Source organism: Orbicella franksi, chromosome 6 (genome assembly GCF_964199315.1).
Source record: "Orbicella franksi chromosome 6, jaOrbFran1.1, whole genome shotgun sequence".
Classification (NCBI taxonomy): Eukaryota; Metazoa; Cnidaria; class Anthozoa; order Scleractinia; family Merulinidae; genus Orbicella; species Orbicella franksi.
This window is the reverse complement of record NC_138150.1, coordinates 8284786-8355784: the sequence shown is the minus strand read 5'-3', so window position 1 is coordinate 8355784 and position 70999 is coordinate 8284786. Positions and strand designations below refer to the sequence as shown.

The 70999-nt window shown below is 40.7% G+C and overlaps 6 protein-coding genes and 1 pseudogene across 9 annotated transcripts in view; 3 read left to right on the top strand and 4 right to left on the bottom strand.

Annotated features, from left to right (window-relative positions):
• LOC145491130 (peroxidasin homolog) overlaps positions 1-1372 on the bottom strand; it is a 7574-nt gene extending 6202 nt beyond the window's left edge. Inside the window, exon 1 of the mRNA XM_081470280.1 lies at positions 987-1372. The gene's annotated coding sequence lies outside the window, so the exon portion shown is untranslated. The remainder of the gene's footprint in view (positions 1-986) is intronic.
• An 862-nt stretch (positions 1373-2234) lies between these two features.
• LOC145490431 (uncharacterized) lies at positions 2235-6509 on the bottom strand. Its single transcript, XM_081469552.1, has one exon. It carries the CDS (start codon positions 6507-6509, stop codon positions 3510-3512), a length of 3000 nt encoding a protein of 999 aa, XP_081325678.1. The 3' UTR covers positions 2235-3509.
• Positions 6510-17593: 11084 nt separating this feature from the next.
• Positions 17594-32044, top strand: LOC145491117 (fibroblast growth factor receptor 1-A-like). Of its 3 annotated transcripts, XM_081470262.1 has the most exons (15): positions 17594-18073; positions 19726-19773; positions 19870-20035; positions 20821-21144; positions 23811-24116; positions 25209-25342; positions 27228-27879; positions 28138-28248; positions 28560-28741; positions 28914-29036; positions 29392-29462; positions 30047-30087; positions 30531-30630; positions 31274-31376; positions 31983-32044. In XM_081470262.1, exons 3-15 carry the CDS (start codon positions 19900-19902, stop codon positions 32040-32042), a joined length of 2343 nt encoding a protein of 780 aa, XP_081326388.1. In that variant the 5' UTR covers positions 17594-18073; positions 19726-19773; positions 19870-19899; the 3' UTR covers positions 32043-32044. The 3 variants fall into 3 exon arrangements, with proteins under 3 accessions (XP_081326388.1, XP_081326387.1, XP_081326389.1); XM_081470261.1 differs by lacking the exon at positions 19726-19773; XM_081470263.1 differs by lacking the exons at positions 17594-18073; positions 19726-19773; positions 19870-20035; positions 20821-21144 and adding an exon at positions 21973-22160.
• A 329-nt stretch (positions 32045-32373) lies between these two features.
• LOC145491124 (uncharacterized) lies at positions 32374-37001 on the bottom strand. Its single transcript, XM_081470275.1, has 2 exons — positions 34795-37001; positions 32374-32450 (listed from the first exon to the last, which is right to left on the bottom strand). Exon 1 carries the CDS (start codon positions 36999-37001, stop codon positions 35478-35480), a length of 1524 nt encoding a protein of 507 aa, XP_081326401.1. The 3' UTR covers positions 32374-32450; positions 34795-35477.
• Positions 37002-41247: 4246 nt separating this feature from the next.
• Positions 41248-44759, bottom strand: LOC145491156 (uncharacterized). Its single transcript, XM_081470316.1, has 3 exons — positions 44509-44759; positions 43605-43967; positions 41248-43222 (listed from the first exon to the last, which is right to left on the bottom strand). Exons 1-3 carry the CDS (start codon positions 44609-44611, stop codon positions 43143-43145), a joined length of 546 nt encoding a protein of 181 aa, XP_081326442.1. The 5' UTR covers positions 44612-44759; the 3' UTR covers positions 41248-43142.
• Positions 44760-47805: 3046 nt separating this feature from the next.
• On the top strand, positions 47806-52692 carry LOC145491125 (ZP domain-containing protein-like; annotated as a pseudogene). The gene is made up of 4 exons (XR_014049774.1): positions 47806-49026; positions 50115-50702; positions 51648-51958; positions 52496-52692. The product of XR_014049774.1 is annotated as a ZP domain-containing protein-like (transcript).
• A 2317-nt stretch (positions 52693-55009) lies between these two features.
• On the top strand, positions 55010-61209 carry LOC145491113 (uncharacterized). Its single transcript, XM_081470256.1, has 3 exons — positions 55010-55250; positions 56858-60077; positions 60369-61209. The coding sequence occupies exons 1-3, from the start codon at positions 55049-55051 to the stop codon at positions 60559-60561; spliced, it is 3615 nt and encodes a 1204-aa protein (XP_081326382.1). The 5' UTR covers positions 55010-55048; the 3' UTR covers positions 60562-61209.
• Positions 61210-70999: the final 9790 nt, after the last annotated feature.

Genomic DNA, 70999 nt, shown 5'->3' with positions numbered 1-70999 from the left:
TAACTCTGCTTTTGTTTCTGGAACAGTATCGATTTCATATATATGTTACTTCAAAAGCCATAATTATTCCCGATCGAGTATTTATCCCGAATAGTCGCTTCCCGTCTTGCTTGATCGCTAAATTACAGAACTGGCGGTTTTGACTATCCACCATTCACAAGCAGGTCCTAAATGTGTATCCTTACTGTCTGGAATGGGACATCTTTTTCTGAAATAATCGTTAGTAACAGGCTCGCAGATTTGTAATTCCTTTTTCCTGTCTCAGAGACTTGGCCGAACATTCGATGTAAATTTATTGACGTGACCCCGGAATAGTAGTTTGTGTCTGTTGCGTAAGCGATTTCCTCATCTCTTTGCTGTTTTAAAACTTTTCTACTGTTTGATTTCATATTTTGGCTGACAGCTATGAATATGAACTCCGATAAATGATAAATCAGTTGGGAAGTTGTTAGCATCCAACTATCAACGCAGTAAATAACATGACGTAACTATGACATTATTTTGAGCTTGACAATCAGTAGTCAATAGCGACTGAGTCATGTTCCTAGGCCGCTATCCTATGTGTCCTCGTCAACGGCAGAGAACCCACTGGCCTCTCACAGTTGTTATCTTATAATCTACTTCTGCAACAAGTTTCTTATGAAACACGGTTTCGAAGCGATAATATAACCCTTCGTCAGATGGCATCACTTAGCCGCCACAGCTGAGTTATTCTGAGTGCCGGTGTTAGTTGTCAACTCTCAAAGAACGCGGATGCATGTTCATTTCCTTTAGCAGTCTAAAACAACGGCTCAGTTCTAAGTTTGATTGTTTCTTCGTAAAATGTATAAACATCACAAATTTGCACAGTGTTCTTTCGATACCAAACAGTAGCTAATTATTCTCGCTAAAACCTTTATATTAATGGCTCGTTCCTCTAGTTGCGGACGGTGCATTCACAGCAAGACATAAGAACTTTATCGTAGGATAGAAAATGACTAGCTTACCTGGTCTTCTAACCATATATGTCCTCCTCAGCTCAGGATAATTGAGAAACAAAATTGAAAGTGTTGCTTGATTAATTTAATATTCATAAAACTTACAATGCCGGGATATTAATGATGGTTGAATTTGTTTTCATCACGGCAGTCAAACAGTGTATACGTCACACTTAGTTCGAGTTCACTGCTCTTTGATTGATATTTACCTCTCATGCGTCACCCCCCAAAATAAATAGAATTAATTAATCCCAGGCGAAGTAAATCGATAAATCGATATTCGATATTAATCGACTAACGGTATTAATCGATATCAATCTCGATTAACACCAATTGCCGATAGCAGTCGCGATAGAAATTGATGAAGAAGAAAAGTTGTGTTATCCGGATCCATTGCCGATAGTAGTAATCGACAATTCACGATTGATTCATCGATTGGTATCGATTATTATTGATTGTTATCGGAAATAAGTTTTGTCCTTTTACACGGTTACATTGATAACATGATTGATAAAATTTGTCTATAGAGTCAATTTTTCATCGCCTGCGTATCATTGACAAAATAACAAGAACGGAAACAACTGGCAAAAACATTTTGGGCTTCACACCTTTCTTTGCTAGTTTACGACACCGGAAGAAGCTCAGTCCAGAGTAGCAGCGCAAAACCCTCCAGTCTCATTGTAGCGTCGGCATTAAGATGAAGCAAAATAAACAACAAAGTCAGTGTTCTAGAGATTTCAATTATTTGCATTAGAAAATAAACGTAAGAATAGATCTCCAGACTGAGTATGGGGCGCCTACGGGGACATCAAACAAAATATTGCTTGTTGCAAGTCACGTCACTGTCACGTGCTATAAAATGTTAATATTGCTAAACCCATTGCCCGTAAAAGTGCTTCTAAATATTATTAGTTTCTCTGAGCAACCGGGCGTCGCATTTTCATTTTTACAGTCCGCCCTATTTATATTCACTTCCAAAGGAACATTCGCGCGACTCATCTTTCTAATAAGTATGATATCCTAAACACGATTTGATGACGCGAACTGCTTGTCATACTTCGCCGCAATGCCGCTTGGCTCGAGTGGTATGTTGTTGTTGATTTATATGCGTACAAAGACAAGGATTATCTTGAAATATTTCACCTGACCACGCGAAAAAAAGCGTGCAGTACCCTTTGTGGTAAACACGTGTTAATTTCCACATCAAAAGTGTCTTCAAAATGATAAAGTTGTTGAAGATACTGAACAAGTTACGTAATAAGAAAAACGAAAAGGGGAAGCAGGACTGATGATGAAAACAAATAAACTGAAAGAGAATTATTATAGGTTTTTATTTTATTTTTGGAAATGGGGGTAGGCCAGCTTTCACTTGATGTTCAAGGGCATGAAAATGCGGCATAAGGAAAACATGAAACAAAGGAGGTCAAGCTGAAGAATTGGGTGAACGTCATTCGATTCCCCGTTTCACTCATCATTACTTTTGGTTGATGCAAGTTCCTGTTTACACACTTACTTCATGTTGCGTCCAAAATGGGATATTTTGCTGTTGATTTAGCGGGGGCGTGAAACAGGAAGACGTACGTACTAGTAAGTGGAACAGCCAGCTGCAGATAATTTATCAGTTGCTTATCTTACTGATAAACATAAATGCAGATTGTTGATAAGTGCAGATATCTAGTTTGTTTCAGTTAGGGCCCAGACGTACTGGGCAAATTTTTGTTAATTTTGCGAAAAAAAATCTGTTATCAATTCCCTTAGACAAGTGCGTCCGGTGATTTTTAGATCTACCAAATTTTGTCAAGGCTTACCAAACTTCAAAGACGCCGTCGTCCTGCCACGGAGCAGGACAAATTTTTGTCAGGCGTGAAATCTGACAGATTTGTCAATTTACACGCCATGATTTGAAGGAGAATGTCAATCAAGAAAATTTGATCTCTATTTTTAGTCGGAGTATTTCAGTCCGAAGCCCGCCAAAATTAAATTTATATTTGCGTCGCAATCAACGATAAACATGGAAGATTCGTACCTCGGTATGCTCCATGACGATCCGTTCGCACAGTACAACTATTACGGTTCCCAAGTCTACGTTAACGTTCCAGCTGCATCTCCAGGACCAAGCTCTGCTCAATTTGTACATCCGTCTGTCCACCCGAGTCAGCCGAGTACAAGTACAAGTGCAAATTTCACGACTACACGTAATCAAATTGAAAGCGCGCAAGCGATGATGTTAATTTCCCTGTGATTGACACTTGTGGTTAACAAATATTTTGCTGTGATTCAGTGCGCCTGTTGCCGCTACTTCTTTAGTCCCCAATGAACTCGCATAACGACAACAAATTTGATTTTAACACTTTTTTAATAACCAAAGACACGTCCAAGTTTTACAAAATCAGTTCCACGTGAGTCCGTCCGGGTGGTTACAAAGTTTTGCAAGCTACTTCATGTCATTGACACGAAACGTCACGATCAAAATAAAACAAAAATAAAATACTGTTCTTCGGCGGTAACATCCTCCCCCCGTGTTCGCCCGATTTAGTTGGTCGAACACTCTTCAAGGACGGCAAGTTTTGTCACAGGGCGTCTCATTACTCCAAACTTCGTTTTCACGTCTGCTGATCTTACAATACTGTCAAGTCCAGGAAAGACTTTTACGATCCTGCCAAGGGGCCAGAAACCTCTTGAAACTGCCCGATCAACCACTAACACCAAATCTCCGACCTTGACATTTACAGTAGGTTGAGTCCATTTCTTTCGAGTAATCAAACCAGGTAGGTACTCTCTTAACCAACGACTCCAAATATGATTTGCCACCACTTGTGCTTGTCGCCAACGTTTGCGACTTGACAACTCCTTGTCGTCAACGATACCGGGCGGTAAGTTGAGAGATCCTCTTCCAATGAGGAAATGATTCGGTGTCAGAGCTTCAAGGTCATCCACATCCGAGCTGACTTCAGCAAGCGGACGACTGTTCACAACCCATTCCACTTCAGCAAAGGCGGTAAGCAACACCTCATCAGTAAGAACTTGTTTCTGTAGAACAACATTAAGGGCTTTCTTGCATGATCGTACGAGTTGCTCCCATACACCTCCCATATGAGGTGCAGCAGGCGGGTTAAATACCCAATGAATTCCCTCTTGGCTCAACTCACTGCCGATCTTATGCTGATTCCAGCCATCGATGCATTCACGTAACTCACGGTCTGCTCCTACAAAGTTTGTTCCATTGTCGGAGTAAATCACAGTTGGTTTACCTCTTCGAGCCATAAACCGCCTAAGGCACATGATGAAGGAATCGGTTGACAAGTCAAATGCAACCTCCAAATGAACTGCTCTAGTCACCAAGCAAGTAAAGAGACAACCATATCTCTTCTCCTCTTTTCTAAGATGCTTCACTTTAAGAGGACCAAAGAAATCCACGCCAACTTTCGAGAATGGTGGTGCAACACTTAAGCGATCATATGGTAGACTTGCCATCAAGGGTGCTTCTGGTTTCGCTTTTCGCCTTCTGCAGTAAGAACACTGATGAAGAATCTTTCGCACTGTAGCACGACAGCGTAAGATCCAATACTGTTGTCTCAACTCATTTCGTACTTGGTCCACTCCTTCATGTTTCAATTTCTCGTGACAGTTCATGATGATGAGACGGGTCAACTCATGATCTGGTGCTAGTACCATAGGGTGACGACTGTAAAATGGAATATCGGCTCTCTCAATTCGACCACCTGCACGAATGATTCCATGCCCATCAAGGAATGGTGAGAGAGATACCAATTTGCTCTTGCTTGAAACATGCTGTTTCGACTTGAGAACTGCAACTTCTTGAGGAAAGGATTCTGCTTGGGCAACGCAGATCCAAAACTTTCGAGCTTGCTCCATCTCTTCAACCAACAAAGAACCAATGTGACGTTCAGATTTGGGGTGCTTACAGTTATATATAAACCGTTTCAGGTAAGCAGTTACTCTGAGAAGCTTTGTTAGAGATGAGTATTTCGCTGGAGATAAGAAATCGTTCTTTGAACCTTTCACCACACCAGTCCAAGTAATGGCCATTTCTTGGGCTTGTGGGTCATCATCGGACGGCTTGGGAATTTCAAGCTTTGCATTTCCCTTTGGCCATCTCTCTTCAGGTAAGTGTAAGAAGGCAGGGCCATTTACCCAACGACTCCCAGAAGTAATAGAGCTCACTGGAAGTCCCCTGCTGCCATCATCTGCAGGATTTATCTGTCCAGGACAGTGGTTCCATTGGTTGGGTTCGGTGCTGTCCAGGATCTCTCCAATTCTATTAGCAATAAAGGCGGCGTGGCGCTTAGACACTCCACGAATCCACTGAAACACAGTACTGCTGTCTGTCCAATAATAGGTGGAATCAATGATGTAATCATGTTCCTTAATCACTACAGCAGCCAATCTTGCACCCAAAACAGCAGCCTGCAGTTCAAGCCTTGGGATGCTCAAGGGTTTCTTCGGGGCTACCCGAGTCTTCGCTGTAACAAATGCACATCGCACTGCTCCACTGACATAGCAGAATCTGAAATAAGCCACTGCGCAAAATGCTTGTTCACTGGCATCTCCAAAGACGTGAATGTCAATAACAGACGGGTTGTCTGGTATGTGACGATAGAAACGGGGAATGTGAAACTGTGCAATTCCATCCAGCTCTTCCTGCCATTTGGACCACTCCTTTAGAAACTCTGGTGGCAGTGCATCATCCCATCCAATACCTAACTGCCACACATGCTGGAGGAAGATTTTTGACCTGACCAGAAATGGAGCTAGAAATCCAATCGGATCAAAGAGGGATGCTATCAAGCTCAGAATCTTCCGACGCGTGTCCGCAATGTCTCTCTTCACCACTTCATAGACAAAACAATCTGAGCTGGTATCCCAAACGACACCAAGAGCACGTTCCATAGGCATTACGATGCTTTCCTCCACAACCTTGATAGAGGGCGCTCTTTCCGATTCTGGTATTCGCTCGATCACTTCTGTCTCATTAGAGATCCACTTGGTCAAGTGAAAAGCTGCTTTGTTTAGCATTTCAACAAGTTCTTGTTGCAGTTCCAGAGCTTGATCACTTGATTTAACAGACTTGAAAAAGTCATCCATGTAAAAGTTTCGCTTTACGGCAAAGGCAGCATTCGGAAACTGCTTCTCATTATCTTCTGCACTTCTCAACAGAGCATAGTTAGCACAGGTTGGCGCACATTTGGCTCCAAATATGTGACGCACATACTGGTAGACTTCTGTCAATGATTCAGGAGATTGACGCCACAGAAATCGAAGGGAAGCTTGATCTTCTTCTGGGACAGCAACTTGGTTAAACATCGCTTCAATGTCTCCTGAAAGCGCAACCTTTTCTTCTCGAAATCTCATGAAAATTCCAACAAGGTTGTTCAGCAAATCTGGGCCACTAAGAAGTTGGCTGTTTAATGATGAGCCTTGAAACTTTGCAGTGGTATCACATACTCGACGAACCTTCTCAGGTTTCTTGGGGTTCAGAACAGGGTGGTGAGGAAGGTACCATTTGCGCATGGCTGGTGCAGTTGCTTCCTCCTTAGTAAGCTTTTTGATTTATCCCTTTTCCATATCCATGTCAATAGTTTTCCTGTATCTTTCTGCCAACTCGGGATTACGATTAAGCTTCTTCTCCAGAAAATTCAGACGTTGAGCAGCTGCAGCAAAATTGTCAGGAAGTTCGACTTTGTCATCACGCCAAATCAAAGGAACCTCATAACGACCATCCACCTTACGTGTACTTTCATTCAAGAATTTCATGACTCTTTCATCTTCAACTGAGCGCTGGGTATCATTGTCATAACGACAACCAAAGTTCTCTGTTCGCCACCAAGTTTTTACGGTGTCATTGAGTTCCTCATCCGGAATCGCCACATGAACTTTACAAACAGATTCACATTCTTGAATATGGCCAGGTAAGCGACCAGTAACAGTCCATCCAATCCTAGTGCGAACACCAACAGGGGAACCCTTTGGACCATGTCGAGTTTCCAGGGGAACAATAAGTTCCGGGACATCACTACCAAGGAGCAAAGTGACTTGAGTCCCAGCGACTTCAGTCAGCTCCAAGTCTGATAGGTGTGGCCATCTTTCTTGTAGCTCATCAAGTTTCACTTTCTTCTCTTGCACATTCAGGTGATCAACTACAAGAACTCCATTCACATCAAATTGGGTACCAAAGTCATTGAATCGGCTGACTTGTACATTAACACGCTTTGTCATAAGCTCAGATGTTTTCTGAATTCCATTTAAGACCACACTTTCCAAAGGACCATCCAAACCAAGTCTTCCAGCAACATCTACTAACAGCAAGCTGCAAGTGCTTCCTGTGTCCAGCTTAGCATATGTGTTGAAATATCCCTTTGGACCATAGAGGGTTACTGGTACTACTTGTAACAGAACAGAGGTGTGACTGCTTCTGTGAGATGTGTTAGAATGTTCAGTAGACGAACCAACTTCGGCTTGTGCTACTGGGTTAATAGCAGACACTGCATCACTGCTTTCCACCGAAACATTTCTCAAGTTGTGCAACAGAGCATTGTGTGATCGCGTACACCCATTTACACCACACTGTTTTTGATTTGAACAATTGCTAAGCCAATGTCGAGGACTGAGGCAACAAAAGCACAACTTATGTTTCTGTACTTCATTTAGGCGTTCTTCCACACTTAGAGCCTTAAACTTGGGACAAGAAGATAACTTGTGTTCCTGCCCATCATCCATAATGCAAGAGGACTTTGTTGGCCTGGGGCGAGGTGAAATGTTACTTGAGAAAGTGTTCTGTTTTTCAGTCATTCCATTTGATCCACCAGACCGAGGTTTCTTATGAGGTTGGAATGGAAACTTACTTGACATTTTTGGGTAACAACAATCATCATAAATATCTGCCTGACCTTTTAACCACACACTGAAGTCATCAAGACTAGGTCGTTCCAGTTTGGTAGCTTTGGTGTTGTCCTTCCATTTGATTTTGAGCTCCTGGGACAGTTTGTCAACGGCAAGGGAAACATTAACTTCTGCTTTCAGATCACTTTCATATCCAAACTTCTTAAATGTCCACACAGTAGTTGACACAACATCTGACAGATTTCTCACTTCTTGAGGTTTGTCATTTTGTAATCGAGCTGTTTTTTTCAGTTTGTCAAGCGTGACTTTCACAACAAGGGAAGGTTTGCCAAATCTGGATTCCAGTTCTTTCAGTGCTTCATAGTAGGAATCTCCACTGTATCCACATCCTTCAATTGCAGACTTAGCTTTACCAATAACAGAGTTCTGAAGATGTTGCAGTTTGCCATTAAGGGACAGATTAGCATCATGAACAATTGATTTAAACATTGAGGACCAATCAGACCAGTGTAAAGGGTCACCATCAAACTTACTTAGGCGTAACTTTGGAAGAGAGTCACGAGTAGAATGACCACAAATGGTTGTTGTTCGGTTGTCCGTACTAGTTAAAGCTGGATGCTGTACTCCACTTTGTAAATCTCCAATCCACGAGTGATACAAAGGCAATGTTTCATTAGGTTTTTTCGTGCCCTGAGGTGCAATAAATGAAACAGCTGACTTTGGCTGTTGTAACGAAGGTGAAGGTGTAACAACTTTTGTAGGGTTGTCAGGTGGCAATGCAGTTCCATGATTTGCTCCAGTTCCTTGCAACAAACCAGGGAGTAGTGGAGGAATTATTGTTAACGGTTCATCAAGATTAGATGATGGAACAAATTTCAATGAATCATCCTCAAAATCAAGCAATCGATTAGACAAAGCTTCCGGATCATTAACTTCATTTTGTACCTTTTGTAACACTGCTGCTTCTGCTGCGAGGCGTGCAGCCTCGTCCTTGGCTTCCTGAGTCTTTCTTCTTTCTTCAGCCATGAATTTTAGCTTTTGAGCTTCATCTTGGACAAGTTCAAGTTTCCTTTTAACCTCCAGTTGTTTTTCGAACTCCTCTCTTCTTCGCTGTTCCTCCAAGGCAAGTTGTTTTGCTTTAATTTCTGCTGAAGTAATTTTGGCGCGAATTTCGGCCGCTTGGGAGACATTTCTTGTCGAAGAAGTTTTCCATGATTTCACCGAGCTTAATCCGCTAGAACTTTCCTCTGCCTGATCGTCAAGATGTGCGTTGGCCTGAAGTTTAGCGTCTTCGACTCTATCGGGTTGTTCTTCATACCAATCTATTGCGGCTTCGTGCTCGTTCTCTGGGATCACTGAGACGAGTTCATCATTGAGGCCTTTCGCTTCGTTAAGATATCCCTGCAAGTTGTTGACATATCCACGTATAATCGCTTTTCGACCATACTGTTCGATGGTGGACTCTAATTTCTTCAACGTGTTCGTGATCCTTCTTTTGACGGCTGCCCGTTTGTTTTTTAAAGTAACAATGTTAGTACTCACAGTACGAGCTGAATCCAAATGGCCAAGATGGCGACCGCCATCAGTCGCTTCGGTCGATTCCATACCAAATTCCAAAATCTTCGCCACACCAAATTCCAAATTCTTCGATTCGCTCGTTCTAATCCGGCTCGAAGGACCAGAAAATGTTGCCGCTACTTCTTTAGTCCCCAATGAACTCGCATAACGACAACCAAATTTGATTTTAACACTTTTTTAATAACCAAAGACACGCCCAAGTTTTACAAAATCAGTTCCACGTGAGTCCGTCCGGGTGGTTACAAAGTTTTGCAAGCTACTTCATGTCATTGACACGAAACGTCACGATCAAAATAAAACAAAAATAAAATACTGTTCTTCGGCGGTAACAGCGCCCACGCTCGACAAATTAAAAATTTGGCAGAGACAAATTTTGTCGAGATTTTTGGAAGGGCCAAACAAATTTTGTCAGTCCAGTGCGTCCGGACCCTCAGTACATTCTTTGCATTCGCGTGATCTGATGTCAACAATATTTTTGAAGCAAAAATAAATCAATGAATAACACGAACATAACAAAAACGCCGGCAGCTCAAGAGTTTATTCTTTCCATTGGTCTAAAAGATAACCACTCGCCGCCGCCGCCTCACTTACAAAGAAAAACCGATATAAAATTAATATAAAAAGCTAAGGTGGCTACTAATGACAACATTAAAAGCAAAAAAAGTACCTTTATTGTGTTTGATCATCAAGCTTTTATCGACTAGTCATTTGGCTGAGAATCAATTACAATTTGAACGTCAAGGAATCAGTTACATTTTGACAATTTTGTGGCGTAAGAGATATTTCAGTATTTTTTAAAGTTTATAACTGTAAGAAATGAATGACAGTTATACGTCTGTTTAGTAATATGCGACCACATGTATGCACCGGATCATAAAATAAGTTCAATTGTATTCCCTATTAACGAGACCCTGCTGCTGTGCAATTTAGTATAAATTATTAAAGCCACACCCGCACAGGGGGAGGGGCAGATCTAACAGTACCAGCGACGATATTTATATGGGCAACAACATTTTACTAACTGGGGATTGAAGGAGTTGGGAGGGGTATAGCACGCTGAAATCACACGAGAGCATGGTGGAAAATCACTGGGAGCTTTGTCGTATGATTTCCCATATCGTAAAACGATTGCGTTGCATTGGACATTGACCTAAGGTTATTGCACAATGGCTAATAAGGGAAAGATAACAGAACTGTTGACAACTTTAGATGACAGCTATGATGTAGACTACAGAGCTCATTAACCACAGTTTAAATGCTTAAACTTCTAATATTAGGGAGGCAGGTAATATTTCCTATATTGGGGAAGCAGCGTGGCTGAGTCGTTTAGGGCGCTGGATTCCAAATCTGGAGGTCCCTGGTTCAAATCCTTCACCCTACTGCAATCTGGATTTGTTCTCGGTAGTCCCGAGTTCAAAGCCTCGACCGCGTTGTGTAAATAGCCAAATGGTCAACCTCCCATCAGTTGGGATTCTTAATAATTTGTGTTCTATTTGCAATATTTGTTTGGTTTATTTACAGAGTCCCCCAATTAGCACAATAGTGCTAAATACCCTCGACACTTAAATAAAGCTATTATTATTATTGCTATTATTATTATTATTATTATTATTATGATTATTATTATGATTATTATGATTATGATTATGATTATGATTATGATTATGATTATTATGTATTCCTACATTAGGAGGGAATATAGTAGGTTTTATGAATACCATACTGGACGCAAGCATCGGTTCATAAATCATCAGCTCCATTGTCAACGGTCCATTTTAAGCGTAACAATGCAGGCTGCTTGACTAGTACCCGGGGGGTACTCCCTTATATGGGCTATATAGGTATGTGCGGCCCCAAAGAGTATGGTTTTGCAGCCGTTTTGGGTATAAATAGAGTATAGATTTTAGCTGCTTTTAGCCATTTTGGTCATAAATAGGGTGTGGACTTTGCACTCTAGCCTTGATACGCGTATGTTTTTAAGAAGAAGCCGCTTTTTTATCATTATCGAAAAGGAAATCAACAAAAGCCCTTCGCAAATTATGTTAACAGTAATTTAGCATTGGTCTGAACTAGGGAACTAATTGTAACGCAGGTCTGAAATAGGGTTTTGGTTAAGGAGTCAGGTCATAAACGGGGTTTCGAATTTATGGTCAGATCATAAAGGATGGTTTGAAATCATCGTTGGTCGGTTGGCTGTTTGGCTGTTTTGTTGGATGGATAGTTGGCTGGTTGACTGATTACCTGGATGGATGGTTGACTGATTGGTTAGTTGGTCTTTAAGAGGTTCTAAACATGGGTTAATAGCTGCAATAGGATGCTTCTTTTTGACTTTATCATCGAATGGATTAATTATGGAATTACCCAAAGATACACACTTTTCAAAAATTCAGGCCTCCGAGGAGCCGCAGACGCTAAAATTTTTGCGCGGCGCATCAAAGAAATTTGGAACAAAGTCAAAATCCTAAAAATGTTTTTGCCTGCTGAGCTGAGCTAAAGGTGTTAAAGCACCGCGGATCCCCGAACCACGTGCCAATAGAGATGACACGCAGATGTTTCATTGAGTTAATTACCAGTATGACAAAACAGATCACGTTGTGAAACATAATTACAGAAATGCGTGTATTTCAGGTATGTTAACGTTCTTTTCTTGGGTGACCGCTTTTTCGCTGTGTCCGGCGCCAGCGAAAGCACATTTCTCACATCGCGTTTGGAGTGAGGCTGTGAATAATAATTTTCATTTTTTAGTTCCACATCACTGAAGAATCGATTAATCAGCTACCTTTTGCCGAAATTTTCTCTGTTTGGTTCGAATTTGTTTACTGATGAACGTAACATCTGGCCAGCCTCTGTAGGAGCACGTGAATAGATCAATCAAAACATTTCCCGAGCTTTTCATAGGGTTTCATAGGGCGTGACAGAAATTATTATTCTTTCTTGAAGGCTAGTTAGATGGTTATCCGTGGAACTCATCCTTCGTTTAATTCTTCCCTCTTCTGTCTATTGAAGAACGAGGACCTAGCTGAGACCTGAACACTTTTGAAGAACTAAGGTATGAAAAGAGAGAAGCGAAAAAGTTACGCAGAAAAGTTCCCGAAAAAGTTCCCCTCTTTTAAGGATATACAGCGCCAAAGCGAAATATAATAGCCTCGAATATGCTATGGAGAAGCCATAGAATCCGAGATTATTCAAGCCTCATGCAATACGTGATCGATGTATAAATGGAGTATGTCAGAGTATTCAAGTAATTACTCGTCAAATATTTAAGTCTAATTAGGGAAAACAGGCCGGAATCAAATAGGATATTCCAGGTGTATTTCGTGTTAGACGTCTCTCTGAATACCGCAAAATATGTCGGTGTGCACGGCGTTCGCTTGTCCGTACTTGGGCGAATTTGGGCGCGAACCAGATTGGCTTTTGGCGGCTGTTCTTCGGTCTGGATTTTCACTTGAATTTTGAGTCGAGTTGTATCTTGACAAGAGAATCCAAGTTAGAGTTTTGAGTCAGGATTTTTCGAATCAGGATCTTGAGTCTGGATTTCAAGTGCAGGTATGGCTAGTCACTAAGGTTTACTAGCAGTTATCTCTCGATATGGTTTGCTTGAGAGGCTTTGTGTCATTACCGACTTGAAACACGGCTTGTCAGGTTAACCTACAATTTTCCTTATTTTTTTATGGTTTGGAAATTTTAAAGACCTTGTTACTGATGAAAACGTTGTAAGAGGCAAATTATCCCAAAATTAGTCCATCGAAACGTAGCTGGATACTGACCTAAATAGCACACCTTTGTGGTTCTTCGAGTAAGATCACGTAGACCGAAAGACACGTGGACACTCCTCATAGATATTGAAAATAACAGCTAGAGTATCAAGGAATACCTGTTTTGCCTGGTCACCTTGGTCACCAAGGCTCGAGTCTTAATATGTTCTTCCAACCTTTTCTCATCTGAAAGTTCCACGTAATCTTTAAACTGGTCATCATAGAGTTGGAACTTGACTTGTGCTGGGGCGATATTACTTGATAGCACATCGGAAAAGACTGTAGGGAAACAGGCCTTAATTCTTGAACCTCTGCTCCTTTTTGATGCCATAGGACGCGCTTCGTTTCGTCAAAGGTCACATGGACTTTCACCGACTTAAGCATCCCTGAATATCTTAAATTCAAAGAGGATATGTACAGAATCATTATTTAAGAAATGGTGACCGTGCAGCGTGCAACTATCGAGTTATATATGCACGCGGGAGGTTTCTAAGCGCGAAAGAAGCGTAAGAGTGGCACGAGGCGTAGCCGAGTGCGACTCTAGCTTCTCTAGCTTCTCTAGCTTCTTAAAAGTATGTACTACTACAAATTTCTCTTTTAATGAAAGACAATAAAGACATCGTATAAATACTTCAAGACATTGGATTCTCCAAGTTGTTTAGACTATTTTATGACCCATTCGTTTCAATTTTCGTGTAGATCGATGGGAGCTACACTAGATAGAAAGCTATAAAGTAGTTTTGGTAACTGAACCAAAATGTTTAATTTTGACGCATAAACGTAAGGAGAAGTTGTTTTGGTATATTTGTGTATTCAGCCGGTTTTCAATCTGTTTACTACTCGTTTACCCATTTTCATTTGTAGTTAGTGCTTTTTTTGGCTTTGTTACTAGGCTGCAAGGCAATCCTCTAGTGAGGCTGCATCACAGATACAACATCATTGTTGGCCTCACCTCCACTGCATGACACCCTTGTCTGATTGTCACGTTGCGCACGGACATCTGGCGGACGGTCATCCATATTGCAGCGGAAGCTTTATCAGTGAATTTCACGGTATGTATTTTTAACGCGGTCGCTTCTTAAAATTAGGGGTGCTTATGTACCATTTCGTCCGAAGGAACAGGCTAGGATAACTGTTGATTAACTCCAGGATAGCTCAACATCAGTAAAGAAACTGATGTGGCGCCGCTAACGTGTTTTAACTTTGCAGATGGCCACTACCTCTGAAATTTGAATCGATAGGCTATTTCCGAGTTGTCCTCTGCCTCTGTTTCAAAACGAATCTTCGTGCAAAATCTTTCATTTGAATATTGGCACAGACCAATGCCAATTTTAACCCTCGTAGGAAAAAGAGAGGGATGAGGGATGAGGAGGCTGGATTATAGTATCGTTTTTGAAGTGTCCCATTAATTTACGCTGTTTTTTTTTTTTTTTCTTTTTTTTTTTTTTTTCAGACTTTCTGATTGAGGCTCCTACCGCTCCGGTGGACAAATCTTTCAAAGGCCTCACGCTATCAAGAAGAACACCAACTATCGTCTTTGGAATCCAGTCAGCAGGCAGAACGACAGCTTCATAGAGCGAGCTCCTAATAATGATATTGTGAATTGCAGCGGAAGCTTCAACAGTGGAGTTAACAGTATGTATTTTTAACGCGGTCGCTTCCTAAAATTAGGGGTGCTTATGTACCATTTCGTGCGAAGGAACCGGCTAGGATAACTGTTGATTAACTCCAGTCCAGGATAGCTCAACATCAGTAAAGAAACTGATGTGGTAGCGGTAACGTGTTTTAACTTTGCAGATGGCCGCTACCTCTGAAATTTGAATAGGCTATTTCCGAGTTGTCCTCTGCCTCATGAGGGCAACTAGTTCATAAGTTTATACTGTCATGTGGCACCCTCTCTAAATAAAGTTGATTGATTGATTGAGGCGTGAGAAAAGACTTAAAAACAACTTATTTGGCCGCTGAAATACGATAATGTCTTTAGAAAGTGGTCTTCTTCAGTTTAAAGTCTTTTAACTGTTCTTGCCACTAGATCGGGTCCAACTATTTTGAAGATTCGTACAAGCCACAGTTGCACAAGATGCTACCGTGTTAAGCGTTATCAGTCAAGAGCTTCAGACACTGCTATTTGTGCTTCTCGGGAAGTTGCCGGACCCGTTTGTGTGTTCATCTACCAGGAGCCTGCTATTATTTTCTTACATTTTCTCACAGGTAGTAAGAGCTACAAATCACTTTGTTTGGTTTGCCTTGTGGCTCTTCTGTGGTAGCGTCACAAGTGTTATTTTGATGGATCATTGCACATTCCTCATGATTCCTCGTCGAATTCATGACCAAAAAGTCACTTAACAATGTTTGCTCGCAAAACGACAATGGCCTTGCATTACGATGTCGATGAAAAATATGACTATTTTTTCTCAGAAATTGCGTTATTTTCCGTACTTTTGTGATCCAGTCTGCAAATTTAGATACGTGTAACGCAAATGAAAATAACTTTCCATGTGTGGAATTCAACAAGGTTTAAGACAATCACAAAATTATTTGCATCGCTGGAGTTTGCCATTTCATATTTGATGGCCAACACTATGACCAAAATGATGGTGTGGCTATGGGCTCTGCTTTAGGTCCTGTTTTGGCCAATTTCTTTATGTGCCATTTTGAAGAGAAATGGGTTCTTAACAACAACGCTCGCCCTTCTCTTTGGTTTCGGTACATTGACGATACCTTCACCTTGTTTGACAATAAAATCACAGCAACTCAGTTTCTACACTACCTCAATAAATGTCACGCAAATATCAAGTTGACCGTTAAATTTGAAGAGAACAGTACAATCCCTTCTTGGACATTCTCATCAAACGCCTTAGTCATACTTTCTCAACATCTATGTACCGGAAGAAGACCTTAACCGGCCTGTATACAAAATGGGACTAAATCACACCTAGGAAATACAAAGTAAACCTCATCCGCACGCTCACTTTTCGTTGTTTCCGCATCTGTTCGTCACCTTCCCTGTTGCGCTCTTGTTTGAATGAACTGAGGAAGTTGTTGTTACAAAAACGGATACCCTGCTGGTATTATCAATTACAGCGTTAATGATGTTCTGAACAGGCAGCAAAACAGACCGAAGAAACCAATCACCACAGTCTCCCAAAAGGAAATAATCTTACTTCTACCTTATTTAGGGTTACAAAGCAAAATTGTTACCAAACAGCTGAGGACCTGCATTAATAAATTTTACGGCTGCATTAATCTTAGGGTTATTTTCCAAAGCGTTCATCGAATCAAGTCTTTTTTTCCCTATAAAGATAGAATCAACCGTTCCCTAATGTCAAAAGTTAAGGCTAGTTGTTGGGACTGTCAGAATTTCTACATTAGAAAAACAAAACGTACATTACATGACAGAAAAACTGAACATTTTAAAGCGATCACAAGTAGCTGTCGTGCTATCGCAGACCACGTCACTTCAACTGGTCACAACTTAAAATGGGACCACTTTAATATATTGGTGAAATGTCGGTCAGATACTCATTGCAAGATAAAGGAGACTCTACCAATTAGGGAATTGAAACCTACCCCGATAATGTTAGCAGCGCAAAGCTTTATCTTTATTAGTTTGCATCTTTTAATATGCAAATTTTTCTCAGCTTCTGTCACTGTTATTGTTAATCAGTTACTTATCTTTAGTCTAAATTTAGTTGTTACTTCTATTCCAAACGGTCACTTCTGAAGTTGTATGTCGAAACATACGAAAGGTCAGGTTAATGAATTTTGTTTTCCAAAATGCGTGTTATTGTCATGTTTGTCACCGCAGTTTGTGTGTTATTTCTTATTAAGCTACGATGGCCAAAGAAAAAGAGTATTTGCATCGCTTTGCTTGTTTTCATTTTTTGTTGTGAAACGTCGATCCAGAACAATTTTGTCCAGCGTACTATATGTGTGTCACGAGAATGGGATGCTATATAGCTACCAAACGTATTTGTTGAATCGAAATCTCGCTAAATCCGGTTTTGACGTATTTCCCGTTGTTTATGATTGATACCGGCAATTTCAAGCCGTCGGTTGTTTTTGTTTCCTTGAATAGCACTAAACAATCCCTTGCTTTCATTAATTTTTCCTTTCAGTGCGGTTCCATGATTTCCGAGAATTTTAAATGACGCAGATGAAGCGATGCAATTCGTAATTAAAGTATTAACTGACAAAGTGAACAACAAAATAACGCGCCAGTTACCGAGAACTGACCTTTGCTCGCCTTTGTGACACGTATTGGAAATACATCGTACTGCAAACATCGTACAGATTTCGTAGGACAGGAGTTTAACAAAATAAGAGTGGTTTTTTTTTATGTGCGTTCATGTGGAAAACCTAATCAGAGCCCCGGCGCGGACTGTCAGAAGAATCAAATCGGTTTCGATTCCTTGAATTAATTACGATCGAGCGTAGTTTTAGAACTTATTTCAAACTGCAGGTTTCGCTATGAATTCTGTCTCAGCAAATGTGTGGGAAAATGCTGGAAAGTAAGCTTTTTGTTCCCATGTTTATTTCCGTTTACGAAAAAAGAGAACTGAAAGAAAAACCGGAAATGCATTGACTGAATCATGTGATGGGGTCACGCTCGATCGTCACGCTTGACAAATTGCAGATGGAAGCAGAAGGGAAAAAATAGCTTTTGACTCAAGGAAAATATGATAATGGGGCTCATTGCACAACGCCCGTTTTATTCAGTTCCTTCTTGCTTTGGAACTTGGCTGCCGGGACATTTTATTTCGTCGCTGAAAACGCGGTTTGGGTTGAAGTCGTTGAATGATAGGCGATTATAACCGTCGGCACGATCTTCGTAGCAATTCAACGGAGTTTCATACCCTCTGTGGTAATCAGGACACGCTGTACTCGCCGCATTTTTGAAAGGTTAGTGTAAAGTGAACGTCAATAATTGTGTCCGTAGGCTGGGAAGTCTAGAGATTTTTCCAGCACCTTTGACACGCGAAGTATAGAAGCTCTATTAAGAAACAATATATTTAAGTTTTTAGAAGTTTGGTACGTTATAGGTTAAGTCGAGTAGGCGAATATTATTTCCGCACGCGCATCTTGTGTTTTTCAAATGCTGTTTGGTGCTTGCTCGAAGAAAATGAAAGATCGCCATGTTTAGCCTCCCGTCATTCATGTTTGGCTAGAATTCAATTTTTATATCGTCAGTAAAATCCAAAAGATTTGACTGGATCGTCGGGATGGTAAAAAACCGAACGTTGCTATCCGTGCCTTGTGTTTCTTGCCAGCCGGTAATTAAAATCCGGCTTCCGTATAAACCCGGAAGATCAGAACTCACGCAACGGGGAACGGGGTGGACGAATGAGGGGAGGGGGTATGGTGAAGAGGGTATTGTGAGCTTTTGTTTCTTCCCCCCTCCCAATGGACAACGACGACATAATATATTACCCCCGCTTTCAGTGTCACGTGCATAGGCGACATCTTTCGACCATCTCTCGACATTCCATCTTTCGACATGCTATGTAAACGGCTGAAATACCGTTTACCTGTGAAACTAGTAATTTTTCCGGTTATTAGCAGAACAAATGACAAGTATATTATAATTACTGACCTCAAATGAATGAAGAAGATTGTGGACTCCCGATTCACGGGATAATTCAAACGATTTTAGTGTAGTCGATCGGCTCTCAATAGTGACTTCCGGTAGAATTGGGCCGCTACCGCTCAGTCAATATTCGAAAGATGTTAACATTCAAAGCAGTCAATTTATCCCCCACATGATGTTTTCTTGATGTTCCTAGCCTTGGTTTGTTGTCAAATAAATCAATCTTTCATGACTAAAAGTCGAGTTCGACCGTAAAGAAGCCACTTGTGCTTACATTTTGACTTAGGCCAGGTTACATAGCATGTCGAAAGATGGCATGTCGAGAGATGCACGTTACACCGAAAGCGGGTGTAACTTAGGAGGTTAGGTAAGATGAATGGTAAAAGAAAGACATGATCTGGCCTTCTCTTTGTCACGCAATGCTAGCATTGCGTGACAGCGATTACCAACATCATCTCGATTTAGCTCTTATTAATGGAGCAGGTGGTCAAGGTCAAGGTTCTCCTTGTTCTCCTTGTTTATTGTATGGCAAACAAGAAAAAATTAATTCGTTCAATGTAACTGGTTTGTACTAGTTGACATTTTGCTTGCGAACGGCGATGAGCTGAACCTATTTCTGCCAAAATCTGCTCGTCCTCTTTACATTTCTTTTCTCATCAGGCTCTTTGGCACTTCCATTAATAATTATTGCTATAAGAAAATAGACGGTATTTTTACGTTTTAGTTTGCAAATTTTACAGCGCAAGACATTACCGGTCTAGATGCCGGTCGAGATGGGAAAATCTAGACCGCTTTCAACATAGATTTCAGCCAGTCAAATTCTTGAATTCGGTAGTTCCCAGTCCTTGTAAGATATAGCCATATAGCCATGTAATAAAAGATAAATATCTTTGGTGAAGAACAGTGTGAATACATTTAACTCATTAGAAAGTAGCTGATAAGTAAACTTGATTTTGTTTTCTCTTAGTATTGTTCACCAGCTGACCGTGTATCAAACCTCAATAATTAGTGTCAGGTAACAATGCCTTTTCCTTGCAGCAATTTGTATTTTTGGCATGAATTACCTGCATTTTAATGCATACATTAATAACAATTGTTGACTTCATTTCAGAGTTTGCTAGACTGACCACTAACGCACTTGATGGTTCATGAGATTATGGCCTACTTATCTTGGGTGGAACGTTGCATATCTGAGACTCTCTTATTATTTCTCCTCACTGGTCCATTTATCCTTCCCTCTGTTACATGTCAGATATGCCATAATGTGCTTCAGCAGAGTAAGTTCTTTTAGTGATTTTTTTCTTAATTGTTAGCACGTCCAAATGTTTTTCCTTCAAATTCCAAATGATATAGTGGTACTTATAGTAATACGACTACAGTGGTCAATTTAATTAAGAAATTACACTTGTAGTTTTTACACGTGCAGTTTAAGCACGTGTTAAGCACGGCTTTAAATACAAGGATTCAACAAAAGTATTTTCTACACTAAAATTTACACGTGTACCGCGAGTCAGGATACTAGTGTAAATAACAGTTATAGCCTTACAATTGTAAAATCCCGCTTGAATGCACGTGTATTTTTACAAATGCAAATTTTAATATCTCTTCTGCCATTTCAAAATCTGCCGGCCTCATTTAAAATTCCAATTCAATGATGAAGGCGTCCTCGGGGAGACGAAACTTCCCTTGAAATTCCCTTGGATTGTTGATGTCAAAAAGCCGTCTTTCCTCAAAATTCTCAGGTTGGCGGATAGGATGGCGGCTCCAATATATTTTTCAGAAGTCGTGTGACTTCTTAATCATTTACTCAAACATTTTGCATGCAATTATTTGTCACACTTTTTTTGTGAACTGCTGGAGAAACTCATTCTTATTGCTGTTGTTCAGACAAATAAACATTCCTTTGAAAAGGCCCAAAATAAGTGCCCTGGTAGCTTTATTCCAAATGTGAAATATGCACACGTATTTCACATTCAATAGTCCCATAAATAAAGGACTTTTGTTCATCCGAGCTTGACTCAAGCAGTTAGTTATTTTGATTTACGTTTTCCTTTCTGTGAAGCTGACCCCCGAGTTAGAATTGTATCAAGCCCGTCATCCAACACATTGCCTTTTGGTGCGCCGCTCAATCTCACTTGCATTGCATCTCAAAATGATGAGCTGGCAGATAAATTTGTACATTTGTCAAGGCCAGTCTATATTCAATGGTTTGGCCCACAAGGATCACTGAACGGATGCAAACGTGAAGCAGGATCACCACCAGATGCAGCTATGAGCTGCCTTTTAATGGTTCGTGCCCTGACTTTAAGACAGTTTGGAAACTACACTTGCCAAGCAGACAGTAACTATCGCTGCAGCATCAAAAGAATTGAAATTTATCCTCCTGGTAAGAGAAGAAATAATGTTTAACTAAATATACTATTTTGTGGCACGCTCATTAAACTCATTTAAACTTCAGCTACCTTTAATCCAGGGCCAGATCCAGCGCCTCCCTCCCTACTGTGGTTCCAGCTCTACCATCTCTAATAGTTAGTGCTGGCATGGAGGGACCTGGGCCTTCACCAAAATAATCATTTTCTATTAACAGCTCCTTCGGATGCGCTTACCTATTCTGTACATTTGTATATTTGTTATAACTATTGCTTTCTGGCTAAACTGTCCACGACACTCTATCTTCTCTTATTTTTATTCGATCGCCATTAAACGTCACCTCCCTTCCTCCCCCCCCCCCCCCCCACCCCCGTCCTTCGCGCTAACGCTCGCTTCGCTCGCTTTTTCCATAGCGTGCATTAAAAAAAAAAAAAAAAAAAAAAAAAATAGAGAGAGAGAGACTGTGAACAGTCTAGTTTGTGGCAAGCCGCCTTTTTATATGCGGATCTTCTTTGGAGTCGTCATGGCAAGCAAGGAATGATTGCATACCATATGAACCCATAGAGCATCTGCTTAGGGGGTTAGTTTGTGCCAAATGAGTGTATTTGGCTTATTGCCGATAAAGAACTACAAAATTGTTCATTAATGTTTTTTGTTTTTGTTTTTTTTGGTTTTGTTTTGTTTTGTTTTGTTTTGTTTTTGTTTTTTGTTTTTATTACTCCTAAGACCGTCGAAGTCCAGATATTGTCCAGCAACCAGTGAACCAAACTGCTGTTCTAGGCTCCAATGTAACCTTCAGCTGTGCTGCCACTGGTAAACCCAAGCCATTAATCACATGGGCGAAGGACAATGATCTATACTCTTTAGAATTCAATCCAAGGGCAAAGGTGACGACAGATGGTGAAAAGAGTCTCAGCAAGCTGGTAATGACAGGAATCAAGAGTGAAGATTATGGAAGGTATCACTGTGTTGCAAACAACAGTGCTGGAGTAATGGCATCAAGAAGGGCTTTCCTATTTCCAGGACCAGTTGGTAAGGGGGTTGTTCCATAAAATATCCTTCTTATCAGTCATGATAAATTATTCCCCAACCTATTAAAAATTCCCGTTTAGCCACACGATTTCATTCTAAATTAAGGCTTTGTATTTCACATTCGGTAAAATCCAGCCCAAGAGCAAATATCATAACAGATGATGACAAAGGCCTCAGTCAGCTGGTAATAACAGGAGTGACCAGTGAAGATTACGGAAAATGCCAGTGTGTTGCAAACAACAGCGCTGGAGTGAAGGAATCGCAAGTGGCATTCTTATATCCAGGGGTTGTAGGTAAACACCTCCTAACGAATACAGTGAAACCTGAATTAAGCGGGCCCCATATTAAGGGGACCACCTCTATTGGACACCAGCTTGAGTCTCTAAGTTTTCCTCCCATATTTTCCCTCTGAAAAAAAACCTGCATTCAGCGGACACCCCTACTAAGCGGACGCGGACACCAACATTACGCCATTTTGTTGCACAAAACCTGCAATAAGCGGACACTTCAAGGGCGTTTTAGGTTTAAAAGCTCAGCTCAGACTCCTTTAACATTGCTCATGTCGCGTTAAAGCTAAGTATAGATTATTCCAGATTGATGCATTGGCTGAATGGACATTGAGAATTCCACGGTACGGGCTGTAAAATTAAATGTTATTAAAATTTGCACTCATATAAGACGTATAACAATTAATTAAGACTTACAGCCTGAGACGTTTCAAGAAGAAAATAGTATTTAAAAAAGTGAAACAGCTCTACTTGCTACGTCTAATTTTATGGTCAGAAACAACTCAATTTCCGTAACACTTTTTCCCCCATTATGCATGAAATCGAATCTTTGGCAACCTACAATTATCAAAATTTTCCGCGGCAGCATGCCCCCGCACACCCCTAGGTTGGCGTGCCCCTTCAGACCTCGGTGTAGTTTAGACCGCTTGTTATGCTTTATTGGACGCCTGTGAAAACTTCTGCCAAGAACCCTGATCAGATATCGAGATCCAGACTAGCAAAAAACATGGATCAAGAGACTGCACCATGGCGGCTTCATTACACTGTGAGAACATCATTGTTAGAAATAGTGCTTTCATTTGACCGTTAAAAGCACTAAATATACACGTCGAAAGGTGAATATGGGTGCAAAGAATGGGGGGGGGGGGGGTTCAAGAAATTTATCAAGAGTTAAGAGGAGGATCCCTTCAATAAGATAACATTTAAAGGGGGATCAGCTAAATGTTACTGTCTTAAGCCGAAAATCCTTTGATTCCTCTCCCACCCCCGCGATAAATAATGACTGGTCCCTTACTTACTTATTATCCGCTTATAATTCTGTTCATTTCATGTGTAATATGTATTGTTTTCTGGCTGGACTGTTCAGAGCCTGCTATCTTCTCGTATTTTTATTCGGTCGTCATTAAACGCGCCATTAAAATTGCGAGAGAACTGGACGCCAGCGCAAAACGGGAGATTTGACGGGGTGGCGAGTGGGGAACGTTTTGCTCGCTTCGCTCGCTTCCCAGCCCCTCCGCCCCCTCCCTCCCCAACATCTGCTTAGGGAGCTAGTTTGTGGCAAATGAGTCTATTTGGCTTATTGCCGGTAAAGAACTACAAAAATGTTTAAAAATGTTTTTTTTTTTTTTTTTTCACTCCTAAGAACGTCGAAGTCCAGATATTGTCCAGCAACCAGTGAACCAAACTGCTGTTCTAGGCTCCAATGTAACCTTCAGCTGTGCTGCCACTGGTAAACCCAAGCCATTAATCACATGGGCGAAGGACAATGATCTATACTCTTTAGAATTCAATCCAAGGGCAAAGGTGACGACAGATGGTGAAAAGAGTCTCAGCAAGCTGGTAATGACAGGAATCAAGAGTGAAGATTATGGAAGGTATCACTGTGTTGCAAACAACAGTGCTGGAGTAATGGCATCAAGAAGGGCTTTCCTATTTCCAGGACCAGTTGGTAAGGGGGTTGTTCCATAAAATATCCTTCTTATCAGTCATGATAAATTATTCCCCAACCTATTAAAAATTCCCGTTTAGCCACACGATTTCATTCTAAATTAAGGCTTTGTATTTCACATTCGGTAAAATCCAGCCCAAGAGCAAAGATCATAACAGATGATGACAAAGGCCTCAGTCAGCTGGTAATAACAGGAGTGACCATTGAAGATTACGGAAAATGCCAGTGTTGCAAACAACAGCGCTGGAGTGAAGGAATCGCAAGTGGCATTCTTATATCCAGGGGTTGTAGGTAAAAACCTCCTAACGAATACAGTGAAACCTGTTTTAAGCGGCCGCATATTAAGCGGACCACCTCTATTGGACATTTGCCCTAAAATAAACCTGCATTCAGCGGACACCCCTGCTAAGCGGACGCGGACACCAATATTAAGCCTTGTTGTTGCACAAAGCCTACAATAAGCGAACCACGGCTTTTTACATTTAAAAGCTCAGCTCAGATTCCTTTAACATTGTTCAGCGATGTCGTGTTAAATCTAAGTATAGATTATTCCAGATTGATGCATTGAATGTCGGACATTGTACTATGCAAGAAAAGTCTTTCACCTTACACTGTGTTGCAAAAAGGTCAATAATTAACTTTTATTGCACAATATATAATAACCTGCCTGGATCGGACACCCTGTATGCGGCACTAGTGAGCGTTTCAACGGTATCCGGTTAATACAGATTTTACGGTTGCACTATTCGTGGTGGTGAATAGTTCGAGCGTAGGGAGCGTTGTTAACATCTCAGAGAGAGCTTTGGCACTTCTAGCTCTCTTTTTGGTTCGCCATTCGCAGATGTTTGAATTTGTAATGGTGAGTATTAAAAAACAAACAAAAAAAAGAACTGTTGCCACTTGCGGTGCAATTTTGTTTGCGGTTCAAAATGGACGCGATTTCTGCCGAAATGAGAAGTGGTTCCGCTGTAAATTTAGCCAAGCATTTAGCCTATTTAGAATATCTTATAACTTTGTTATCACCTAAAATATTGCATGGTTAATAGAGATGAAAACCATGGTCTTTTCGTCCTTTCTTTTATTCTTTTCTAGCACCCAGTCCATCAGTCCTAAAACGGGCGAGCAGTTCAAAAGCGAAGATCTTTGCTATTGTTATACCCAGCATCATCTTAGCCATGATGATTTGTGGACTTAGTGTTTTCCTGTGGTATCATCGATCAAGACGTGTAAGTGAGACCACGGTGCAGCACCATGTATCGGGCTGCCCATATATAGCTTATTTTTAAGAAAAATGAGCTGTGTATTTCAAAGACGTTAATGTAAAATAGTCTCCCCTTGGGGCAATGAGGATTTTGTTTCGGTTTCGTTGTATACGACTTCTCAGAAACTGAAAGTTTGATTTGGCACATCCGGTGTGAAGAAAATTTCGTTTTCAGAAATTCCTGGTTCCGGTTACGCATTGCGAAGTTTTAACATCCTATCACCCAGTATGAGGGGGACATGGGAGGTTCTAAACACCGCAACACCGCAAAAAAAATAACGAACACCGCATCACCGCAAGAAAAGTCGACGAAACACCGTCACCACAACATGTATTTTTAGCGCCACGATTCGTTCATCTACACTTAAAATAACACTTTTACACCTCAACAATTTTCCACAAAGTAAACACATCACAACTCTTTCTATTGCGCATATGTCGATACTGCTGATGCCTGTAAATCAGTTTTCTTGCTCTTGTGAAGAAAGCTTGCACGAAACTAGAAAGCGGACGAAGAAAAAAGAGCCGGGAGCCGCGAGCGATGGCGTTTACCCCAGATCCCTCTCTTCTTTTACTTCACTCTATTTTCTTGGTGTATAAACCCACTGACTGAAGCCCTATCTTGACTGAAAGTATTGCTTTCCGGAGCTAGCTGCATTTGCGTTCGATATCGATAATCGCTTGAAAAAAATAGAAGGTCAAGAAAGTCGCAGGACCTTGGAGCGGGTATAGACCGGTATCAGAATCCTATAGACGAAGCCGTATAGCCACAGGAAAAAAATAGTAAACGTGTGTATTTTACAAAGTTTCCTTAGCTTAATTAGAAAGCCTTCTTTCTTCCCTGCCGACGCGACATCTGAATATATTTTGTGGCCGGTAGTTTTCGCCACCTTTTCCTTTTTTCGTAGAAAAAAGCTGCGCAGTCAATAATACATTATATTCGGCCTTCGCGTTTCCAGAATTTCCAGGATTGTACCGAACACTGATCTCCGGGTGGCAGAGGTCGAGTTATTTGTCAAGTTACGTATAAATGAAAACAGCTTCGGATTGGCAGCCGAAGCATATTGAAGATTGACTAGAAAGTGATGGTCTGTATTTTATTACAAATTATTAACCTCAGTGGTGCGTGTTTGTCATAAATTAGCATCGATTAACGAAGTTTACATGCTAAATTTAGGTTTGAGAAAGTGAAATCAAAAACACCCAGCACCGCAAACAATTTCATTTCACCGAACACCGCAGCGTGAAAAACACAACATCGCACACCGTAGGGTTTGAGATCACCGCAACACTGCAAGTTGAGATTTTATTCACCGCATCACCGCATTAAAAAATCATCAACACCCCAACACCGTAAATCCCCATGTCCCCCTCCAGTATTAAAGTTTACATATGAGACCACGACTAATTATGAGATCAGTCCAGTATGAAAGAAACTATGGTGATCTGCTATTTAGTAAGCTTGATGAGAAGTACCGAGAAAGAGTTTAATATACACGGGTAACGTACTATTGTTGACGAGATTTGGTGTGTTCAAAAATTTGATAAAACATTATCTGAAGCGTTTGATGTGCACTGTATGAACCTTCTCCATGGAATTTACAAATGAACGAGAAGACGAAAAAATTAAATCCGAAAAAAATATCTACTAATTAAGTCGGTTAAGATCGGGTAATATATTTCATCGTAGGATCTGTTCACACTGTCTCGGGACACTACCACTAACTGTATACAGCCAGGACATGAAATAAAAAGGATAATGTTACAGTGAGCATCGGATCTCATTTCTTTGCGTTTCTGACCTATAGTGCGAATTTAAAATCCGCAATGGTTTTGTTCGCCTCTTTTAGGCACGTGATGTAGAGATTCCTTTAACTCTCAATACGTGCGCCGAGTCTGTGGAACGGATATCATTGCCGTGCGAACTTACGTCATCTCAGGCAAACAACACACCGTTACGGGGGGACATCAGGAACATGTTCGATACCACTGAGGGTCCTGCAGAGTCACCAATACCATTTCAAGAGTCTGAAAAGATACAGCTGCCAGATGTCGAAATTCACTCTGAAGGCCATCCGTTGTTAGGGGAATTAACAGTTGAGATTCCAGCTAGAAAGTCTCCAAAAACAAGGCAGTTCTGTCCAATAGCAGGCCTTGGAGACACACCTCCTAAAAGACCTCCAAAGCTCAGAAGAAAAGAGAGTACAGAGCACAAAGTGCGATGTTGGTATGCGATGGAGTCACGGAGCAGAGATCCCAAGCTAAAGAAGTCAGACACCCTAAACAGTAAGGACAGTGGTTATGACAGTACAGAGAGTAGAGAGAACATTTACCTTGACCAAGAGATTGCCCTGGAGAACAACGGAGGCTGGGAAATCGACTTGAACAGGCTTGAAGTCAAAACTGAAGTTCTCGGAGAAGGGCAGTTTGGAATTGTTTACAAAGGCCGGTATTGTCGAGACGATGGAAATGTCATCGATGTGGCGGTGAAGCAGTTAAAAGGTGCAATATATATTCTTCATTTACACTTAACTGACTAAAAGGCCCTTTCTTTCTTTCCTTTGTTTGTGTCTTCGAAATCAAGTTGTATTTTTTTTTATTGATAAATCAAAAGTATCCAAACCGTGACATCATCTATCCTCTGATAATGACTTGTTAAATTTCCTTTACGTTTCTCCTTTTTAGCCTCTTTCTGAAGTACATCATAATATGATTCTTACTTGTAGTTTATGTTTTTTACTGTTTGAATTCTTGGTGTAGATAGCACGTGTGAGACCAACAAAGTTGACCTACTTGGCGAAATGCAGATCCTGAAAGAAACTGGTCGACATCCTAACATCGTCAGCTTAGTTGGTGCGTGCACTCAGGAGGGTAAGTCAAACTGTCAGTCATCCCTCCAAATCAGTCGATATGTTGTGAGTCTGCCCACCCGTCTGTCCGTCCGTCTGTCCGTCTGTTCGTCTGTATGTCTGTCTGTCTGTCTGTTCGTCCGTCCGTCTGTCTGTCCGTCTGTCTGTCAGACAGTCAGTCAGTCAGTCTGTCCATCTCCGCTCGTCTGTCCGTCTGTGCGTCTGTCCGTTTGTCAGCCACTTAGCCTTTTCGTCGGCCATTCTGTTTTTTCTCTCTGTCGATCCGTCCTTCCAATGTAAAATTAATCAGATGCATATTTTCAATGCTTTTAGAAAACATCCTTGTGGTCACAGAATTAATTCCTCGGGGTAGCCTTGAAAGTTTGTTGAGGTCCAGACATGGTCGTGGCGAGGAGAATAAGTATGCGAATCTCAATTGTGAGTTCAATGACCGAGAACTGTTAAAAATCGCACTGCAAATAGCTTCAGGAATGCAGCACTTAGAGGAAAGGAAGGTAGGAGCAGAATACAGTGTGTGCATTGTGGTTCGTTTTTGTGACCTTAGCTGACACTTAAATGAAGTAAAGTAATTTTATACCAAAATTACATTTTGTTTTTGTTTTTGTTGTTTTTGTTTTTGCGAGTCATGCGAATTTCTTGAAGCATTGAACATATTTTTTTCATCAGTGCATTCATCGGGACCTAGCAGCGAGAAATGTTTTTATTGACGATAACAAGGTTGCAAAGATTGGAGACTTTGGACTGGCAAGAGACATCTCTGATGAAGGCATATACACCAAGACCTCCAATGTAAGCATGTGGTGATCTAGGCCTGAGTAATGAGACTAACTCCATCGTAATACACATTCCTACCTTGTTCTTAACGTACTTAAAACATTTCACATTGAAACATCTCAATGGGGCGCGTTGCTTAAACAAGTATTCTTTATCTTTACATGGTGATTCACCAGTGTAATGAAGGATTCGTCATAGAGTAAGCGTCAGATCTGATTACATAAAGGCTTTAGCATAACGTTAGCGATTCGTATTGGCTGATGCATCGTCATTAATATTTCCTCTTAGTATAACAAAAGGCTGCAACATTACACAAACATTAGGGGTCACTAAACTCATTAGTTCTAAGGCCAAAATTTCTACTCCACAGGGTAAAGTTCCGTGGAGATGGTCCTCTTTAGAATCTTTACGAGATGGGATTTATACATCGCAGAGTGACGTGTAAGTTGCATTGCATGTGTTGCTATCTTAGTTTAGGACCCTTTTTTCGGGTGCAATAATTGTGTACGTGTGTTGCTTGGGTTGATGCAACAGTTGCAGAGAGTAGATGCAATGTCTACCCTTGTCACTGCAACTTTTCTGAAAAAAAATAAATTCTCGTATTTGTCAAGAAAGCAACAAGGCAGTTGCATGTAAACAAGGTCAACGCTAAATCAAATTTTTCTATGGCGGCGGTTGGACCGACTGTAGATCTACTGTGCTTTGTTGGTTGATTGTCATAGGAGAGTAAAGGAACTTCTTATTTTAAAGGCTTTGGTATGCCATGTACTCCTATTTGCGTTGCTGCAATGTTGTTTGTTTTCGTTTTACAAACCCGGCTCCACATTTCAAATCGCCTTGTGTAAAAAAAAAAAAGAAACTTAAAACTTATGGAAATGATTCATTCATGTTCCAGTTTGGTTCTTCATGACTTGTGTATTTCCTCAGTAGGAAGATCATGTCTTCCGACTGAAAAAAATTCCTCCTAGGTGACTTGTCCTACTTCTTGTGGTTATTTTAATATCTATGTGCTATTTAATTTGTAGGTGGTCATTTGGCATTGTTTTGTGGGAAATAACTACCTATGGTAAGTCTGTAAACATGATCATTTCAAAATGATGCATGAAAGTAATTGCAAGAGGCGTCTGGACTTATTAGATGTCCTCAATAATACATGTCAACATTATCTGAAGCCTACCAATACGAGATCGTGCAGCTAGTTAGGAAGAGAAAAGAAACCTCGAAAACCATAGATTTTGATGTGTGATCGTGCAATGACCCTATAGGGTCATTTTGGAACAATCGTGCATCATTCAAAGCGATGACTTCAAACCTCAAACAACTCGGCAAAGTCAGAATTCCGATTACCAAATGAGAGGTGAGTTTTGGACGATTACCGAGTTCACAGAGAAGACAAATTTATCCTGGAGGGACAGGCACGTACAACTCTTACTGTGCAAATAGCACGCTGGCGTGGTGATGGTAGTTGTGAGGTTTTTAATCAAACGTATCTTTTATTTTCCTGGTCAGGCGAGTTGCCATACCCTGACATAACCACACCATCCGCCCTTATAAGTTTCCTCTCTTCGGGGAAACGGATGCCTCGTCCCGACCATTGCTGCGAGGAAATGTAAGTTCGTCATTCATCCTTTTATGACATTTCTTTCAACACTGCTCACACATTAAATTATTGAAGATACTATTATCTTCTGCGGAAAGACGGGAGGGAGTTATGGCATGGATATAAATCGAGAAATAAAAAACATTCTTGGTCTCATAGAATTGTATAAATGATGATACCAGATTTACGAAATAAAACCCCGAACAACAGAAGTCATCCCGACTTCAACGACCTCGTTTAGGCAAATTTTATAGGTGTTCCTGATGAAAACGATTCGTTGGTGCTAAGTTGTCCTTAAAATGTTCTGAAGTCTGTCTGAAGCACGTATTGAAGACCTCTCTTTAAGTTCCACAAGTAAAAACCTCCCAAAAGAAGCGGCCTCCGAAAATAACGATAAAGAAAGATAAGTAAATCCAGACGATACGAGGGTCATTACATTTGGGACTTAAAAAGTATGACCTCCCTTGTTGTTCATAGCAAATGCTGGATCTTTTCACTTTTGGAAAGAAGGACATATTTATCTGCTAAAAACATGCCTTGGATTGAAACCAGTATTTATATCAAAGAAAAAAAAATTATAACGCAGAGATTGTGAAATATTATTTAGAGAAGGAAAACATAAGGATTATAACGATGCGCCTGCTAACCTTAGGTATATGTTGATGAGTTCCTGCTGGAGGGAGAACCCTTTGATGAGGCCAACGTTTGCTGGTATCACAAAACAGCTGCAAAAATACCTTACAAAAGAATATAAGGTGTGCATATGAAATAATTTAATCATTTACTATTTGATATTGTTCACTGTCTCGTCTTTTTGGCCCGAGATGTTTAAGCGGCTATTTGCAGCACTGTTGCCTTTCAAACTTTGACCTTTTAAAAAGTGAATATCTCGTTTAATTTTCAAAGTATTCCGTTAGGTGATTTCTTCTGTTAAAAACAAATGCGCGACCATGAATCCATCGTGTCTAAAAGTTTGGTCGACGAAATAACATTTTATTTGATTTTACTTATTCTAATAAGAAGGTCAAAGAATGATGACGTAATTAAAAACACCCTAGTAACTACCTATACAGGCTACAGACATGTTCATGGCTGATCAATTTACCGGCTAACCAGCTGACTGACTGACCGACTGACCGACTTGCCGACTGACCTACCGATCGATTGACCCGGCTGAACAACCGACCGATGCATGTATGAGGGACAGACCAACCGATTGACCAACGGTCCGACGAAGCAACCGACGGACTGACCAAAGCACTATCCGACAGACCGACAGACAGACAGACCAATCGATGGTCCTCTCATCGATCTTTATCGTTGTTTTACTTATATCATCCTCGTACACATATTCATTTCAGAGACCATATGTTAATACAAAAAATGAAGACATTAGTAGTGACGCGGAATCCTGGTTATAAAGACGATTGTGAATTGTATCGCGTACTTGGGACGGCGTCTGAAGACGCTTTTGGAGACTGACGCAGAAGTATATTGTGTGTGTGTCTGTCACAGCATAATATGGGATGAGGAACAGGACAATAACGTGGGAGTCGGCTGTACAATTTCAAAACGCAGGAAAGCAAGAGAAATGCTGACTGGGCGTGATAAGCCGAAGATATCTAAGAGACGGGAAATGTTTACATGTATGCTTTCTGATGTCTTGAGTTCTTACTGGCAGAATGGAATGGATTGTTGAAGCGGCAACATCGACCATCAGTTTGGCAAATAGGACAATCGTGGATATGAACATCGTGGAGATGAACATTAGCTAGCAACGGATATGCAGTACCTCAAACATGCATGCGCTGGCTGTTAATCTTCTTTTTCTATGGACAGTCCGGGATCGTTATCAGATTTGATAACCTCGACCAAAACAAACCATCAACCAATCGCTGCACAAGTTTTCGTTCACGTGACATTATTTGGTAGCAACAGTGTATAATTCAATATGGCAGTCGACGGGGCGCTGCGATGAAAGGAGTTACTTTTTTCACAACATCACAATACAATTTCATTTAATTAATTGTATGTTTGTTTCACAATAGGTTACTGGATTATGGAATAGAAACAGAGATGTATGGAAGAAAACTGTCTTTGTCCAAAAGCTACTGCGAAAAGTTTCATTTTCAGATAGACACCGTATAATATTTGTTCCAAGTTAAAACACACGAAGGTAGACAACAGGTATTCTGTTCACAAAAGCGTTGTTTATTGATACTAATATGATAGCTTCTATTTTCACTCAGGCTTCATTTTCTTGATAGTTGGCGAAGCTGGCTGTTCAACAGTCTGTATAAAATATAAACGAAACACTAACAGTAAATACATCTTGAGTTCACAAATTGACACTGAACAAGTTGCTTCTATATTCCAAGCAGAGAGCTGCAACTGAAGTTCGTTCAATTTGCATGAGCGAAGCGTGGTTAGGACCGAAACATCTCCTACTATGATTCATCACTAACAGTATCGAAACAATTCGCGACCCTCCCTCTGTCGACTCTCTGTCCAGATGTACTGAAGATAGAATAGCTTACCTCGATGGCCATATCGCATCCCTCGTCTAATTCCATTTCTGCGATTGCTAATTCAATCCCCATCTGCCGTATTGTACATTTCGTTTCCATCTTTGATGCACTGGAGTTCTCTTTGTCGTTGTGGGCTCGCCTGATATGGTTCTGGCACAACAGCAAAAATATAGCAGGTATATTTACTTTAATTCGTGATACACCTCCGTTCAGTGGAATGGGTGGGTACATGCAACACTTTATGTTGTGAGATGTGACAGTAAACTTGGAAGTCTTGGCATTTCCGGAAAAAATTGTTTTAGTTGTAGATCAGTAGTCTATTGTTGTGCATTCGGTGATATGGAAAAACGCTTTTAATGACCGATTCATATAAAAGAAACTATGATTCAAGTAATATGTTTTCGTACCATAGATCACTCGCTAAATCCAACAATAAGCTTCATTATATAACGACTGGTGTGCCAGAAAACTGACCTAGTTTAGCCGGCATTTCCGGAAAATATTTCAGGACCGCGAGTTGTTGAAATTGACTCTAAAATATAGGCAACTTACCCTTTAATGTGATTGCCGATTTTCCCGCAGTCCGAAAGGTGTCTTAGTTCCCTGTTTAAGAAGTATTGCACCCGGCCTATCTGTCTTCCAGCAACTTCTCTCAAAGTGTAATTTTTCTTAGCGCTCTTGGATACCAGACTGTGGCACGTCTAGAAGTGTCTCGGGTATTTCTCTAATTTCTGGCAAAACACAACGAAGTGCGAACGGGTCTTTGTTTCCAATTTTCAGGAAGGACATGAAAAGGAGTTCCTTCTGGCCCCTTGATTTTGAACTCATGGTAACCCTTCAAAAGAAAATAAACAACTAATGTTAGATTCGCAAGTGGTTTCCCGACCACCTGGACTGCCGTACCATGAATCGAGCGACTCACTAAGAGCTATAATTTTTTCTGAAGGGGCTTAGATGATTTATGTAAGTTACTTTTACGTACTCCTTGATTTTTCCACCAGTAATTCTTAAAGTTGAATGGTGCGTGTTTAAAAGGAACGAAAATTTTATGCTGCAAAACTCGACAACAATAAACCTACCCTATGTAATCACCAAGCAATATCCACAAAATCGACATAAATTTGCTATTTTGATTCTATGGGTACCAGCATCCGCCATCTCAATACCTAGGAACACATCAATTGCAGCTGTAAATATGGCCGCCGTTACGAACAACACATCGCAAATCAAAATAACCCCGTGCACTTTTTTCACAGATCGTGCACAACACTAAAAACACGTTAAATCCCAAGAATATGGCGTGAAGATTAACGACATATTTTTTGTGATTTCCGCAAAAATCTCCAAGTAACTTAAATCTAATGACAAAATGAAAAACATACCTGGTTTGGATGCAAAATTGCAAGCGCTGTTTCACTTTACGAGTAGCATTTTACATCGTTTACGCTGGTCTTCAACCGCCATCTTCAAAACACGTGAGGCTCCTTCTTTTCTGGTAATTATCCAATAGAATTATGGGTAAATTACCCGAGTATAATCGAACAAATAACGAGCAAAGCGAAGTGAATACGAAAATTGCCGGTTTTTGAAATGGCCGCCATGTTGTGACGTCACATGGTTATCAAATCTGATAACGATCCCGGACTGATGGAGGGCGTATAACGGTCGAATAAAACTAGTTGATACTTCAGTTTTATTTAAAAGAGGGAAACGTTCGTGCCAGTGAACATTTAAACGAAAAATTTGAATTTATGTATCATTGTTTACAAAAGTCTTAAAAGATCGATTTCAATATTGTAATGTTCCAAACTGTATTTACCAATTTCAGTTTCCTGTACATGCACATTACAAAATTTGGAAGTATTTAATAATTTGATATATGTGAAAGTCGCTAATACGCACTCCACATCAATTTTATCTTTTTTTTTTATCCTCGGTTGAACAGGCAGATTTGGAGGCAGCAAACGATTTCATGCTATGCAGGCATCCATTATATTACTATAGCTCTTTGGTACTCGGCTGCACTGACTTCACCTACTAGACGCCTACTACAAAGCGAGGATGTGGCTTGTTAGCCACACAAGGAACATAGTTTTGTATCCCATTCCATTGTATTTACTTCAAATTCTAGATGGTACAGATGGCATAAGTAAAAATGAAATATCGAGGAAAAGGTTGTTGTTATTCATCGTGGTAGATGCAATAATAAAGTGTATTATCGTTTGTCTCACGATGTAATCACTTGAGATGTAGATCGCGACGTTTCGACTGCTTACTGCTAGTCTTCTTCAGGCGATAAGGCCGACTGATTGCACGGTATCATTTATATCACAAAGGTCGGCTGTGATTGGTGCATTTCGATCCTCCTATTGTTCCATTATTCCGGCGAGTAGCTGTTCCCTCAGTGGTCCGCTGTTGTACCGTTCTCCTGTTGTTGTGTTTCTTGATCGGGGGTATCCATGCTTCAGGAATTTCAATTCCACTATCCCTGTTGATGTTGTTAGGGTGAAGTCTTATGTGAATAGCTTCCTTGACCCTACGTGTGTACCAGTGAGGATCTCGATCAATAAACTTGACCTCATTCCAGATAGGATAGTGGCCGGTCTCGTGGGTGTGTTCAGAAACGGCGGAGGTCTGGGCTCGGGCGAGTCGTATATCCCTGTCGTGTTCTTTGATCCTCTCCTGCATAGATCTCCCTGTTTCCCCGATGTAGACTTTGCCGCACTCACAGGGAATCCTGTAGACAACACCATCTTGTTTAGCCGGGTTGACGGTGTCCTTTGGTCGCACTAAGTGTGACCGAAGTGTCGTGTCGGACTTAAAGACGGTGCGAATGCCTTGTTGTTCTAGGCAGCGGCGGAGAGACTCCGAAACTCCTTGGACATAAGGTAAAACGGCGGTGGATTTAAATTCCGCGACAGGCTCTCTTCTTGGGGTTGTTCGTGCCTTTGTGATCTTCTGTACAAAAGAGGAGGGATATCCGTTAGAAACAAGTACAGATGACAGATGTTTCTTCTCTCCAGCGATTACTGATGGTTTGGTGACGAGACGTTTAGCCCGGTCGTACAGACACTTCACAATACCGCGCTTTACTGAACGAGGGTGGTGTGAATCATACGCTAAGTACTGATCAGTATGTGTTGGTTTCCTGTAGACACTGGTGGTAAGGCGGCCATCAGGTTCTCTGTAAACTGACGTGTCGAGAAAGGCGATCTTGTTGTTGTTCTCGATCTCCATGGTGAAACGGATTGATGGTTGTTGACTGTTCAGGTGTTGCAGGAAGACGTCAACTCTATCCCGATTCAGGATGGTGAAAGTATCATCTACGTAGCGTTTCCAGATCTTAGGCTTGCAAGGTGCGGACTCTATTGCTTGTTCTTCAAATATCTCCATGTAGAGATTAGCAATAACCGCGGATACAGGGCTCCCCATGGCTGTGCCGTCTCGTTGTTCGTAAATAGATCCGTTGTACTGGAAGTACGTAGATCTTAATACGAAATTCAAGAGGTCCGCGATTTGAACTGGTGTAAGTGTCGTGCGGTCAGCCAGGCCTGCGTCGTTCTCCTTTTTTTGTAGCGCGGCTTGTACGGCGCCCTCGATCGGTACGTTGGTAAACAGTGACTCTACGTCGAAAGACGCCATGATCTCGTGGTCCTGGATCTCTTCACTGGCGATGGTGGAGGCGAAGTCAGTTGAGTTCTTCACTGTGAAGTTCGAGTTACCTGCAAGAGGAGATAATACGTTAGCCAAGAAAGCGGACAGGTCGTATGCAAAGGTGTTGACACACGACACAATTGGCCTAAGCGGTGTGTCGGCCTTGTGGATCTTCAACAACAACCTTTTCCTCGACATTGACCAGAAATATGGGCGCACAGCCCTAAGGTTGATTCGTCGACATGAGCGTTGCTCTCGCAAGCTTGCACGCTATACCAGGTAGGTAGGTAGGTAAAACTTTATTTATGCAGGGTGGCCCATTCAGCACAGTGGCTGATATCCAGAGGGGCCCTGCTAAATACAATTACTAAAAATATAAAACGTCTAATAGTATAAAATAGTTATAAAAATAGAGTTAAAAAAAACTAACGTCTAGTAGTTGAAATAGTTATATAAAAAGAGTTTAAAAAATTGAAACGAGTTACAAGCATGAACTGGTAGGGAAAAAAATAGATATCATAAATTAGGTGCTATAAATAAAATGGGCTTTGACAAGATTTTTAAAAGAGGAGAGTGATACAGCTTGTTGGATTTTACAAGGTAGTGAATTAAAAAGGGCTGTGCCAGAAAATCTAAAAGTACGTTTGCCAAGGCTAAGTTTGGGTTTGGGTAGATGGAGGTCAGCCTTCCTTCGAGTGTTGTAACCATGTACATTGTAGTTCCTAATGAAATAGTTACTTAAATACTGAGGAACTAAGTTATGCAAACATTTAAAAACTAAAACACATTTGTGGATTTTACGGTTCGTTTCTAAGTCAGTCCACCCTAAAACATTAAAAGTATCTCCAGAAGAGTCACGCTTGAGAATGATACGGGCAGCACGGTTTTGGAACCGCTGCAGACTTTTGCTGGAGCCAACAGACAGTTCACCCCAAGCAGTGTCAGTATAACTTAAGATTGGCTCAATAAGGGTATTGTAGACACACTTTGCTGCTTTAAGAGTGAGGCAAGATCGTATGCGTGCTAGAAGTCCTAGACGCTTATTAACTTTTTTACGAGTAGTGTCTATATGCTCTTTCCAGTGAAGCTGTTCATCGAGCATAGTCCCAAGGTAAGTGAACTTCGTCACTCTCTCTATGTCCTTGCTTTGAATCTGCAGGACAAAGTCTGAGGTGGTTTGCAGCAGTTGTCTTGTTCCAAAGAGTAACCCTTTGCTTTTGCTCTGGTTTAGTATTAGCTTACTGTTCACCAACCACTGCTCAACACGGTTGAGGTCTTCTTGTAAATTTTCCCTGATGTTGCTAACCTCAGATCCAGAATAATAGATAACAGTGTCATCCGCATACATGCTAATCGACGAGTGCAGTAAACATTGAGGCAAATCGTTTATGTGTATCACAAATAATAGAGGCCCCAACAAGGAACCCTGAGGAACACCGAAGTCGTGAGGAAGGCTGGATGATAACTCCTTTCCATATTGAACTCGCTGCGAGCGGGTGGTGAGATAGTTTCTGAACCAGCCGAGACTGTGCCCTCTAACTCCGTAGTGCTCTAGCTTGTGAAGGAGACATTTGTGGTCAACAAGATCAAAAGTCTTTTTTAAGTCAATAAAGGCAGCGCCAGTCAACTGTTGTTTGTCCATGTGTTCTAATATATGATCAACCAAGTGGACAACCGCGGTTTCGGTAGAATGCTTCTTACGGAAGCCGGATTGATATACCGACAGAACTTTGTTAACCTCAAAAAATGCTAACAGTTGAACTTGGACCGCACGTTCCATGACCTTGGTGTATTAATAACCACATTGTTCCAAGAGATCTGCAAGTTCGGCCGCCAGTTCCCACCAGAGGCGCACGCAGAGTCGCTGAACTAGCATCCATGTGATTCCTGAGGGAAAGAATCAGACTGACGCAGAGAGCCAAGGCAGATACGAAGAAAGAAGCCGAATCAACAGCACAGAGCATAACATCTGCTCTTTCTGCGAATGACGCTGCAGAGGTACTCGACAAGGTTAAATCCACTACCCAGCGAGTCTTTAATACCACCAAAGACCGTCAACAGCGCAAGTTTGAGAAACTTTTGCGAGAGAAACAGTCTTCTGTTTCTCCTACAACTTTTGTTGACAAAACAAAGTGGGTTATCAACTTGTCATCCAGGACCCTTAACGAAGCTGAGGTGTCCCTACTGAAGAAAGGTCTAAATTTCGCCGTGACTCCTACGAGCGTCCCAGCCACCGAGATCATCGCCAAAATTGAGTCAGCAGTCAGGCCACTAGATGCGGAGCGAGCAGACACAGTCAAGAGATCCGTCAACACCATCCTTCAACAGCCACAACCACCCACGCCCAACATCACGAACGAACAGCAGGAGGCTCTTAAAAGCTTAAAAGAGGACAACTCAATCATGGTCCTTCCGGCCGACAAAGGACGCGCTAGCGTAATCCTGGACGCTGACACATACCACACAAAAATGTCAGCGCTAATTGATTCCGGACCGTACCAGCTGCTCAACAAAGATCCGACAGACCGCTTGACCCGGAAGCTATCTGAGAAGCTGCTAACCCTGAAACGGAGTGGACACATATCAGAGGCGGTTTATAATAAGATCAGACCTCGACACAAACAACCACATAGGATCTATGGTTTGCCGAAGATCCACAAGGCCGACACACCGCTTAGGCCAATTGTGTCGTGTGTCAACACCTTTGCATACGACCTGTCCGCTTTCTTGGCTAACGTATTATCTCCTCTTGCAGGTAACTCGAACTTCACAGTGAAGAACTCAACTGACTTCGCCTCCACCATCGCCAGTGAAGAGATCCAGGACCACGAGATCATGGCGTCTTTCGACGTAGAGTCACTGTTTACCAACGTACCGATCGAGGGCGCCGTACAAGCCGCGCTACAAAAAAAGGAGAACGACGCAGGCCTGGCTGACCGCACGACACTTACACCAGTTCAAATCGCGGACCTCTTGAATTTCGTATTAAGATCTACGTACTTCCAGTACAACGGATCTATTTACGAACAACGAGACGGCACAGCCATGGGGAGCCCTGTATCCGCGGTTATTGCTAATCTCTACATGGAGATATTTGAAGAACAAGCAATAGAGTCCGCACCTTGCAAGCCTAAGATCTGGAAACGCTACGTAGATGATACTTTCACCATCCTGAATCGGGATAGAGTTGACGTCTTCCTGCAACACCTGAACAGTCAACAACCATCAATCCGTTTCACCATGGAGATCGAGAACAACAACAAGATCGCCTTTCTCGACACGTCAGTTTACAGAGAACCTGATGGCCGCCTTACCACCAGTGTCTACAGGAAACCAACACATACTGATCAGTACTTAGCGTATGATTCACACCACCCTCGTTCAGTAAAGCGCGGTATTGTGAAGTGTCTGTACGACCGGGCTAAACGTCTCGTCACCAAACCATCAGTAATCGCTGGAGAGAAGAAACATCTGTCATCTGTACTTGTTTCTAACGGATATCCCTCCTCTTTTGTACAGAAGATCACAAAGGCACGAACAACCCCAAGAAGAGAGCCTGTCGCGGAATTTAAATCCACCGCCGTTTTACCTTATGTCCAAGGAGTTTCGGAGTCTCTCCGCCGCTGCCTAGAACAACAAGGCATTCGCACCGTCTTTAAGTCCGACACGACACTTCGGTCACACTTAGTGCGACCAAAGGACACCGTCAACCCGGCTAAACAAGATGGTGTTGTCTACAGGATTCCCTGTGAGTGCGGCAAAGTCTACATCGGGGAAACAGGGAGATCTATGCAGGAGAGGATCAAAGAACACGACAGGGATATACGACTCGCCCGAGCCCAGACCTCCGCCGTTTCTGAACACACCCACGAGACCGGCCACTATCCTATCTGGAATGAGGTCAAGTTTATTGATCGAGATCCTCACTGGTACACACGTAGGGTCAAGGAAGCTATTCACATAAGACTTCACCCTAACAACATCAACAGGGATAGTGGAATTGAAATTCCTGAAGCATGGATACCCCCGATCAAGAAACACAACAACAGGAGAACGGTACAACAGCGGACCACTGAGGGAACAGCTACTCGCCGGAATAATGGAACAATAGGAGGATCGAAATGCACCAATCACAGCCGACCTTTGTGATATAAATGATACCGTGCAATCAGTCGGCCTTATCGCCTGAAGAAGACTAGCAGTAAGCAGTCGAAACGTCGCGATCTACATCTCAAGTGACTACATCGTGAGACAAACGATAATACACTTTATTATTAAAAATGAAATATTTTTCAAACAGTGGTATTGATGCTCCATTTCCTCTTTGTTGTGGTCTAACCAAGTATTTGACAAACGTGATCAATTTTAGGTGACTTGTGATTATCACAGCATCGAATATGCCATTTCCGAATTACCTTTAGCTTAAAGATGTGTACATCATTCATCGTGGTGTAAGATAGGATAGATGGATTTTTCACACGCGTGTTTGTTTCACGATGGAGTCTCTTTAAGATGTAGATCGCGACGTTTCAACTATACTGCTAGTCCTCATCAGGCGATGAGATCAATTGTTGCGTGTCGCTATTTGTAGCACCTTGGTTCGCTGCTATTGGTGCATGTCGATCTCCATTATTATTCCGACTTTGTGACCCTGTTCCCTCATAGGTCCGCTTTCTAATTGACTGGTTGTTGTGCTTTCTGAATGTAGGTATCCATGCTTCAGGAATTTCGATTCCACTGTCTCTATTGATGTGATTTGGATGAAGTCTTACATGGATAGCTTCCTTGACCCTTCGTGTGTACCAGTGAGGGTCACGATCAATAAACTTGACTTTGACTCAAATGGGTAAATGCCCCGCCTAGCTGGCGTATTCTGTTATCTCGGAGGTTTATGTACGAGCAAACCGTATGTCTCTCTCACGTTCATGTCATTTTTCTAATGGATATCCTTCCTCATTTGTACAGAAGCTCATGAACACAACAAGAGCAACAGCTAACCAAGAACCAATAGCAGCGAACCAAGGTGCTAAAAATAGCGACACGCAACAATAGGCCCTTTGCACGACCCGGTCACATGGTACGGAATTAATTATGCTGGGACGCAAGTGACACAGTGGGACTTTCAAAACAAAGGAAAGTCGGGCTGAACTGGTACGAGATCCTTTGTTTTAGAAGTTCCACTATGTAACTTACGTCCCAGCGTAGTTAATTTCGTTTCATGTGACCGGATCGTGCAAAGGGCCTATTGACCGCATTGCCTGATGAAGACTAGCAGTATAGCAGTCGAAACTTCGCGATCTACATCTTAAAGTAACTCCATCGTGAGACAAACGAGTAAAAACTTCATCACTCCTACCTTAAGCTTCTTTCCCAAAGTGAGTCTTGATGTCCATACTTCCATATGAGAACGAGTCTTCATCCACAGGCAAATTAAACTCATTTTCATATGAATGGTTAAGCACCAGGCGTGGCCTTGATGAAGAGGCTTGGGCAACTCGGTTTTCGTGATATTTAATGCTATGTGTAAACACGTGATAAAGCTGAACAATCCCCTATTATTATTGATATTTTTCCGAAGATGCGCCATTTACAACAAAGCGCTCTCCTTTAGAGCAAGGAAGAAAACTGAAAATCGCCAATGAATGTACAGTTTCGTTGCTGCAATATTATGTCATTTGCAAATACCTCTCGTAGACACGCAATAGGTCTCGTAGACAATATTACGTCATTTTACCATAATAGGTCAAGACGTATTTTGCTTTCGTTAATCCCACGCACCTTATGCGATCGGTACAATTTTCGGATGATGCAGGATGTATTTCAAAAACTAGGAGCTGGCATACTAGAAAATTACATAATAATGGATAATAAATTCCATATTCGATGGTTTCACAAATATTACGAGCCGAGATTTTTGTCATTTCTCGTAGTTTACTGCGTAACTCGCAAAATATACGCGAATATTGCATGTTAAACCAAGAGATAAGGTGAATTTATTTCATTCTGGTATTTCATATTGCACTGTTTGATGACATTCCGGATAAAGAAATTTATGAGGGGATATTAAAGAAGCCAGAAATAAGAAATCCCTAATTTGATGGTTTAACAGAGAGCTACCACGGGCACCTCATTTCTCTCAAATTATTTCTTGCCAAAAACGTTCGCGCGTACATACATTATATGGCTTCAAACAGGAAAACTGAACAAAACGAAATAAAAACGAGCAAAGGCGGTAGCAAGACATTGCATTTAGTACTACAGTTTAATATACCAAAAATTATTTTAAGGTTTACAAAATGCCCCATCAAATGAAAGTGTTAAGAAAAAGAGGAAAAACCATCAGGCTCTCAGTTTGAACTTCTTGGAAATATTTCCTTGGCGACTAACAATTCTGCCAATCCTAAGATCAGGACGTTCACCTGAAACGGAGAAGAAATTCAAATCACCGTCTCGCAAACTTATCAGTTAAATATCCATTAAAAGTGACGTTGCTAAGACATTCCCCGCATCCCAACGAACTATGGCGCCGTGCGGAAGTCAGAGTGGACAAAATAAAAGAGATATATATAAGAAAACCTGCACCCCAACCTCGTTCGGATGCTTTTGCTCGTGACACGTGACTTGGTCCATCGAAAAAAAAATTCTAATTTTAATACTGCATAAATTTCAATGGTGGTTGGAAAAATTTATAAAACAATCATAAAAATCTCACACTTAACAATGACATCAGGTCTCAAAATTTGCATGCAATTTTACTCGTGTCATCCCGGTTTTGTCATGTGGATGTGAAGAGTTTCTCACCGTCAGTGACTTTTAGGTGCAGCTGCTTGTAGGTGCATCCGAGTTCGTTGGCTGCCTGGCAGAAGTACTTTCCATTGTCACGTGGTTTGACATTGACCAATGACAGCAAGCATGTTTTCGTTTTGCGGGGCTTCTCGTCACAATTTGATACCTGGATCGTGGACGAATTCACGAACCAATTTATGACATATGGCCGTAAATAAGGTTCAAGCCTCGATGGGAAACCAAGCGGTTCTGTTGCAGTACATGTTAAAGTGATGCTCGAGCCTCGATGAACAGTGACAGAATTAAAGAAACGATTCGTATCTTGAGGACGAGAGGGCTCTCCCAGTTTAGTGGCGTAGAATTCCAGTTGTGGTGAACCTGCCATGTAACAAAGTAGACTTTCTTAACGCATTTAACCACACAGTAATGTGTGAATGTTCCTAAAGAATAGTTTAGCATCATATTGATACGAGCTCGTGACTCATAGCAACTTGTAAAAGAGAGGAGGATTCTTTGGTTAATTTTCTGCCAATATGTTTAGTTTTCTATCTAACCCTTTTCCACTTTTTTTTTCCTGAATTTTGATACTCATGGATGACTCTGAACAGTATTAATCACGAGCACTATTTAAAGACAGAGTTAGAGATAGATCGGCTCGTAATACTAGGTTACCGAACCTATACAAGCATGGAACATCAAGAACCAGCAAAACACTTGTTGAATAAAAAGTTATCTTTCGAGTTTCCTTTCAAGAATTGAGAGATGGTGAACAAGCTGCTCATTTCATAGACATAATGGTGTCCTGGTTTCCTTAAAACAGGGATTCGAGGCATTTTTTATAGGTTTCATTAAAGTCGAGGTGTTGAAAAAAGAGATTGAAGAAAAGGATGAGCCCACTCCTTAGTTGAGTTTTTCTTACCTCCATACGCTTTTGTTCCGCAAGACTGGCACCAAGTAACCATTAAACAAGACGACATCACAGCGAGAGCAAAGATTAAAGGACACATCTTGGTGTTCTCCATGGCTAATAGCAGTTGATATCAGGGTGTTACAGGTAAAGCACAGTTCTCTCAATCTACAAGGGTTTAAAGTTGTTGAGGACTGTTCCCCTTTTTATCGGGCTTCTTATCCCATATTAAGTAAAGCGCTCTCAGAATGTGAAATAGAATGACGTAGTGGATTACATAGAAATTCTGAGAAATTTAACGTTTCTAAAAATATTCATTGCTTACCTTACAGTTAAACGTGCTTTTAAAGGAAAAAAAGGAGGCTTTCCGTAGACCTCCATGGTTTTAAAACTGAAAACAAAGTCAAATGCGAAGAAATTTATCTGCACCTAAAATCTTTAGACAGTAATAATTTTAAAGGTCCTCTACCATCATTGCGAAGACCCAGTCTCATTTTTAGTGGGGAAGCAATTTTTGAAGAAAGAGAATCAACTGTTTAGTCTATATTTTTTTTTTTTTGGAAAATTATTTTACTTTGATTAATAATATTTCAAGTAAAGTTTATAAATTTACTAATCTGTATTATTTTTTTGTGAAGATTGCAGGTATTCTAGAATTTTAGAGTCGTCTTTCGTTTTCCATTATTTCCCAAATACGTTCAATTATGTAATTACAGGTATATGACCACAGCAACTGAAAGTACTGGAAAATTCTTCATAAAAACTGAAATATTTTCTGACAGTTTAAACCTCCAAAAATTATGTCATTGCCTGGATTTTCCTGAAAAGCGATTAGACTAATTATTCTACTTGCTTTCCTTTTTCGCAACATGATTTTATTCACGTAGTCAGAAGTTCAAATCATACACACTGCTGTTTCATAATTAAATACAACCGTCCGTGTAAAACCTCGCACAGTCCAGTTTTTTTGCCTTGTTCTCACTTTTGATAAAGGCATAATAAAATGTTTAGCTAGTACCCTGGGACTAGAAGAAAAAAATTCATAATTTAATCAAAGTAGATTTATTAAAAGTAAGTCATACTCTTACACTCTTTGTGTTCATCTGCATGCCGCGTAAGGTAAGTGGTCAGTGTAGCTTTTAACTGAGAGATAACTGTAGAAACATGGTATAATTAAACGATGTCTTGAAAAATAACGATATTCAGAGGAGATGTCCAAATCAAAACATTTGCTGGGAATAAACGCTTACACTTCTGAGACGAATGTGAGCATCTAGTATGCTCTCAATCTTTTTTTAATAGTTTGCCAGTCTATCAAAATTCCTTCACGCATTCAAATAATCAACTTGTTACTAAGCACTAAATGACACGTCCCAAGGGAAACAGTGATTTTTTTCCTCGAGACCCTCAGCCCCCTAGAGAGTTAGTGAGTTTTGCTCACCCTAAGAAGTTAGTGACACGTGAAACGTTCCCCTCCAGTCGGAAAACGTATTTGAGTTGGGAGCTAAAACAAAAATAACTAGCTCACAGTAGCCCCTATTCCCTAGGGCTTGCTCCTTTTCATGTACATGTTCCCGTGCATCAAGTTCATATTTTAGTGCGCGCAGAATTATGGTCTTTCTAACCATCAAACCCCGCCCCTCTTTTCCGCTCTTTAACGAAGTTTGAGTACTGGTTTCTATTTCGGAACTTGACTTGGATTTTTCGTCTCCAGAAATTAGGCCACGCAAAAATCTCGGATCGCCTTCCTTAAATCGGTGCTATTTTGAAGAAAAAGGGAAAAGGAATTACAATTCCGATAACCCTAATCAATTTTGTTAATGTTGTACTCAAAGTTTAAAGCAACTTTTAATATTTCGAGCATATTTTCCGATCGCTCTCAGCACTGAACTTTTTGCATTCTGGGCAACTTCAAAGCTAGCATTCTTTAAAATTTGCACGCCCTTCATTGTTTCTAATATATATGAAATATGCGTTTTCAGAGTCAAACCTCCGTTTTCAAATTGCTCCGGCATAGTGTGGACGGGGCCTGAAATGTTTTTTTTTTTTTAATTGGCTTCGACAAAAATGACACAGGAAGCAACAAAATAATTAAAAGCAACTTTCTGGGTTTTTCGGAGCATTTTTCAAAAATATTAAATTAGCCATTTTTAAGAAATTACCAACAATGTATTAAATCGTACAAGAGGAAGGAGGAATCTTGTTTTCATTTGCTTTTTCCATTGTTTCATGTCATTTTTCCATTTTCTGACTTGCACAATAATCTTCTGATTGGGTAAGAAATGCACACGTTCTTAAATACCTTATCGGTAGGCATGTGTGGGCGTACGGGACGACTGATCTGAAGGATTAATCATCTTTACAGGATGCTAATCAAAAAACTTTAATGGGACTCCCAGAAATGAACAGCAAAGCACTTGATATCATTAATAAAATATTCTCCCGTCGAGAATCGACGCATAAAAAGGAAATTTATTAGAGGACCTAGGCAAAGCCTTGGCAAACCCAAACATGACTACCGATGGCAGCTATTGTTCTAGAATTAAGAACTATTAAAGGACAAAGACAAACAACTTTTGAGACAAAAGCTATATCTGTGGCCCTTGCGGGTACTTGAACCACGGGACTCGCAGAATGACTGCAAACAATCATGATCAATGAGCTACGAAGCTGAAACCTAGAAAATTCCGAAAATAACCCTAGTCCCCAAAGTTCATGAAAAACATGATGAGTATCGTCGTCGGAAACCATTGGCCAATCCTTGTTCAAAACTTCGGTCACGTGAGTGGGCATATTTATTCTCCAATACAATTCCATCAAAACTCTATCCATTTTGTGAACGAAAAACTGTATGCGTGACTTATGCGGAATTATTGTCAAGGAAAGTTTAATCATATTTCAATGAACAATTTTTTCTTCTCGATATTATTTAAAACTTTTGACTCAGGATTTACGTTTATATTTATGACAACTGAAATTTCTAACTAAAGGTTTTTATCGGTTGTTGTGCAGACCCTAATAATGAAACATGAAAAATAAGATTAAAAAAAAAAACCAAAATGATGCTATATGTGACTTTTTTTTCTCTTTCCGGTGCATAGCATATAAAATTGTGATGACAAGATGTACTGATCTATAAATTCTGTGAGAAAGTTGGTAGAGAGGACTGTAGGACCAATTTAAGGTAAATATACATTCTTAAATGTGTTCTAGCCACGAGTATTATATTATTGATTATCATGTGCGTTGTGGATTTTATAGAAGTATCATTCTTTGTTAAATGTATGCACGAGAGAGTTAAACGGCCGAGCTTATTGCACTGAGGTAACTTGGCCGAATAGTCTTTTTTTGCACATGATTTTAGGACGTTAAGGGCTTAAGTAACGTTGTCGCAAATTTATCCAGAGTTTAAGGTGGGGTCCATATTTCTAACGTTTGCAGTTTCAATGGCTTCACATGTCAATGCTTGTTCTTGTTCTCGTGGATAGGTTGCTTTCATTCATGGGACCAGTTTACTTTTTCGTGATATTGTACTAGGGCCACGGCTGTACAAATACCTTCAAGTTTCAGGTTATTGATTTTAAGCAAGCTAAGTAAGTTAATGGTATTTTGATTCTATATCTTTCTTTTTTGCTATCTTGACAGTTTGAAATTTCATATAATTTCCGCAAGAACGGTTTATATATGTAGACGTTTGATGATCGATGGCTAGCATTTCTTTTCTGGTTTGCGGGACAGAGTATTCCCTGTTGTTACTTGTTATCAGTGGTCTGTCGAGTCTTCCAGCTGCCTGGTGTCAGTATTGTAACACTGTAAATGGTACGTTTATCAGAATTCCAGTAATATCGAGAAAGAAGAAGAATGCAATTACATATCTAAGGGCATGCCTTGGGAGGGAGTTGCAAAGAAGGAGGAAGGAACGATATTGGGTTCCAAGGCATTCATTGGCCATTTCTTTGACTGATACTTGTCAAAACTCGCCAAGTTTAAAATTGGAATTACATGTACCTAGTGTCAGTTATGCCCAGAAGCTGTTTGTGGTTAAATCGTGATAAATCCCAGCCCCTCGGCTCAGCCATAATGCTTAATCCGTTTCGCGAAAAAAGAGCCGAGAGAGAACTAAGCAACGGGCAAGGCTTAAACCGAGAGAGAAAACCAGACTCCGGCAGATTTTGACCTAAGTTAGCCTGCGTATGTATTTTCCTTCAGCTGAACCTAAGATTAAAATCTCCTCGACTCCGTCATCGAGCAAACTGGCGATTGGCACAACCATTAATTTGACTTGTACTGCGTGGCAGACTGATGACATGGCAAAGAGTCCAAAGACAAAACCACATATAATTGAATGGTTTGATCCTCAAGATAAACGAGTCGGAGATAAATGCTACGCTGGATCTCCAGCAGCCTCACGAATGAGGTGCACATTAATGGTTGGTGCGCTGACGGACGAAAAACTTGGTAACTACACCTGTAGAGCAAGAAATGGTTACGGTCACTGCAGCACCAAAAGATTTGAAATCAAGCTCTGGGGTAAGTAAGAAATGTTTCCTATTAGATGAGAGTGATTAAAATACACTGTAAAGTGTAATCATTGATAACGTCATGTTGGCTGTTATGAATAAGAGCTCCACTGAAAAAGAAGGTCCACGTCATCCAAAGGTTTGACATCATACTTGATGGTGTTATAAGCAAACGGCTGAAATGTTAAGGGCTGAGATGAACTGAAACTCTTCACAGAGATATAAAACAAAACTTTCAAAAATTCGCCTTCAAAAAGTGAAACCGAAACTTGCCATACGTTATGGAAAGTAAACATTACCACACTAATTTTAAAACTGAATGGTTTTTCAGACGTTTAAAAATAACTGAAAATTACCAAACAGTCGTAAACAGTTGTGGAAACTAAAACATCCACCGAGCCGCGAAAAAAACTGAAAGCTTAGTCAGATTCAAAAGCCCCCATCTCACAAACGGAACCCCTTACTCAGACAAGACGCAAAATGTACAAGGATAGAAAAAACTCGAGGTACGTCAACGAAACATATCAAGATCTTTACAGAATGTGTGAATTTGACAGCAGTCGAGTTGGTAACAGTGTTAAAATGGGAAAATAAGGAGAGCATATCCCTGTACCTCACGAAGGTAGTTTGAAATACATTTATAGTCTGTGCCGTCCTATTTTTAATTCGTTCCCATGATTCAAAGGTCTCCCTTAACAATACATGACTACTGAAGTGATCACTGAAGTACATGACTTCAGTAACTTACCAATCAGTTGTCAACACCAAAATACCATGTAGTTTGAAACAGGATTAACAACAGATTTGAAATATAATTCATCCGAAAAAGCCCATGTGTGAAGGATTATGCTCTCTTCCTCATTTTCTCTGGATACATCAACATGTACAGTCATGATGTTCTTCCTGAGTGTCGTTGGTACCACTTGACCTAAATAACGCCACACAATTCGAACCTCTCTCTCACAAGCAAAAATAAAAAGAACGAGCTAACAATAATAGCAATATTTCTAGATCATGATATTAAAAAGAAAAGCTTCTTAACCGTTGGAAATGTTTTGCACAGTGTGAAATCATACAAATATATATATATTTTTCCAGCTCCCGAGGTAACTGTTCACTGTGAAAACCAATACATGACTGTCGTGGTAGCAAAAGCACTTCTTCCCGGGGTTGACCGCAGACATCTCCGACTCCGGAATTCCTCCTGTTCGGCGGCAGAGTCAACCACTCATTTTTCACTTACAACACCGCTTGATGGTTGTCTCACATCAGCCAGTGAATCTCCCACTTCTTTAATATACTCTAACAAAGTCCTTGAAATCCCGTCATAGTCATAAATGGGGCTGTAACGCGCAAAAAGCAGGTGCAGATTCCATTCAGTTGCCAGTACTCCAAGTCTGGCATGGTGTCCTCATCTGGTTGGAAACCTGAAAGTAACGCTGTCGACTTTAACGTTGAAGGTCGAGGGAATTTCACCATCACCTTGAATATGTTTCCGAACAGGGACTTTGCAACTCCTTACTCTCACAAGGACATGCCAGTTGCGGCAGAACTCCAACAGCCCCTGTTCTTTGAGGTGTCTGTATTAACTGGTGACAGTCAGTTGTCAATCGCCGCTCATCGCTGTTATGCCACGCCAACACAACATCACAGTGGTTCTGTAGAATACAATTTCATTCAAAACGGGTAAGCAAAGTATATTGGGACATCATTCCAAAAGGCGTTATCATGGTTGCCCAACTAGACACAAAATGCGCTTTGCCGCTGAAAAACAAAAAATATAAAGTAACATTTTCTTCGACCTCAAGTCAAGCGCTTTCATATCCAATCTTGGAATAAGTGCACACATCATGTTTTTCTTAGGCCAGATCAGAGTTTAATTGTTCTCGTTATTATTATTCTGACGTTCTACGCTTTCCATGTCTCCTACTTTCGTTATTTGTTTGTTAGCTCCTCAGTCATCTTTGTGGGCGTTGCAAGGGTTTCTGTCTAAACCTCAAAATGTCAATGTTGTTGAGGGAAGGGAAATCGAAATTCATTCAAATTTCACAGGACGACTCTATTTTTGCCTTTACCTTCATTTGTCCCAGTCGAATTTTATGTTTGTGCTCGTTCAGACATGATTCGTAAGAAGTGGTCAGAAGCGGTCGAAGGTCCCATGCGCGCCTTGGGCATGTTTAGTACCCAAACGGTTAGCTTAGTAATTCACAATTTCGAAAAGATTTTTCTTTCTTAAAGTTTGGTTCCGGCAACCATGAAATACATATTCAGGAAGTTATATTCATAATAAGGCTAGCTTCTCTTGCAGGCAAGATGAACCAAATCCTGCTCCGCTATCTGCCACCCAAGAGGGCAAGATAGAACTATCCTGCTCGCTCGGGATTAATTGTCCCTTATTACCCACTAGAAAATAGTGTTCTTTCTGCCATTTGAAATAGCCCTTCGGTGAATAAATTGGCTCGGTCAAGATGGCTCGACATTGGTCTCTATTTTTTCGCTGCTGTTTTGATTCGTCTTTATGTCTCGGGTTTGCCTGTCAGACCATAAACTCGCGAAAAGGAACTTGGCCAAATATCACCCATTTACAACGAACAAGCTCAATAAGTAGCCCATAAATGTTATTACCAACAGATGCCCAGCTGATGAAAGTACCGCTTTCCTATCCACCAACTCGGAAAGTGCCCAGCGGTTCACAACTACTGCATTTCAGTTTACTGGCAATCACCCTTTTGTCTTCATACACTGTCACGTGGTAATCTGTGACAGGAATGACTCCTTGTCTGAGTGCAGGAAGACATGCCCATCATCGAATGGTAGACTTAGAAAGCGTGAAGTTCATGATGAATTGATTGATGGGTACTCACTTGGACAGGGTCCTGTCCATTTGGTGCGCAGGAAGCGAGATTTGGACAGAGCTGAATCGTGTACATGTAACAAGAATGGTTAGTACATTTCGCACAAGTCGGTTTGCGAAGCGATTTATATCCCTCATACATGGTGCAAATTCACACCAACAAAAACGAATTCATCCAGTTATTCCGGTCGTATTTTCGTGTTAAATCACAGTTTGAAAGCGTTACCAAATAAACAAGTAGCCTGATGGTTGCTTGTAGTATCACATGATGGGATATCAAGTGATGTATTCTGCCATCTTGCATGTGCAATCTTGGATTGTATTTTCTGTGTACTTTCTGTGAAAACCAAAACTCGATGATCCCAAAATAACACCAAGGTGATAGGTAGAGTGAGTTAAAAGTGTTAAGCTACAAAAGAAAATAATAACAAAACATAGATTAAATAGATAAAAGCACGACACTATACCCAGTGAAGTTGACAAAACGCACTGTTCCATAATTATTGTTTTATTGCCAACTCTACTTAGCAATTGACGCGCTAATATTCCATAATTCATGCAAGCACAACAGCAAAACAACAACAACAGCGTTAACATAATTATTTTGTTCTTTTTCTATTTTCAGGCTCTGGCTTAGCAGTCGGTATCATGGGTCTGGCCCTTGTATGTGCCGTTTGCCTCATCGCAACCGTTTTGATGTTTACCAGAAAATATCGGCACGAGCAACATGCTGATTCAAGGTCTTTGGCAATGCCATGAAAATCACAACCATTATTCAGATCTAGCCGTTTTACTGTTAGGCGCAGCTTTACTGATATTGAAATACACATTTTAGTAGGTTTTTGTACAAATTTTAAATTTTTAGAATTGATTTTAAGACTTTTAGATTTCTATTGTTGTTCAGTAATTGTTTTGCACAGTACTTTTGAATATATTTTATTTAAGAGTTAAGTGTGTACTTGTATACGTGGTGCTTCTTAATTAACGTGCTTTTTACATAAACATCTTTACGGTGTTATTAAAATTATAAATACATATAGATAACTAAATAAATTACAATGTTTATAGAGGAAGCCACATCAGCCTTGGCTGGGTTTCATGCAGGTTCTCTATCCTGGTCCAATTGGAATCTGGAGATGTGGTTTTTGTGGAGGGAAGAGAACCGGAATAACCAGAGCTCGAGAAGAAACCTCGGACCAAGGCGAAAAGCAACGTTAACAACAAACTCAACGCACATGTGACACCGGGCCAGAGGCCCGTTTCCCGAAGGTCCTGAAAAGTTTTCGCACTCGGAAAGCCGTAGCACAAAACAGTCTCAAATCTTATGATTACAGAGCTGTTTTATTTACATATCCCTAATATGACCAGAAGTTCCCGTCATACAAGAAGTTTAAAGGAGCATACACCTTTTGTTTTTTGATACAGATAAAGTAAAAATAGCTTGCGGGCCCGAAAAGTCTCTGGGGGTTTCGAGAAACAGGCCCCAGGGTAGAACGCGGGCCACATTGGTGGGAGGCGAGCGCTCTTACCCCTGCACCATCCCTACTCCTCAAATGTATTTCTACTAAAGCGAGACCAAGTGGAGTAGGGCGAATCCTGTCATGGTATCGGCTTACCTCAGTTAATACGAGGAGGTACCTAGACCTGGTCTCTAGCTGGGTCTTTTATTTCTCGGACTACTGTCTTGCACAATCATGGTCTCACTTCCACTGCTTCTTCTTCCAGTTCTACTGACAAATGCACAAGCACTTGAAAAGCATATCGGTAGCTTTGCGTGGGTCACATGGGATGACTGTCCTTAGAGGATTCATTAAACATCCTTTTAGAATACTATACTAACCCAAACACTTTCGCGAGACTTTAAGAAGCGAACAACAGAGTTCTTGAGGCAGTCAATAGGAACTAAAGTTTAGAGAACAAGGCTAAACAGGTTCCCTGACCAAGGCCAGTAAACGAACCCAAACATGACCATGGATGGGACATTGTTCGGAGCTTAATAAGGTTGCTGACTACTGTTTTGATGGATTATAACAACCCAACTTCTAACTCTTTTGAAAAATTTTCCAAGACGTTTTTCCTTTCTCTGTTTACTGTTTACTTAAGTCGAATGGCCAAAAGGAACGACCGAGTACCTAAAGAAGAGACTGGGCAATAGTAGGTTAAATCACGTTTTTCTGAAAATCTACCCGTATGACCCCACCTCAAAATTTCAGGAATACGAAACTGACTCTGATTTAACATTCATACTCATATAGCTCATATAGCGCTGTCTGTGCTAACAGCGAGTTGCTAGAGCTGCGTTGAAAAGAGTAGCTCAATTGATAAGACTATTCTGTGCTATTAACCGTACCATTGAAACAACAAGATACGACAACCATATTAATTACAGACTGAAATACAAGCAAATATAACATTCTCCGGGGGTTGGATACCCCAGCTCGCGCAACAAAAAATTTATAAAGGCTAGCAAAAACATAGACTAAGAAAAAAAAATAAAATGCAAAAATTCAAGCAATACAAGGCAAGCCGAGCGCGTATCAGCCTAAGGTAGGCAACATGATACTTCGGCAAGACCGGCATCGCACATTAAGTGCTAACCCTTGGTATACAACTATTACCACGCTCAAAACTCGCAAGACTGTAACAACGCACACAAGCCATACCGTCCGGTAACCGAAGCAAACGTATGCCACACACCAGCCGACTGATTAACTGCAGGCAAATGCTCAACAAAACAAGCAAACTGTAAAGCCTAGAAAAGGTAAATACAAAAACAAACAGACAAACAAAAACTGACAGGTCAGCAACGCTAACCTGAAATCTATACGTAAGGCCAGCATGCTGAATTTTGGGCAACCAAAAAAAACCGAGGGCTTGCCGCTCTAAAAAAACCTTTTGGCCAGGACCAGGGATAATCATATCAGATCTTCTGGGCAAGCGTACGATATCCACAACAAATGAAGCAAATCTGGAATGGCGAGGCTTGAAAAACGGCCAGAAAAAAGCCGACGGCCATTCAGGAACGATGGGTGTGCCGATCGCGCGGCATGCACGCGCGTGTCTAATAACATCCACAATAATAGACACTAGTGGACAGAACCAACTGTTTTCACCACGCCAATACTGAGACAAACCATCTGAAGATGAAAGAAGAGTGCTTCGAAGGCGTAAAATAGCAATGCTAACACTTGGTTTCATTCTTCTTCTTGGTATTGGAGGAGTTGTAATTTACCTCGTTACAAGAGAACTCTATAACAGAGAACAATACTATTACAGCGGAGCAGTGAGTGAAAATAACACGGGATTTGCATCAGGAAACACAAGCGTAAAGGAACCTACCACAATCTTGGGCTCTTTCAACACCATACAGCCTTCCTCTGGTTAGTAAAAGATTTTTTTCCTTTTTTCGGTTTTTTCGAATTGAATTATCTACAGCTTCTGCAATTATCTCATTACGTAAATAAAAGTGGAACTTCAAACTACTGCTAAAAAGTATCGAAATTATGTATTAATGTTTTCTCTTCATTTTTAACGACGGTAGAACAGGAATTGCAAGACTAGTAGCAAAAAGAAAGCTGAAACAAACCTACAGCCTTAATTTATGAAAAAATAAGTTATATTCATATGATAACAACAGGAATATTATAGGAAAAAAACACATATATACGGTCTATGTAAAGGGAAATAGTTACTGGCTAGCAGTTAATTGCGGACCATTGTTAATCATTGATTGCTTAACAGCCATGATCATTTTTTTTCATTCCACGACGGAAGTCGTGATAGATTCTCGTATTTCCTAACTATTTGGTCAGGAATGGTTTTGTCTCCTCGCTTCTTTTCGGAATTATGCAAATAACTGAGAAACGAAAAAAATAAGACGGTAAAATTTGACTTTTTAAGAATCGTCTGAAAAATGATCACGTGGCAAAACCGGTTGCTAAGGAAGAGGTTAGACCGTTAGCCACGAAGGAAACCGACGTGTCATTTGACAGCAACTCCACAAGTATATCTGTCAGTTATAATTTAAGTCTCGATTAAAAAGGAACGTGCTGGAAGATTGAAAGATCGTGCGTAAGATTTGGTAATAAAGCTGGTCTGCCTCTGTACAATGGTTTTTAAATTGTAGCTCAATTTGATTAAGGTGGCTCCATAGGGTAATCATTTATGGCGTTGAGCGCGCAAGTGTTCTGTTTTGAATGCCGTTTTTGCATTCGTATTTACACCCAGTCCTCTCAAACTAATTACATGTAATAAGCAATGATTAAGTAGTGTTTTACTATCATCTCTGTTAAAATTATTGGTTTTAGTCTTGAATTAGAAATACCCAAACAAATATGTTTTTTCTATTTTCCTTTTTTTTTTTTTTTTTTTTTTTTACTTTTCTATGGCTTTACTTGCGATTTCCTTGAAATTCCTTCGGTAAAATCTTCCAAAATTTTCACAGCATATCTCCTCCTGCGGAACACAAATTTTAAACACGAAAAAAGTAGGGTTTGTAGAGGCAGGTTTTTCGAGTTTTTCAAATTTACGTCTTTTACCGCTGCGAAAAAACTGGTCTTATAGATTTCCCTGAAAACATGACGAGCTCTGACTAATGTAAAATATTTACTACCAATCTGCCAAGTTTTACGAAATTTCATAAATGATATGACGTTGGTTTAAGGTTCCATCAGTGAAGGACAACTTTGTCGAATAATTAATGGACAAAATGACGCAGTTAGTGACGGCGTTGCTTTTATGATATTCCTGAGATTTGTTTGTAGCGTTACTTTGGATACATTCATCGGTAGTTTGTGAGAAAATTTTACCCCATCAGAAATTTTATGCAGAAGTGAAAAGCTTACAGCGAAATTTAGCAGCGGTAAAATGGCAGAAATGGTCAGGACTAAGTAGACTGATCGTTTCGACATTCACCATGCAACCCTTGCGAACTATAAAGGTCATATGTTTTCCATATGATTAAAGCCTTTGTGTTTTTCCCTTGTAGAATCCATTAAGAAACAACTTTCCTGGCATTCAGTTCACACAACAGTTCGTCGTCTATCAGAGGAAACAACATCCGTTGCCTGGACGTTAACACCAACAACAGTAATTCAGTCTTCAGATCTGGTGACGCGTTATGAAACAAAAAATTGTAATCCAGCAAAATCAACTTTCGCCCCGCCAAAGTTATCAAGTCCAACATCGACAACGTCACAATGGTTATCAAGACAGGACTCTACTAAGTTGTACACCACCTCCGAGCCAATAACGCATACGCCTAAATCTAGTGAAAGGAAGATTACAACTTCGTTTTACCTGGTCCATGGAACAAGTTCTTGGAATGATGATGATACTACTGAAAGGAAGACATCTTCAGAAAGTGGTTTTCTTACTCCAGTGTCGTCCTTGAACATCATTAGATCCACTGGGTACTTTACTGAAAGCAAAGCTAAGTCACCTGGTCTTCAGAACCCTAGTTATAGTACGTCGTCCCTGCCTACTAAGAAAAAGTCAACAACTGGAACCTTAACTTCAACAGCTCAGGATATTAGAACCTTGGTATCTGGAGTAACATCGCCTGGAAGTACAAATGTTTGGTCTTCTATCTCAACTGCAATCAGAAATTCGTCAAAGTTAAATAACTCTAAATCAACGGGATTGGGTGTCGACTTACTAATAACAACGAAGGAACGTGATCGTTCAAAGTTAGGTCCGACAAGTTCGTCCGCTGTCACGTACCGTTGGGGTTCTGAAACAGTTAATCTAACAATAGGAGGATCAGATATTTCTGCAAGTAGACTTTCACCCATCACAAATTCCAACCTGTCTTCCTCGTTGCCTTACAAGCTGTCAGAATCAACCAACGTCGTAAACTCTTCGGAGGGAAGCTTACCGGGAAACACTTTTAGTAACGAGTGGGTGTCCTCGCAGTCGATCTCGCCAATAACGCTAGATGGACAGTACAGCACCACGGTTAAAGAAACCAGCAGCTTAATGAAATCTTCTTTTTCTGATCAAAGCAGAAGCACATGGTCGATGCTATTTTCTCATACTCCCGCTGTCGGTTTCAGTATTCATGAGTCGGTGTCGTCTTTCAGAAAAGTCCACGAGACCAGCCAATCCGCACGGCTCGGTGAACTGATTTCCACAGAGAGTAAGCTGGTTAGTTCTGGATCTTTAAGGGACGATTTCACGCCTGTTGTAATGACACCATTTACTTCTTTGTCTCTATTTGCCATTCAAGGATCTAGTGCAGTTGAAAAAGTCCTCACACCTACAAAAGCCACGTCACTTTCAGTCACACAAAGAACTAATCCTAGTCCTCGAAGTACCAACCAAGTAGTTTCGGAAACAGAAAAAGACAGTCTTGCTATTTCCACATCGCTACGGTACACTCGTCATTATGGCACCTCAACAGCTGAAGATATCACCTCACTGAAAACTTTTACATTATTCTCAAGTCTTCTGCAAACAAGCCCATCAATAAGTCAGCCGCAATCTGTTATAAACGCAACATCATTTGGCGGTGCTGTGATACTAAATTCAAACTACGGCAAAAAATCATCGCTATTGGGTTCATCACCTGGTGAATTGACCTCTCTACCCGTTGCTATGGTTTCGTCACACAGCTCCGTCTCGTCACATACTACCTATGACTACCTGCCAACATTTGCATCAGAGGCGACCACCAACGGATTTTCATCTTGGATTGCTACCCATAATATTGCAAGTCACATCCCTTCATCAAATTCCAAGTCGGCCTTAGCCTCTAGAAAAATGAGCACACAACAATGGCATGCTGGACGTTCGACTGATTCGGTTCAACACCTGAATCCAAAGAGTAGCGTAAAAGAACGTCTGGCGACTAATCTCACGATTCAAACTACGAAACGCGCGCACGCCAATCAGCAGACATTGCATAAGCGTACAAGTGATGCCCTAGCAGTATCAACAATTACAATCAGTCCTATCAGCACACCTATTTCTTCAAAGCAATCTACTGCATTGTCCAAAGGTCTCCAGTCAATTGCAAAATCCTTATCAGCTGGTCAGCTAACACCTAGCGGAATGTCTTCTCATTCCGAGAATACCCGGATATCGACTGTTACTTCTTCCGGGGAACATCTTACGTCTAGCAATCCCCATGAAACATCTCAGCACCAGACCTGGTATACAACCTTGACTGACACTCTGGAGATTTCAACAATCACACGTTCAGCAATCACCCCAGTCATCTCAGATAGTAGAGGAATATCAACAGCTGAACCAGCTTCAAGGACAACGATTTCACAGTTAGATAATTCTAGGGTCTCGAGCAGCATCTCCTCCACACTGCGTCCTAGCTCTGGGGAAAGTCTAAACGTCAGTCTATCAACCAAGAAAGCCTATTCCGTTTCTTCCATGAAACTTTATAACACACTGGTTAATGGCTCAAGTGATTGGTTCATACCAATAAATGCAACTGTAAAGCAGAGCTCCATTGCCACAATGTCACCATCAATACAATCAACGATATTCTCGCTAAACAAGTCATCTGCAAGTCGTATCATTACCCTAGCGTCCAGCAATATATCTTTATACTTGCACAATATAACTTACTCACAGTACGCCTTGACAATGGAGACTGTAAGGATCTTTCCAAGTCCGACCTATACTTCTGCAACGCCGATAAAACCTTTGAAGACTACAGATTCTCACTCTTTCAGTGCTGTGCTGACCAATATCAGACCAACTTCGAACTCCACCGCGCGGTTTAAGATCATGGACGGTTCCTTGGTCATAAGGAACAGAAAATTTCACGAAGACCTGTCCAATCCAAACACGACGATGTTCAAAACCCTTGCGTATGAAGTGGAGGAAATAATTATGAACATTGTCTCCTTAGATGCTGAAGTAACTTCTTTCAGGAATGGAAGCATTATCGCAAGCTTTTACTTACTAGTGGCGTACAGCTCTCCATTCAGCGACCGCTATTATGCCCAGATGTTGAGCGAAGCTAATGAAACTCTATGGCGTGGTTACCAAGTGGAGAACATTACTGTCACCTTGAGAGCTGATGCGCGACGTTCAGCAGCGCGATTTCAAGATGATGGGGGCTTATCAAAAGCTGCCGTCGCTGCAATCTTCACGGTGTTTTCTGTTTTACTGATAGCAGTTGGATGCTTTGGAGTTTACATTTGCAAAAAGAAAGGATTATGCAAACAATCAAGAGTTAAACCTGCCGAGTAAGTAAAAACAAAATATGTTGATTTGGAACATCGTTATTGTTGTTACAGTCGTTGTTGCTGTTTTCCCTGTTGTTTTTCTTATTACGGCCACAGCTGTTGTTTGTGTCATTGTTTTTACACTGAACATTGGATGGTCTTCTTTCAGTCCCCTTCCAATTTCTAGTGATTTCTACTATAAAGTAATTATACAATGACATAATTTCTGTGGTTTCTTTAGCGTTTTCTTTAATTTCCTCGCCATATTTATAACATGTATTCATTCGTGGTTATTTTATTTTCGACTTTAAGTTCCCCCATCCCACCATCGGAGCTTGAGAAAATTCAGCCAGTTCACCGTGGTACTTGGGTAATGAACGACGAGCCATTCTTAAAAGTTGACGTACCTAAAGACCCCAACTACAGAAGTACCTCCTTCCACGAAACATTAAACATGAGAGTTATGGAAAGAAACATCAAACAGACAGGTTGTGACCATGATTAGCTACGAAAATCTACTAGGAGTCCCTTTGAGCCAGAATACGCCAATAGCGAAGCGGATAGCGATTTAGGGACTATGAGTGCTCTTCCGTCGGCCTCAAGAAGCGTGTCGAGCACGATGATGGAAGTTGATTACGTAGATCGTCCAATCAGTGGATCCTCAAGAAATACTTACTTAAACAGAGCGTCAGATTCGACTCATTCTGAAGATGAGTGCTAAGGCGTCAAGAATGTACCATACTGTAAATATTTAAATGTAATTAAGACGGATTGCGCTCAAAAGTTTTTGAGCAATATGTGCAAAAATTATTTTTTTAAAAAATCTACTCACAGCATGGTAACATTTTGAATACGATTTAAAACATCTCACTGTAATTAATTTCAACTAACGCTAAACGTACGTTTTAATTAAAATATGAATAACTTTAAGTTCAATTTTCTCTCGCGGGGTCACCTCGCGAGTTTAAGTCTCGATAAGCTTCTCTTACCATTATTCAAAGTACCATGCCATGAGGTTTTTTGGTAACTTTATTTTTGCCATGGCTCGAATGTTCTGCGGAAATCATCTTAATTTTACCACTGTTTTTCGAATGCTAAGTCGGAAAAGTGTAACTTTTAAAGATGAATTTGTTTGCAAACAAGGTTGATTCAGTTTCACCCTAAAATATTTGACTGTTATAATCACATGGAAATAATTAAATTTAGTTCATTAGGATCATTATTTAAAATGAATTCACTCTCTTCGATGTGATTATCACAGTGTTATCTTTAGCTTGAAATAGATCTACAGATGCAGAATTGCATCTCAGTGCAACGCTGACACCGATCAGTTGGTTGGTTGTTTTAGTTATTTATTTATTTATTTATTTATTTATTTATTTATATATTTTATAATCAACTTTTATGATTTAATTGGTGAGATGTCTTAATGATTTTACCAACTTGATAGATATAGATGTAAATGTAGAAATAAAGCACTGGTTGGAATGCTAGGCATTTTGAACTTTTCTTCAGCCCATTATCGTGCGACTATTGGTTTTGCTACCGATTGCACTGAGTGGCAACGAAGTGGTTTTGAAGCTTCCCTTACCACTGGCCTATTGATTGTGCTAGAAAACACATAGTTTAATTTTAATAGGTCTTAAGAGATTTAATTGAAATTAAATCATTGAAATTAAATCATGCCTTTTTACTGACCCATGACGGGACGCACGGCGCTTCTACTGTAAGTGCCGTAGAGAAATGGTAGGAAATTTTCCTAGCATTCCTTACATACTCTCACTAGGGGTCTCCGTCTTGCGGCCAGGGATGGCGTCATAATCTGTTTCAGTGACATGTCGATGATATTAAATTAAAAAATTAACCAGAAAGGGCCGATGGAATATGACACAAGCTTTAAAATGGTAAAACAAACCCCGCAAAATTTTCATCAAGTAACAAGAAGGTACTAACAGGACCTTTTCTTCAAATTGAAATTACTAAAATTGACAACTTTGCACCATTTTTAACATGAACGCATAAAAAGAACGTTTAGTCATATTAAAATTAAAAACTCGACCAGAGCAGTTAAATATTTATAAGGCAGACTAACGTAGCAGTGCATCATAAACAGAAGAATTTCTAAACGATTTACAAGACTCAGTGTTTTTACGAATTGCACCCACAGCCTTTGGGGAATACAGCCCTGTTCTCATAGCTAAAGCTATTTTTGTAATAGTCTGTGCGTGGTAATGGAACATTGAGTTTATTCACAGAGTCCCTTAGGTCATATGCGATTTCTCGTCTTTCAAATTTAGAACTGAGGTAGTTGGAGCCAACCAGTGCAGAGACCTGTAAACCATCGTAGCTCTTTGAATACAAATGTATTTCACTTGTGGAAATCTATCGATTTGCACAGTACTTGGGTTAGATATTCTTTCCCATGTCAATTTTCTTTTTTCCCGCATGTTTTCGCACGTTAGGCGAGTCGGCACACTCGCTTTTAGATGTGGGGATCCCAAAATCTGCTTGCCTTGCTTTTTAAAGATGTTAGATTTACCCTATTCCAAGTCTCCAACGTATATTTCAAATGTGGAAGTCTATCGTTTTGAAAAGTGCTTGGGTGGATATTTTTAACGATGTCAATTTACTTTTCCCTTGTCTTTTCTCGCGAGTTTAGCTATGCAGCACACTCGAACTTTTGGTCTCGGGATCTTAAACTAAGCTCAGTGCGCTTTTTAAAGATGCTAGTTTTGGCCCTCTCTTAAATTTACACGTGATTTTTTACTTGTGGGAGTCTTTAGATTTGGAAACTGCTTGGGTGAGATTTTCTCGCCCATATCAAATTTCTTTTCTCTCGTAAGTTCTCGTGCGTTTAGAGATGCGCCACACTTTCGTTTTTGGTGTGGGGATCCCAAGGTATGCTTACGGGGCTCTTTAAAAATGCTAGATTTGCCCATCCCCATAATCTACACAGGCGCATTTCACTTGTGGGAGTCTGTCGCTTTGGACAATGCTTAAGATGGAGATTGTCGCCCATTTATATTTTTTATTCTCGTGTTTTTTCGCGCGTTTAGCGATGCGGCACACTCGGGTTTTTGGTGTGGAGATCTCAAACTATGTTTACGGGGCTCTTTACAAATGCTAGTTTTGGCCGTTCACCAAATCTACACAAACGTATTTCACTTTGGAAGTCTATCGATTTGCACAGTGCTTAGGTCGGTGATTCTCGCCCTTATCAACTTTCTTTTCCCTGGTAAGTATTCCATCGTTTAGAGATGCGCCACACTTGCGTTTTTGGTGCGGGGTTCCCAACCAGTCTTTCCCTAACTTTTTAAAGATGCAACTTTTAGCCCTCCCCTAAATCTACACACGTGTATTTAACTCGTGGAAGTCTATCGATTTAAACAGTGTTTGGGTTGGAGATTCTCGCCCATATCAACTTTCTTTTTTCTAGTAAGTTCTCACGCGTTAAGAAATGCGCCCCACTCGCGGTTTTGGTTTCAGGATCTCAAACTGTGCTTACTGGACTTTTTAAAAATGCTAGATTTAGCCCTTTTCCAAATCTACACAGGTGTATTTCACTTGTGGTAGTCTGTCCCTTTGGACAATGCTTCGGTTAGATATTCTCGCCCATTTATATCTTTTTGTGCCGCGTGTTTTCGCAAGCTTAGAGATGCGCCGCACTCGCGGTTTTGGTGTGAGCATCTCAGAGTATGCTTACTGGACTTTTTGAAGATGCTAGAGTTGTCCCTTTCTCAAATCTACAGACGTGTATTTCACTTGTGAAAGTCTATCGATTGGGACGGTATTTAGGTTGGAAATTGTCGCCCATATCAACTTTCTTTTCTCTTGTAAGTTCTCGTGCGTTTAGAGATGCGCCACACTTGCGTTTTAGGTGCGGGGATCCCAACCAATGCTTCCCTAACTTTTTAAAGATTCTACTTTTAGCCCTACCCCAAATCTACAGACGTGTGTTTCACTTGTGGAAGTCTATTGATTTGGAGAGTACTTGGGTAAGAGATTCTTGCCTATATCAATCCTCTTCTCGCTAGTAAGTTCTCGCGCGTTTAGAGATGCGCCACACTCGCATTTTTGGTATCAGGATCTTTAACTAAGTTTACTGGACCTTTTAAAGACGCTAGATTTGACATTTGCTCAAATCTACAAACGGTTATTTTACTTGTGGAAGTATGTCGCTTTTAACAATGCCTGGGCTATAGATTTTCGCGTATTCATATCTTTTTTTTTACTTTCGTGTTTTCGCGTGTTTAGCAATGCGGCAAACTCTCGTTTTCGCTTACAGGGTGCTTTAAAATTGCTAGTTTTGGCCCTTCCTCAAATATACACAAACGTATTATACTTCTGGAATCTCTCAATTTGGTCAGTGCTTAGGTTGAAGATTCTCGCCCATATCAACTTTCTTTTCTCTCGTAAGTTCTCGCCTGTTTAAGTGATGCGCCACATTCGCGTTTTAGGTGCAGGGATTCCAACCACTGCATACCTAACTTTTCAAAGATGCTACTTTTAGCCCTCCCTTAAATGTACAAACGTGTATTTCACTTGTGAAAGTCTATTGATTTGCACAGTACTTGGGTAAGAGATTCTCGCCTATATCAACTTTCTTTTCTCTAGTAAGTTCTTGCGCGTTGATAAATACGCCACCCTCGCATTTTAGGTGCGGGGATCCAGACGAATGCTTACCTAACTTTTTAAAGATGCTACTTTTAGCCCTCCCCAAAATCTACACACTTGTATTTCACGTGTGAAAGTCTCTCGAGTTGGACAGTGTTTAAGTGAACGATTCTCGCCCGTATCAACTATCTTTTCTCTTGTAAGTTCTCGCACGTTTAGAGATGCGCCACACTCGCGTTTAAGGTGCAGAAATCCCAACCAATACTTCCTTAACTTTTTAAAGACGCTAGTTTTAGACCTCCCCCAAATCCACAAACGTGTATTTAACTTGTTGAGGTCTATCGATTTGGACAGTGCTTGGGTGAAAGATTCTCACCCACATCAACTTTCTTTCCTCTAGTAGGTTCTCGCGCGTTTAGAGATGCGCCACACTCGGGATTTTGGTGTCGGGATCTTAAACTATGCTTACTGGACTTTTTAAAGATCCTAGATTTGGCCCTTTCTCAAATCTACACACGTGAATTTCACTTGTGGAAGTTTATCGATTTGGACAGTGCTGAGGTTAGAGATTCTCGCCCATATCAACTTTCTTTTCTTCCGTAAGTTCTAGTGCGTTTAGGGGCGGGGAGGCAAATCAATGCTTACCTAACTTTTTAAAGATGCTACTTTTAGCCCTACCCCAAATCTACACAAGTGTAGTTTACTTGTAAAAGTCTATCGATTTGGACAGTGTTTAAGTGAACGATTCTCGCCCGTATCGACTTTCTCTTCTCTCGTAAGTTATTGCGCGTTTAGAGATGCGCCAACTCGCGTTTTAGGTGCGGGGATCCTAAGCAATGCTCACGTAACTTTTTAAAGATGCTACCTTTAGCCCTCTCCCAAATCTACACACGTATATCTTACTTGTGGAAGTCTATCGATTTGGAAAGTGCTTGGGTTGCAGATTCTCGGCACTATCAACTTTCTTTTCTTTCATAAGTTTTCGTCCGTTTAGAGATGCGCCACCTTCGCGTTTTAGGTGCGGAGATCCTAACCAGGACTTACCTAATATTTTAAGGATGCAACTTTTATCCCTCCGTTCAATGTAGACACATGTATTTCACTTGTGGAAGATTATCAATGCTTGGGTAAAAGATTCTCGTAAATATAAACTTTCTTCTCTCTTGTAAGTTCTCGCGCGTTTAGAGATGCGTTACACTCGCGGTTTTGGTGTAGGCATCTTAAAAACTATAATGGCAGGACTTCTTGAAGTAGCTAGAGTTGGCCCTTTCTCAAATTTACACACGTGTATTTCACTTGCGGAAGTCTATCGATTTGGACAGTGTTTAGGCTGGAGATTCTCGACCATATAAACTTTCTTTTCTCTCGTAAGTTCTCGCACGTTTAGTGATGTGCCACACTTGCTAGCACAAATCTAGCTTCTATAAAAAGTCCAGTAAGCATAGTTTGAGATCCCAAAACCAAAACCGTTAGTGGGGCGCATTTTTTTTTACGCGTGGGAACTTACAAGGGAAAAAAAAGTTGATATAGGCGAGAATCTTTCACCCAAGCACTATCCAAATCGATAGACTTCCACAAGTAAAATACACTAGTGTAGTTTTGCAAGAGGGCTAAAAGTTGCACCGTTAAAAGATTAGGCTGAGCATCAGTTGGGATTCCCGCTTTTAAAACGCGAGTGTGGCGGATCTCTAAACTCGCAAGAGCTTACGAGAGAAAAGAAAGTTGATAGGGCCGAGAATCTCTCACCCAAGCAGTGTCCAAATCGATAGACTTCCACAAGTGAAATACACGTGTGTAGATTTGGGAGAGAGCTAAAAGTAACATGTTTAAATAGTTAGGTAAACATTGGTTAGGTTCCCGCACCTAAATCGCGGGTGTGGCGCATCTCTAAACGCGCGAGAACTTACGGGAGTAAAGAAACTTGATGTGGGCGAGAATCTCCAACGCAAACACTGTCGAAATCGATAGACTTCCACAGTTGAAATACACATGTGTTGATTTGTGAGAGGGTTAAATGTAGCATCTTTAAATAGTTAGGTAAGCACTAGTTGGGATCCCGGCACCTTAAACGCGAGTGTGGCGCATTTCTAAACGCGCGAGAACTTACCAGAGAAAGAAAGTCGATATGGCCGAGAATTTCCAACCTAAGCACTGTCGAAATCGATAGACTTCCACAAATGAAATACACGTGTATAGATTTGAGGGAAGGGCTAAAAGTAACCTCTTTAGAAAGTTAAGTAAGCATTGGTTAAGATCTCTGTACCTAAAAAGCGAGGGTGGCGCATCTTTAAACGCGCGAGAACTTACGGGAGAAAAGAAGGTTGATATGGGCGAGAATCTCAAACCCAAGCTTTGCCCAAAACGATAGACTTCCACAAGTGAAATACACGTGTGTAGATTTGGGAGTGGTCTAAAAGTAGCATATTTAAAAAGTTAGGTAAGCACTGGTTGGGATTCCCGCACCTAAAACAGGAATGTGGCGCATTTCTAAACGCGCGAGAACTTACCAGAGAAAAGACAGTTAATGTGGGCGAGAATCTCCAACCCAAACACTGTCGAAATCGATAGACTTCCACAGGTGAAATGCACGTGTGTTGATTTGAGAGAGGGCTAAATGTAGCATCTTTAAACAGTTAGGTAAGCCCTAGTCGGGAGCCCCGCACCTTAAACGCGAGTGTGGCGCATTTTTAAACGCGCGAGAACTTACCAGAGAAAGAAAGTTGATATGGGAGAGAATCTCCAATCTAAGCACTGTCCAAATCGATAAACTTCCACGAGTGAAATACACGTGTGTAGATTTGGTGGAGGGTTAACAGTTGCATCTTTGAAAAGTTAGGGAAGCACTAGTTGGGATCCTCACACCTAAAGCGCGAGTGTGGCGCATCACTAAACGCGCGAGAACTTACGAGAGAAAAGAAAGTTGATATAGACAAGAATGTCGAACCCAAACAGTGTTCAAATCGATAGTTTTCTACAAGTGAAATACACGTGTGTAGATTTGAGGGAAGGTTAAAAGTAGCATCTTTAAAAAGTTAGGTAAGCATTGCTTGCGATCCTTTCACCTAAAAAGCGAGTGTGGTGCATTTCTAAACGCGCGAGAACTTACGAGAGAAAAGAAAGTTGATATGGGGGAGAATCTCCAACCCAAGCACTGTCCAAATCGATAGACTTCCGCAAAAGCAATACACGTGTGTGGATTTGGGGGAGGGCTAGAAGTAGCATGTTTAAATAGTTAGGTAAACATTGGTTAGGTTCCCGAACCTAAAACGCGAGTGTGGCGCATCTCTAAAACCCGCGAGAACTTACGGAGAAAAGAAAGTTGATAGGGGCGAGAATCTCTCACCCAGGCACTGTCCAAATCGAAAGACTTCCGCAAGTGAAATACACGCGTGTAGATTTGGGGGAGGGCTAAAAGTAACATCCTTAAAAAGTTATTTAAGCATGAGTGAGAATCTCTCTCCCCATGAGGGAACGCAAATAACTTTTACTGTAGGTATCTCTTCCTGGTGTTTTTTTTTTTTTTTCTTTTAATTCTATGAGAACAGGGCTGTATTCCTCTAAGGCTGTGGGTGTAATTCGTAAGAACACTGAGGTCTTATAAATCGTTTAGAAATTCTTCGATCCCGTTCAAATTTATGTTGCTAGCAGACGGGTGGGCACTTTATATGTAGACTGTGATGTAAGATACATCAAAGTATTTTTACTGTTCATGATGCACTGCTACGTTAGTCTGCTGTATAAATATTTAACTGCTCTGGTCGAGTTTTCAATTTTAATATGTCTAAACGTTCTTTTTATGGGTTCCTGTTGAAAATTATGCAAAGTTGTCAATTTTAGTAATTTCAATTTGAAGAAAAGGTCCTGTTAGTACCTTCTTGTTACTTGATGAAAATTTTGCGGGGTTTGTTTTACCAAGGCGGTTCATGACGCATCCTGGAATAAGCTATACCTGCCCTAGTTGAATCGTCATCAGTTTATCGTACGTTATTCAGGTTATTGATTGGAAAACTGATTATACTTTTGAACCTTAGTTGCTCTATTTTCAGGGGATGGGGGGTGGGCTCAGTTCTTTCAGAGGTCGTTATTACGATTCGTTGCGTGTACGAGCCGTTGGCAAAGCGATTGGCCAAGCGATTGGTAGCCGTGCATGGTCACCTAAAGCACTGACAATCGATCTTAGCTTCATGCACTAAGTCAGTCTGCTCGCGTTTTTTTTTTTTTTTTTTTTGCCCTCGGCTGTGTAATTGTGCGATACTTTCTACACAATAACTTCAATTGCCGAGCATGATAATACTGCACGTGGCTCCCACTGCCAACGACATACTCAGACAAGTATTCCAGGTCATCTGGGTTTTTATTCCTCAAGATCTGTGTCAGACTGAATAATTAAACGCTCCTTTACGCCCAGACAAGAATCTTGATGCAAGCTCAGAGTTTAATGTGATAGCTTTCATTGGGTAAACAAGACATTTACGTCTGCTCTACGCGTTCAACATCTATTCGTAGGCACTTTGGTATCTTTAAGTTTAGTTCGTGGATCTGAACTTGGTTAAGGGGGAAAAGCAGGGGAAGGTTCATGTTGTGTAATTCGTTCATCATTGCTGGATTACTTGATTTATTGGCATTCCCCGGTTTTGCTCGCTCACGTTTTTTTCCTGCCCAAGTCTTTCTTCACGTGTGTTTAGACGTGATCCGATATATAATGACCTTGTTTTGTTCCAGATTATTGGCGTCGGTGGAGTCCGCCATCATTTGAAAGCATTGGGAATGACTCGAACGCACTATTTACTTTTAAAACTCTATTAATATCGTGACTTCATTTTAAAGCTCGTCTCACATTCCATCGGCCCTTTCTGGTTTATTTTTTTATTTAATATCATCGACATGTCACTGAAACAGATTGTGACGCCTTCCCTGGCCGCAAGGCGAAGAACCCTAGTGAGAGTATGTAAGGAATGTTAGGAACATTTCCTTCCATTTCTCTGCAGTACTTACAGTAGAAGCCCCGTGCGTCCCGTCATGGTTCAGTAAAGTAAAATTAGAAATCAAACGGGTACTCCACCAGAATAGCCATTACAATTAAATCAGGTACTCAATTTCATATTTGTTTTCAATAAAATGTGGCTGTAAGATGCAGTTATTGTTCTCTGTTGTTGTTGTTGTTCTTCTTCTTTTTTTTCTTCTTCGATCGACAGTAAACAACTTGCTCATGTTTGACCTCTCCAGGTCTTTCAGTCAACAGGCTGTGGAAATATATGTCTCCAGAGTAGACTGTATCAAAATTCAAATTCATGTCTATCAGGTATTTCATTTTATTTTTTTCTTAACCAAGCTTGGAGTAACTTTGAGGTCTCTTTGGTGCAAACGCCCTTTTAACAAATCCAATCATATACAGCAAGTTACTGGTCTTAAGATAATTTTATTGAGCCCTGAAATATCAATGTTCTCGACCGAAAAGATAAAATAGAGATAATAAATAATAAATACAAAATCTGCTTCGAGATTAGTCATTAAGTCAATTATGTCTCTTTCGTTTTAAGTTACCGACTTAAATTAAAAGGACCAGCGTATTTCCATTACAATGACCTGCTGGTGTTGTCATGGAAACACGTCATGTCGTTTTGACTGTCAAAAAAGAGATGTACAAGAGATACTTCTCCTCGCCGTCGTCTGGTTGAGATAAAAGACATATATCAGGGAATATACGTGTATTTATTTAGAACGAATAGCTTGATAACGTTTTTCGTTACTACACCTTGAACATAGAGGAGTTCGCAACTTCAGTCCATGTAAGCTATGGGGAATTAACGTTATCAATCTGTCGACCTACTTCACCCTCCTAAATTAAGTCGTTTATTTTACTTAGTAGCTTTATTATTCTGAAGTAATTGTTAAAAGTAATTCGCTGTTTACTTTTGTATGAGCATTTTTTTTTTTATATAAAATCGAGATACTACTCTTTAACTTAAATATTCATTTTAACTCGCATAATCAGGTGAATGGCAGGGGCAGAAATGTAAGCATATAATATGATCCCATGACAAACTGTGCTTGACAATGCTTTCTAGCCAAGCTAAATTTAAAACAGCGCAGACTGAAAACTAAAGAATACAAACTCTTTTGAAACTTGCTATATTTTATTTTTGGCAATTAAAGAACTACTTGATCAATAGAAATCTATTTCCGAGGTTGCGGCCGACAGCTAGACAGTACCTATTCAACATTTAAATTTTCTTTGCAATATGGAAGATTTTGGGAAGGCAGGTGACTACTTGATCATGGATTGAGAAGGAGAATCTATGTTTTGAAGTTGAGCTGGAAGGCTTTAT

Coding starts and splice junctions, on each gene's coding strand:
- LOC145490431 (XM_081469552.1), bottom strand. CDS start 6,509: ATGCGCAAATGGTACCTTCCTCACCACCCTGTTCTGAACCCCAAGAAA.
- LOC145491156 (XM_081470316.1), bottom strand. CDS start 44,611: ATGGAGAACACCAAGATGTGTCCTTTAATCTTTGCTCTCGCTGTGATG. Junction 43,968..44,508: donor CGGAACAAAAGCGTATGGAG/GTAAGAAAAACT, acceptor GTTACATGGCAG/GTTCACCACAACTGGAATTC. Junction 43,223..43,604: donor GCACCTAAAAGTCACTGACG/GTGAGAAACTCT, acceptor TCTCCGTTTCAG/GTGAACGTCCTGATCTTAGG.
- LOC145491113 (XM_081470256.1), top strand. CDS start 55,049: ATGCTAACACTTGGTTTCATTCTTCTTCTTGGTATTGGAGGAGTTGTA. Junction 55,251..56,857: donor CACCATACAGCCTTCCTCTG/GTTAGTAAAAGA, acceptor TTTCCCTTGTAG/AATCCATTAAGAAACAACTT. Junction 60,078..60,368: donor TCAAGAGTTAAACCTGCCGA/GTAAGTAAAAAC, acceptor TTCGACTTTAAG/TTCCCCCATCCCACCATCGG.
- LOC145491124 (XM_081470275.1), bottom strand. CDS start 37,001: ATGTCGAGGAAAAGGTTGTTGTTGAAGATCCACAAGGCCGACACACCG.
- LOC145491117 (XM_081470261.1), top strand. CDS start 19,900: ATGGTTCATGAGATTATGGCCTACTTATCTTGGGTGGAACGTTGCATA. Junction 29,463..30,046: donor TATACATCGCAGAGTGACGT/GTAAGTTGCATT, acceptor TTTAATTTGTAG/GTGGTCATTTGGCATTGTTT. Junction 31,377..31,982: donor ACCTTACAAAAGAATATAAG/GTGTGCATATGA, acceptor TATTCATTTCAG/AGACCATATGTTAATACAAA.